Source organism: Bos indicus, chromosome 2 (genome assembly GCF_029378745.1).
Source record: "Bos indicus isolate NIAB-ARS_2022 breed Sahiwal x Tharparkar chromosome 2, NIAB-ARS_B.indTharparkar_mat_pri_1.0, whole genome shotgun sequence".
NCBI classification, from domain to species: Eukaryota; Metazoa; Chordata; class Mammalia; order Artiodactyla; family Bovidae; genus Bos; species Bos indicus.
Genome location: NC_091761.1, coordinates 69,021,390 through 69,093,478, shown reverse-complemented (window position 1 = coordinate 69,093,478; position 72,089 = coordinate 69,021,390).

Here is a 72,089-nt window from a genome sequence, read left to right as displayed (position 1 = left end):
AACTGGCTGGAACACTTTTGGCACTGACCAAATAGTGATCTAAGCACAGAATTAAAGGGCACAGTGAAAGGCAACCAGATGAAAACACATTTCACCTGCAAGAGGTGGAGATGGTTTGTTTATGCTCGGCAGCACAAGGTGAGTGGGATAGTGACTTTGAACTTAATAGTACTAATTACAAGGCAAGGTAATGAGATATGGGGGAAAGTGAGAGGTTCAAATCTTAGCTCTTCTGCCTCTTAGTTGTGCGATATTTTGGTCAAATTTCTTAAAAATCACTCTTCATCGGTTTTCTCATCTATAAAATGAGGTGAACAATACTACCTTTCTGTGGATTAAATCAAATAATCTATGTAAGAACTGAATAAGTATTGAAATGTGGTAAATGTTGTAATAATTATGCTCGTGTTTCATACATATTTACTGACTACCTTTTATAGAGATACTTCAGATTAAAATCTCTGGCCCCACTTTCTCCTCCATGGCAATTTTTGTTGTTATTCAATGACTAAGTTGTGTCTGACTCTTTGCAACCCCATGGGCTGCAGCATGGCAGACTTCCCTGTCCTTCGCTAATTCCAAGAGTTTGCTCAAACTCATGTCCACTGAGTCGGTGATGCCATCCAACCATCTCATCCTCTGTCACCCTCTTCTCCTCCTGCTCTCAATCTTTCCTAGCATCAGGGTCTTTTCCAGTGAATCAGTTCTTTGCATCAGGTGGCCAGACTACTGGAGCTTCAGCTTCAGCATCAGACCTTCCAAAGAATATTCAGGGTTGATTTCCTTCAGAACTGAACTGACTAGTTTGATCTCCTTGCTGTCCAAGGGACTCTGAAAAGTCTTCTCCAACACCACATTTCAAAATGATCAATTCTTCAGCACTCAACATTCTTTATGGTCCAACTCTCACTTCTATACATGATTACTGGAAAAACCATAGTTTTGACTAAACAGCTTTGACCTTTGTTTGCAAAGTGATGTCTCTGCTTTTGAATATGCTGCCTAGGTTTGTCATAGCTTTTTTTCCAAGGAGCAAGTGTTTTTAATTTCATGGTTGCAGTCACCATCCACAGTGATTTTGGAGCCCCCCAAAATAAAGTCTGTCACTGTTTACATTATTTCTTCATCTATTTGTTACAAAGTGATGGGACTGGACTAGTTTTTTGAATGTTGAATTTTAAAACAAGTTTTTTACTTTACTCTTTCACCTTTATCTAGAGGTTCTTTGGTTCTTCTTCCAGTACCCATTAGGGTGGTATCATCTGCATATCTGAGCTTGTTGATATTTCTCCTGGGAATCTTGATTCCATCTTGTGATCCATCCAGCCTGGCATTTTGCATGATGTATTCTGCATATAAGTTAAATAAGCAAGGTGACAATATACAGCCTTGACGTATTCCTTTCCCAGTTAGGAACCAGTTCCTGATTTGGAACAAACACACACATTGTTTCATGTCTAGTTCTAACTGTTACTTCTTGACCTGCATACAGGTTTCTCAGGAGGCAGGTAAGGTACTCTGGTATTTCCATCTCTAAGAATTTTCCACAGTTTGTTATGATCCACACAGTCAAAGGCTTTTAGCACAGTCAATGCAGCAGAAGGAAATGTTTTCAGGAATTCTCTTGCTTTTTCTATGAGCCAATGGATACTGGCAATTTGAGCTCTGATTCCTCTTCCTTTCCTAAATCTAGCTGCTGAAGCTAGCATGTGAAATGAGTGCTGCTGTACAGAAATGTGAACGTTCTTTGACATTGCCTTTCTTTGGGATTGGAATGAAAACTGATCTTTGCCAGTCCTGTAGCCACTGCTGAGTTTTCCAAATTTGCTGCATACTGAGAGCAGCACTTAAACAGCATCATCTTTTAGAATTTGAAATAGCTCAGGTGGAATTCCATCACCTCCACTAACTTCATTTGTAGTAATGCTTTCTAAGGCCCACTTGACTTCACACTTCAGAATATTTGACTCTAGATGAGTGACCACACCATCATGGCACTAAAATACTGTAAAAAGGTTTAGAATATATTGACTGTTTCTTATATACTCTGCTATTTTATAAGTGCTTTATTTATATTGAAAAGTTTAATCCTTACAATAATCCTTTGAGGTGTGTACTGTTAACTGACAATTCTGTGTTGGAGATAAAGGAACTAAGGCACAGAGAAGTTAAGTGAATTATCCAAGGTCACACAGCTAAGTTAGGCTGAATTAAGATGATGCACACAAGTCTAACTGCAGAGCCTACAGTCTCAACAATGCTCTGAGCATCACGTTTACCAGGAATTAATTTTAAGTCCAGATAGTCTTCATAGTTGAGGCTTCTGGTGTGTCTGGGTATGTGTGTTGAACTCACCTGGCTCCAGTTCTTGGCATGGGCTCTGTGGAATCTTAGGAATAGGAACAACACAGGAATGACATGTGCTCAGTCGGTAAATAACTCACCTGCAATGCAGGAGACCGCCAGCAAGGCAGGGGTGCCAGGTATGATTCCTGGGTTGAGAAGATTCCATGGAGAAGGAAATGGCAACCCACCCCAGTATTCTTGCCTAGAAAATCCCATGGACAGAGGAGTCTGGTGGCTCCAGTCCATGGGGTTGCAAGGGTCGGACATAACTTAGCAACTAAACCAGCTTCCAAAAATGTGTAGGAATTCCCAGTGACATGTAGAAGGGGTTACTAGACCCTATTCTTCAGAGTGTAAGTCTAGACCATGGGGAGAGAGAAAGAACTGTTTCTCTGTGATCTGAATTGCAGTGGTACTTATCAGAGGCTGAATAATGTCTCCCCAAAATGCATATGTTACAGCCCTAATCCTGGTACCTTAGACTGTGACTATATTTGGAAACAGGGTATTCAGAGGGAATTAGGTTAAAATAAGGCTTTTGGGGTGGACATTAGTTCAGTTTGATTGATTCCTTTATAAGAAGAGAACAGGACCTAGAGAGAGACACCAGGGATGGGCATGTGCAGAGAAAAGACCATGTGGGACAAAAAAGAGAAGGTAAGCCGAGGAACAAGGCCTCAAAGAGACCAACCATGCCAGAACCTAGATCTTGGATTTTCAGCTTTCAGAGCTGCTGCTGCTGCTAAGTCGCTTCAGTCATGTCCGACTCTGTGCGACCCCATGGACTGCAGCCTACCAGGCTCCCCCGTCCCTGGGATTCTCCAGGCAAGAACACTGAAGTGGGTTGCCATTTCCTTCTCCAATGCATGAAAGTGGAAAGTGAAAGTGAAGTCGCTCACTCATGTCTGACTCTTTGCGACCCCATGGACTGCAGCCTACCAGGCTCCTCCATCCATGGGATTGTCCGGGCAACAGTACTGGAGTGGGATGCCATTGCCTTCTCCGGCTTTCAGAGCTGTGAGAAATTAAATTTCTGTGGTTTAAACTAACCAGTCTATGGCACTTTATTGTGGCAGTCTGAGCAAAGGGATACAATCCCCTGCTGTACTGCCCTGGGACACTTTTACCTGAGTCCAGAACAGAGGCAGGAGTCTCTGTCACTTTGCCATACACCACAGAGCAGATGTGACTTCTGGAGTGTTCAGGGTGCTACCTGCTGAAAAATGCTGAGCTGGGAATCAGCAGGAGGCTCTTGGCACCCAGAAGGGCAGCACGATGGAGTGACAGTGCCTATTGTGCTAAACTGAGCCATTTTCAGAAACGGCTTCACCATGAAGAGCAGTTGCAGAGAAACAGCCCTGCCAAGGCAGCAGGAGGCCACTGCCTAGTGGCTGTGGCCGGCCTAGTGACAGACTCCAAGAAAGGGACGGCATATGTCACACATACCTCTAGAGATTTTAAACATTCTAAAGAACTAATTTTTAGGAAGCTGGGGTTCATGCATCGGCAGTTTGGGGAAATGAGCCAGAAAAATTAGGTATTAATATTAGTGCTCCCACATATGTACCCAGAGAGTGGTAAGGCTTCTGGAAATTACTGTTCCACACAGTTGACCCCAGAGCAGATGTCTATGAAGATCTATCTGAAAAGCTAAAGGAGGTTTATTGGAAGAAACAAAAGGACAGGCAAATAATGGTGAATCGGGGGGAAAATAAAGAGGAGGAAATTTGAATAAGAAGTAGAAAGGGAGGCCCAGAGGACGAAGATTTAAGCTGATCCAATGACTTCATGGCAAATAGATGGGGAAAAAATGGAAACAGTGACATTTTATTTTCCTGGGCTCCAAATCACTGTAGATGGTGACTGCAGCCATGAAATTAAAAGATGCTTACTTCTTGGAAGAAAAGCTATGACAAACCTAGACAGCATGTTAAAAAGCAGAGACATTACTTTGCCAACAAAGGTCTGTATAGTCAAAGTTATGTTTTCTCCAGTAGTCATCTACAGGTGTGAAAGTTGGACCATAAAGAAGGCTAAGTGCTGAAGAATTGATGCTTTTGAACTGTGGTGCTGGAGAAGACTCTTGAGAGACCCTTGGACTGCAAGGAGATCCAACCAGTCAATCCTAAAGGAAATCAACCCTGAATATTCATTGGGAGGACTGATACTGAAGCTGAAGCTCTAATACTCTGGCCACCTGATGCGAAGAGCTGACTCATTGGAAAAGAACCTGATGCTGGGAAAGGTTGGGGGCAGAAGAAGGGGACGACAGAGGATGAGATGGTTGGATGGCATCATTGACTCTATGGACATGAGTTTGAGCAAATTCTGGGAGATTGTGAAGGACAGGGAAGACTGACATGCTTCAGTCCATGGGGTCACAAAGAGTCAGACATGACTGAGTGATGAAACAACAACACCACCTCTCAGATTATTTAGGAGGACCTAGTTAAAAGGACTTTGTAAATAGGAAAAGCTATGTAGATGTTTATTAAGTAAGAAAGCTGACTTTTATTCAAGATGATCACAGGCAGGGATTCAAGGGCATGAATAGGAAACACACTTGCATAAAACAATAAGCTAGAGAAAGAAAGCACAGTAAATTGGGCAGATTAAAAGGGATAGTTAAAAAAAGAGTGGTGATGTGAGAGATTCAGATGTAAGTGTCCTAGAGATGGAAGAAGAGGAGAAAATAGTAATGTGTTGACCTATCTGTGAAGGAGCAGATAGAAAGTGAGACCCAGCTTAACTCCCAGACCAGAAGAATGGAGCTGAAGAAGGCTGCTGGCTACACCATAATCAAGGCAGTGGGAGGGCTTAGAAGTTAAAAGACAGACACAATCAAACTCTCCCTGAAAGTGAGGCATTCTGTCCTCCAGTTGTCTGTTTTTATCAGAGAAGAAGCTTGGAAACTGAAGGCAAGAGTCAATTGCTCTTGTTTCCTCTTCTCTACTGATGCATCCTGAAAGCAGGCAGAGAGCTCACTGACTTTGGAAGCTGAATATTTTTCCTACAAAGTGACTGAGACACTTAATACCCATTCCTTCTGTTTTTATAAAGGAGAAGAGACTTCCCCGTCTCCAGGAGAGCACAATAATGAAAGAAACATTCCAACTTCTCTGGGTCCTCGGGCCTTTCCTCTGCCCACAGTGGGGAAGAGTAACATAGGGTTGGAGGAGTTGGGTAGCCTCAGCTCCCACTTACTTCCTTTTCCTCTCAGATATGCCTGTTAAATGTCTACTCTAAGTCCATGTAGTAACATGCTCAGGGTGGAAAATGAACTCTTTTCAGCTTTCTTGAACCTGCTCTCTCAATGTAGGTTGAAAGTTTCCCTGAAGGTAGATGGATGAATTTGTCCCTAGACTTAGATTTCAAGATTAGATTGCTAATCTTGATTAGGAATGTAGCCAGAGGACTAAGGCATATTTTTCAGCACAGTTTCATTGATGAAAATCTTGATCTGTGCCTGGTATCTGCCCTCTATTGCTTAAGAATTTAGGAGAGAAGAGGCCGCAACTATTTTGCAATATGTAAATCACCAATAAACTACTTACTACCTAGACAGCCATCAGAAAATCACTTCTTTTTTTGAACCTCAATTTATTCATCTATCAAGTCAAGAAAAATAATACCTATATGGGAAGGCTCTTTTGAGAATTATGTTAAACAATGCATATGAAGGCAACAAATTATAATTGGCATACGGTACATATCTGTTCTTTTCATGTAATTTGAAGCATTTCTTCTAAATATTCTATATTTCAGCTTCCCAGCTTAAAAATATGATGCTGCTAATGTTTAATCCTTTTTTGACAAACATAAGAATGGGATTCTTGGCAGTTACTAACTCAGGTGGAATGGTTTCCATCTTAAACCAGGCAAAATTCTATAATCTGAAGGATCCAGCCACTGTTATGTCTTATACCTATGCAAACTAGCAAACATATGATTTGATTTAAAAAATGCTCAAGTTTTAGATGTTTTTAATGCATTCAGTGCCATACCTTCAGAAAACCATTAGCACCTCTAGCAGCTTAAAGATAATGGCAGAGTCTGGCTTTAACTTTTTTCTCTCCAGAATCACCCAAATGCAAAAAATGATAAATGGAGATGCAATTTCTTCTTCAATGAAAGCAGGAAAGAACCAAAACTCTGAACTATGAAACAGGTGGAAGGACTATAGGAGCCCAGGGGGAGTGTATACAGTGAGGATGCCCCAGGCTCCAGATCTCTGGGTACACTTCTTCAAAGAGACGTCCACAGTCTGCAGTACAAAATTTGAATCTCTTGTTTGCAATAATGGAAACAAAGTGCATAAACTGGTGGCAGGAGCTCTTATACACATAGTTTGGAATCAAGAAGCAGGTGAAGTGGAGCTAACTAGTAAATCACACAGGTAGGATGTTTTGTCATCATAGCAAAGGATGTAGAGAGTCTTTCCCTGTGAGCAGTCCCTGTGGTGCCTTGCTCCTTTGTCTAAGAGTCATTAGGGGTTGAATAAATACTAACACAAAGTGTTTACAAATAAAAATCTTACTCTTCTGAAATATAGTACAGAACTCTCAGAATAATAGAGAATATACAAAAGTGCAAAATAAAAGATACAAAGAAATAAAGGGAAACAAATGAGGAATGAAAAGTACTCATTGGGATAATATTTTCACAGATGAGATGAAAATTGGATCCCTCAAAACTTATCATATAATTACAGAATTTAGCAAAGCAGTCACCCTTCTAAAGCAGGAGCACCAGACAGAGATTCCAGAGCACAGGGATGATGTTCCCTGACAACAGAAGCAGTTGAAATGTGAGGGAGTAGAGTTTCAGGGAAATTGTGAAGAAATAGTAAACTCCACAAAAATGTTAAGATAAATTGGAAGTAGATAAAGAAATAGATAAATAACATTGAAAAAATAAAACAAATGTAAATTTTAAAATAAATAAAATCTGTTATATGCATTTCATCTTCTTGAAGGTGAAAAGTGAGTGTTAGTTGCTCAGTCGTGTCCAACTCTTTGCAACCCCAAGGACTGTATGTAGCCCACTAGGCTCCTAATTCCCATGAAATTCTCCAGGCAAGAGTTTTATAGTGGGTTGCCATTTTCTCCTCCAGGGGATCTTCCTGACCCAGGAATCAAACCCAGCTTTCCTGCATTGCTGGCAGATTTTTCACAGTCTGAGCCACCAGGAAAGGTCCCACCTCCTCCACTCCCCCAAAAAATAAATGAATAAAGCTCACCAGATGCCGTTAGAACCACAGCATTTTTTTTGGACAATATAAAGTGTTAACCATGATATATTTAATACTCTAGGGAATGGCCTGGGTTCTTCATTAGCAAAATTATGTTCTGTCCTGTGGAAGTAAGGAAGGAGATCTTCAGTGACTATTGGGATTTTAAGCTGATTTTCTTCTCTAAATTGTTCAAATGTGTTACATTTTTGCTAACTCCTTTGATTTAGGTTTCCTTCCCATCCTATTGTCTTACTGTTCATTGGGATTTTCTTATTTTCTATGTACCTGTTGCTTGTCAGTCCTCTCCACAAATTTTCTAACCTATTATTTTAAAAACATTTTATAAGTTAAAAATAACATCTATAGCCAAGTGTAACCACTGTGTAATAAATACTAGCTGATGACAATTTAGCAATAACTTCAGTCAGTTCAGTTCAGTCGCTCAGTTGTGTCCGACTCTTTGCGATCCCATGAATCGCAGCACGCCAGGCCTCCCTGTCCATCACCAACTCCCGGAGTTCACTGAGACTCACATCCATCGAGTCAGTGATGCCATCCAGCCATCTCATCCTCTGTCATCCCCTTCGCCTCCTGCCCCCAATCCCTCCCAGCATCAGAGTCTTTTCCAATGAGTCAACTCTTCGCATGAGGTGGCCAAAGTACTGGAGTTTCAGCTTTAGCATCATTCCTCCAAAGAAATCCCAGGGCTGATCTCCTTCAGCATGGACTGGCTGGATCTCCTTGCAGTCCAAGGGACTCTCAAGAGTCTTCTCCAACACCACAGTTCAAAAGTATCAATTCTTCGGTGTTCAGCTTTCTTCACAGTTCAACTCTCACATCCATACATGAGCACTGGAAAAACCATAGCCTTGACTAGACGGACCTATGTTGGCAAAGTAATGTCTCTGCTTTTGAATATGCTATCTAGGTTGGTCATAACTTTTCTTCCAAGGAGTAAGCATCTTTTAATTTCATGGCTGCAGTCACCATCTGCAGTGATTTTGGAGCCCAGAAAAATAAAGTCTGACACTGTTTCCACTGTTCCCCCATCTATTTCCCATGAAGTGATGGGACCAGATGCCATGATCTTCATTTTCTGAATGTTGAGCTTTAAGCCAACTTTTTCACTCTCCACTTTCACCTTCATCAAGAGGCTTTTTAGTTCCTCTTCACTTTCTGCCATAAGGGTGGTGTCATCTGCATGTCTGAGGTTATTGATATTTCTCCCAGCAATCTGGATTCCAGCTTGTGCTTCTTCCAGCCCAGCGTTTCTCATGATGTACTCTGCATAGAAGTTAAATAAGCAAGGTGACAATATACAGCCTTGACGTACTCCTTTTCCTATTTGGAACCAGTTTGTTGTTCCATGTCCAGTTCTAACTGTTGCTTCCTCACCTGCATACAGATTTCTCAAGAGGCAGATCAGGTGGTCTGGTATTCCCATCTCTTTCAGAATTTTCCACAGCTTATTGTGATCCACACAGTCAAAGGCTTTGGCATAGTCAAGAAAGCAGAAATAGATGTTTTTCTGGAACTCTCTTGCTTTTTCCATGATCCAGCAGATGTTGGCAATTTGATCTCTGGTTTCTCTGCCTTTTCTAAAACCAGCTTGAACATCTGGAAGTTCATGGTTCACATATTGCTGAAGCCTGGCTTGGAGAATTTTGAGCATTACTTCACTAGCGTGTGAGATGAGTGCAATTGTGCAGTAGTTTGAGCATTCTTTGGCATTGCCTTTCTTTGGGATTGGAATGAAAACTGACCTTTTCCAGTCCTGTGGCCACTGTTGAGTTTTCCAAATTTGCTGGCATATTGAGTGCAGCACTTTCACAGCATCATCTTTCAGGATTTGAAATAGCTCAGCTGGAATTCCATCACCTCCACTAGCTTTGTTCATAGTGATGCTTTTTAAGGACTACTTGACTTCACATTCCAGGATGTCTGGCTCTAGGTGAGTGATCATGCCATCGTGATTATCTTGGTCTTGAAGGTCTTTTTTGTACTGTTCTTCTGTGTATTCTTGCCACCTCTTCTTAATATCTTCTGCTTCTGTTAGCTAGCTTATTATTTAAATTTCATTAAAATTGCCATGTGGTATTTGTGACATTAAAGGGGTGTTGAGGGGCCCCTTTTGCTTGAGATGATGTCCTAGATGGCTGAACTGTCAAGAAAACTGACCTCCTGGAAAAGAAAGTAATGTTCTATTATGATTATATTTATGAATAAAAATGTCTCCGTTGATAGTTTTCCATTGCTGTTGTTATATTTGTCTCTTCCTCCTTCCTTCCTTTCTTTCTTTTTAGTAAGGAGTGAATGCTTACTCTCTGAAATCAACAGGCTGATATGAATGACACTTATAGAGTGAATTTCTAGAGAATTCTATTGTAATTCACTACTTGTAATGGGGCTGGATAAGATAAAATACAACTTGGAATAAGGTTGAATAGTATTGTGGTTGTATCTGAAAGCATGAGACCCATGCTGTCTGGAGTCAGGTTCTGGTTCCCTAATCATTGGCTAGAAGACTAAGAGTGAGTAATTAAATATCTCTAAGTTTCAGTTTCCCCATTGGTATAAGAGGATAATAAAAATGTCCACCTCAGAGGATTAATTGTTGCCACTAGCTGTGCTGATGCGTGTTTGGCATTCAGTAGATCTTGCTATGTAGCCACAGAAAGTACATAATAAATGCCAGTGGAAATTATTCAAAACATTGCAGTCTAACTAAAATTCATAATACTAATGGGAAGTTACATTTAAGAAATAAAACTTCATTATGAAGGGTCATAAATATGCTAAAAGTTTGTGCTCAGAAGAGTTAAATGTTAGAAAGAACTGTAAAGTTATATTAAGGAAAGGCTGGGAAAAATATTCAGCTGTGTTATGGGGTCCTGGAATACGATTATTGTCCATTAAGCCCAAAATCTACAGGAAGAGATGAACACTGGGTGAGCTCAAAACTGTGAGGTTCCCTATTTGTTCTCAAAGCAGCCTTTTTATCTGTTTTCCTCTTGACTGATAGAAGAGATGAAAGAAGTGGAAAATAAAACGAAGCCCAATAATACCTTGCAAAAGAATGCAGCTTAATAACAAGCAAGTCTAATGTAGGAATGAGAGTAAGGGGAAAAGAGAAAAGCCTTCAGGATACTAGCTTTTTGTCTGACAAGATGGGGAAAGAGGAGGAAGCTTATATAATGTGTTTTCCATCAGCATCTTTCAGCAGGCAGCTGAGCTGTGCTATTGTTGCTCAGAGAAGGAAAGAAAGAGCTAATTTTGACTCTGTGTGTGCAGAGGGGCAGAGACACCAGAGCAACCACTTACAGTGCTCACTTTTATTAAAGCATCTGAAGAGCAGAGATTTGAAGAGTGGAATCTGTTCGAATGCATTCTCAGGAAGTGAGGCAGGATGCCAGCCCTCTGGGGGAGAAATCAAAGGCTCTTCATCAGCAGCAGTTGCTTACAGGCATTTATTTATTTTGCATTTTAAAAACCTTGAGAAGAGGGAGGCAATGAGACCTAGAGGAGAAAGCTCTGAATACTGAAGCTTGTGCTTCTGAGGTGAGTAATGGTAATCTATGCTTCTGCCCCGAGGTCCCAGTTTCCCCATCTCTACAACAAAAAAATCTGAAGGGTTTTGCTGGGAGCCGGCGGGAGGCACTCCACTCGTGGCAAAGGTCATGAAGAAGGAGGCTCAACATACGCAAAGGTGGGATCGAGCCTCAGGAGTCCCCCTGGAAATTCTCAAGCATCTACCCCCATAACCAGAGCCTGCCTACTTTACTACTTTGTGCTCTCACCTACACCTCTGACTTTACGGGGGGCTGTCCCCCACCACCTCTTTCAGAGAAGGAGTTAAGGAGCTCCTGCTGCTGCTAAGTCGCTTCAGTCGTGTCCGACTCTGTGCGACCCCATAGATGGCAGCCCACCAGGCCCCGCCGTCCCTGGGATTCTCCAGGCAAGAACACTGGAGTGGGTTGCCATTTCCTCCTCCAATGCATGAAAGTGAAAAGTGAAAGTGAAGTCTCTCAGTTGTGTCCGACTCTTAGCGACCCCATGGACTGCAGCCTACCAGGCTCCTCTGTCCATGGGATTTTCCAGGCAAGAGTACTGGAGTGGGGTGCCATTGCCTTAATAATAATTCCTGGGTGTGACAGGAGTGTTTCAACCTACAAACTCCTCTGAAGGTTCTCTAGCCTGCCTGACAGGCTTGTCCAGCCACATGTGATTGCTCACAGTCCCCCAACTGTGAGAGGCACAAGATGCTTTAAACCTTCTAAAAACAGGTTCTTTAGAGAAGTTAGAAAATTATTAGTATAAGTATAGTGGGCTGATTAGAAATTGTATTGGTGAAGGGTTTTTCATTTGTTGAGCCAATGTTTACTGCTAAGTCTCCACATCCCCTGCCCTTATATACATTAATGAATATATAGAAGAAATAAGTATTAACCTTTGATATAAATCACGTTAGACCTTAGGCCAAGTAAATTCTTTCCTTAACTAAAACCCACTACACCCTCACCCTATAGGAATGTAACTTTATTTGGGTGGCATCTGTTTTAAGAATAATCACCCCTGAAGAAATAAGTGTTGACTGACGGCTGTCACAAGGAGAGGGTCATAAATTGTCAGCAGGCCCTCCCTGGCCAGAAGATGATGTAACACCCCTAAGATCTCTGTATACATTTGTATGAAGCACCTGACTTTGATAAAAGTCAGGACTGCTGACCCCGCATGACTTTTGCATAACATATCAGTGTATAAAAGTAGACCATGGAAAATAAAGAATTGGGATCAGTTCCTCGAAATACTGGTCTCCCCATGTCTCTCTCTCAAACTCTGGCTGAGTCTCCATCTGGAGTGCGGAGCCCCCCATGCTTACTAACTTTGTCTGGGCTTCTAAGATCCAACCAGGGAGGCCTCAGTGTCTCCTCTCCTTTGGGAGAATGGAAGGATGCTTGCGGCCTACGTAAGTGGTGCAAGCTTCTTGTCTTGAAGTTTTATTGGTTTCCCGCGTAAACCAAGCTACTCAGCCTCTTTTCTCCACTGAATTTTCCTACTGAGCTATCCTCATTCTATTACTCTTTATATCTCTAATTAATATTTAATTAAAGCCAGTGTATTCGCCGACGCCATCCCCGCTTCGAACTCCCTGGATCAGCTGGGGCTGGACCCCGGCAGGGTTTGGCTTACAGGATCTCTAAGTCAGTCTTCAGTTCAAATATTCTATGATATATATTACAATGTCCAAAAAATCTGTCTGTAACCCCATAATTGATTCATCTTCTTCTCCATTGCTGTTTTGTTATTTTAGCTGATATCTAGGTGTGGCTAGTAGTAAAGAATGTGCCTGCTAATTCAGAAGATGTAAGAGAACAGGGTTCGATCACTGGATTGGGAAGGTCTCCTGGAGGAGGGCACAGCAAACCACTCCAGTATTCTTGCCTGGAGAATCCCATGGACAGAGGAGCCTGGTGGGCTATGGTCCATTGGGTTGCAAAGAGTCAGACAGGACTGAGTGACTTAGCACACAGCACACATTATCTCTCACTCAGTTCAATTCGGTTTAGTTCAGTGACTCTGTCATGTCTGACTCTTTGAGACCCCATGGACTGCAGCATGCCAGGCTTCCCTTTCCATCACCAACTCCTGGAGCTTACTCAAACTCATGCCGGTTGAGTTGGTGATGCCATCCCACCATCTCATCCTCTGTCGTCCCCTTCTCCTCCTGCTTTCAATCTTTCCCAGCTTCAGAGTCTTTTCAAATGACTCAGTTCTTCACATCAGATGGCCAAAGTATTGGAGCTTCGGCTTCAGCATCAGTCCTTCCAATGAATATTCAGGGTTGATTTCCTTTAAGATTGACTGGTTGGATCTTCTTGCAGTCCAAGAGACTCTCGAGAGTCTTTTCCAACACCACAGTTCTAAAGCATCAATTCTTCAGTGCTCAGCTTTCTTTATGGTCCAACTTTCACATCCATACATGACTACTGGAAAAACCATAATTTTGACTATATGGATCCTTCATCAGCAAAGTAACGTCTCTGCTTTTTAATATGCTGTCTAGGTTTATCATAACTTTTCTTCTAAGAGGCAGGTGTCTCTTAATTTCATGGCTGCAGTCACCATCTGTAGTGATTTTGGAGTAGTATCTCTCACTACTCTTTTTCTAAGCTGTTTTGTTACAGGCAAACCCAGTGCACTTTTTCCTCTCGCTTTCATGTAATTTGTGCTCTCTACTGTCACTGCTTCTGCATTAACTTAATACACAGTCTTTGGGACTCAACTCAAGTGTCCGTTGAAATAAACATCTATTAATAAACCCAAAATGGAGTCGCTCTTGCCTGGAATGCCACATCAGCAGGTAGAATTTTCATATTCTTATAATATTCCGCCTGACCAGAAACACAGTATATCCAGAGAGCTAAGTCCCCAGACTCCAAGCCACCCTGTGCTCTATGTTTATTTCTTGTTCCATGATGGTTCTAAATAAGGTCATGTATACAATCCCAGTCAATCCTGTTATCTCCATGTTGCTGCTTCTATTCTCTGTAAAACTCGTTTTGCCCAAAATCTTTCAGAAAAAGTACTCCACTGCTTGTGATGCATTGTACTCCTTTAATCCACAGATTATTCCCTTTGAAAAAAGGACATCAAGCTAAATTGTTTAATTTCTGTCGTTTAACATGTCTTTATTCTCCTCCCCCAAAGAATTGATCTTTATCTTCCCAAATTTCCATAAAATTTCCCTCATGATATTATCATTCATTTTTATATTGTCTTTCTGATTAGCAAGTGCAGTAAACTCTTCAGTTCTTGAAATCACTCACCAAATAGTCAACCACCCTTCCCTCAGGACATCTGATAGCCCCTCATTCATATAACTAAAAGATTGACACTTGATACAGGAGGATCTGTAGGGTCCTGGCCAGGGCTATGGCTCTGTCCTTTCACTTAGGTTAGATGTAGTGTGTGTGTGCAAGGTCAGTTGCTTATCTTTTTGGACTCTTTGTGATCCTGTAGACTATAGCCTGCTAGACTCCTCTATTCATGAAATTGTCCAAGCAAGAATCCTGGAGTGGGTTGCCACTTCTTACTCCAGGCAATCTTCCTGACCCCTAGATCAAACCCGTGTCTCTTGAGTCTCTTGCTTTGGCAGGCGGATTCTTTACCCACTGAGCCACCTGGGAAGACCTAGATGTGTACAAGTTGTTAAATATTTTGAATGTCATCTCTACTCTGTATCTCAAAGCCCACAGTCTCCTGTACAGTAGCTTACATCTAGTGCATGATGAATATATGCTTTTTTCAGTTTTATTTATTTATTATTTATTTTACTTTACAATATTGTATTGGTTTTGCTGCACATTGACATGAATCCACCATGGGTGTACATGTGTTCTCCATTCTGAATCCCCCTCCAACCTCCCTCCCCATCCCATCCCTCTGGGTCATCCCAGTGCACCAGCCCTGAGCACCCTGTATCATGCATCAAACCTGGACTGGTGATTCATTTCACATATGGTGTTTTACATGTTTCAATGCCATTCTCCCATATCATCCCACCCTCGCCCTCTCCCACAGAGTCCAAAAGACTGTTCAATACATCTGTGCCTCTTTTGCTGTCTTGCATACAGGGTTATCGTTACCATCTTTCTAAATTCCATATATATGCATTAGTATACTGTATTGGTGTTTTTCTTTCTGGCTTACTTCACTCTGTATAATAGACTCCAGTTTCATCCACCTCATTAGAACTGATTCAAATGTATTCATTTTAATGGCTGAGTAATAGTCCATTGTGTATATGTACCACAGTTTTCTTATCCATTCGTCTGCTGATGGACATCTAGGTTGCTTCCATGTCCTGGCTATTATAAACAGTGCTGCGATGAACATTGGGGTACATGTTTCTCTTTCAATTCTGGTTTCTTCAGTGTGTATGTCCAGCAGTGGTATTGCTGGGTTGTATGGCAGTTCTATTTCCAGTTTTTTAAGGAATCTTCACTCTGTTCTCCATAGTGGCTGTACTAGTTTGCATTCCCACCAACAGTGTAAGAGAGTTCCCTTTTCTTCATACCCTCTTCAGCATTTATTGCTTGTAGACTTTTGGATAGCAGCCATTCTGACTGGTGTGAAATGATATCTTATTGTGGTTTTGATTTGCATTTCTCTGATAATGAGTGATGTTGAGCATCTTTTCATGTTTGTTAGCCATCTGTATGTCTTCTTTGGAGAAATGTCTGTTTAGTTCTTTGGCCCACTTTTTGATTGTGTCTTTGAATAGATGCTTGTTAAATGAAAGAACCCAGGCTTGCTTCATCATTGTAAAAAGTATTAGAAAAGAGCTAGAGGTAGGAGAGACAAAAATGAGATATGATTATTTCATAAGCCAGTGTTTAAGCCCTATCCCTTGACTTCAAAAAGCATCTAAAAATTTTGAAGGGAGGGCAGTGAGTAGAGGAGGTAAATTAAAGGATAGAAAGCAAAATTGGAGAGAAATAAAATTATAATTGAGTAATGCAGAGTGTATCAGATTCTGAGCTTTTCAAGAGTTTGAAGAAAGTCTGCCCGAGTACGAGGAGTATTAAGTGATACGTCCTTCTGCCTACTCCTCCTTTTGTCTCCATCCCTTTTCTGTCTCTCTCAGGGCTACTCTGCTATGTTTTCCCCGATTTCAAGTAAGAACACTTTGCAACCCTTCTCAGCCTCTTTGTCCTCTCCTTTTTATGTTCTCTTGCACTAATGAATAAATTAATTCAGCAAGACTGAAGGATGCACAGATGATACACAAAAATCAGTTACAATTCTGTATACTAACAATGAACAGCTGGAAATCAAAAGTAAAAAAAAAATAGTATCATTTAAAAGGTCGAAGAAAATGAAATATTTTGGCATAAATCCAGTGAAATCTGTGGAATATCTTTTTGCTGAAAGTTATAAGTCTGACCTAAGTCATCAATGAAGATGTAAGTGAATGGTGAGATATATTGTGTTCATGAATTTAATGAAATAAGATGTTTAAGATGTTAATTTTCACAAATTAATCTATAGATTTAACACAATTAAAATAATGTCAGAATTTTTTGTAGCTATCAAAAGCTGGTTTTTAAATTGTTTGAAAAGGGAAAGAGATTTGTACAGCTAGAACAACTTTGAAAATGAAGAATAAAAACACATTACCTGATTTTAAGGCTTGGCATAAAGGTATAATAAGCACAACAGTTTAATATTGGAGAAAGAATCTATAGGTAGATAAACAGAAAGTACAGAATCTGGAAATAGACATGTAGAAACATCAGTCAGTCCGTTTAGTTGAAATTGTAAATTGATTTTTAACAATAGTGCCAAGAAAATTCGATGGAGAAAGGATAATTTTTTTACAACAAATTTTGCTGGAACAAAGATGGTAGATAGGCTAAAACTACAATCACAGAAAACTATCCAATCTGATCACATGGACCACAGCCTTGTCTAACTCAATGAGACTAAGCATTACCATGTGGGGCCACCCAAGACGGATGGGTCATGGTGGAGAGGTGTGACAGAATGTGGTCCACTGGAGAAGGGAATGGCAAACCACTTCAGTATTCTTGCCTTGAGAACTCCATGAACACTATGAAAAGGCAAAAAGATAGGACACTGAAAGAGGAACTCCCCAGGTCAGTAGGTGTCCAATATGCTACTGGAGATCAGTGGAGAAATAATTTCAGAAAGAATGAAGAGAAGGAGCCAAAGCAAAATCAACACCCAGTTGTGGATGTGACTGGTGACAGAAGCAATGACCAATGCTGTAAAGAGCAATATTACGTGGGAACCAGGAATGTTAGGTCCATGAATCAAGGCAAATTCATGACCAGTATATGTCAAACAGGAGATAGCAAGAATGAACGTCGATATTCTAGGAATCAGTGAGCTAAAATGGGTTGGAATGGGTGAATTTAACTCAGATAACCATTATATCTACTACTGTGGGCAGGAATCCCTTAGAAGAAGTGGAGTAGCCACCACAGTGAACAGAAGAGTCTGAAATGAAGTACTTGGATGCAATATCAAAAACGACAGAATGATCTCTGTTCATTTCCAAGGCAAACCATTCAATATCACGATAATCCAAGTCTATGCCCTAACCAGTAACTCCGAAGAAGCTGAAGTTGAACAGTTCTATGAAGACCTACAAGACCTTTTAGAACTAACACCCAAAAAAGATGTCCTTTTCATTATAGGGGACTGGAATGCAAAAGTAGGTAGTCAAGAAACACCTGGGGTAACAGGAAAATTTGCCCTTAGACTACAGAATGAAGCAGGACAAAGGCTCATAGAGTTTTGCCAAGAGAACGCACTGGTCATAGCAAACCCTCTTCTAACAACACAAGAGAAGACTATACACATGGACATCACCAGATGGCCAACACTGAAATCAGATTGATTATATTCTTTGCAGCCAAAGATGGAGAAGCTCTATACAGTCAGCAAAAACAAGACTGGGAGCTAACTGTGGCTCAGATCATGAACTTATTGTAAAATTCAGACTTAAATAGAAGAAAGTAGGGAAAACCACTAGACTATTCAGGTATGACCTAAATCAAATCCCTTATGATTATGCAGTGGAAGTGAGAAATAGATTTAAGGGACTAGATCTGCTAGACATAGTGCCTTATGAACTATGGACAGAGGTTTGTGACATTGTATAGGAGACAAGGATCAAGACCATCCCCAAGAAAAATAAATGCAAAAAAGCAAAATGGCTGTCTGAGGAAGACTTACAAATAGCCGTGAAAAGAAGAGAAACAAAAAGCAAAGGAGAAAAGGAAAGATATACCCATTTGAATGCAGAATTCCAAAGAATAGCAAGGAGAGGTAAGAAAACCTTCCTCAGCTATCAATGCAGAGAAATAGAGGAAAACAATAGAATGGGAAAGACTAACGATGTCTTCAAGAAAATTAGAGTTACCAAGGGAACACTTCATGTAAAGATGGGCTCAAAAAGGCCAGAAGTGTATGGTTCTAACAAAAGCAGAAGATATTAAGAAGAGGTGGCAAGAATACACAGAAGAACTGTACAAAAAAGATCTTCATGACCCAGATAAACATGATGGTGTGATCATTCACACAGAGCCAGACATCCTGGAATGTGAAATTAAGTGGGCCTTAGGAAGCATCACTACAAAGCTAGTGGAGGTGATGGAATTCCAGTTGAGCAATTTCAAATCCTAAAAGATGATGCTGTGAAAGTGATGCACTCAATATGTCAGCAAATTTGGAAAACTCAGCAGTGGGCACAGGACTGGAAAAAGTCAATTTTCATTCCAATCCCAAAGAAAGTCAGTGCCAAAGAATGCTCAAACTATAGCACAAATGTTCTCATCTTACACGCTAGTAAAGTAATGCTCAAAATTCTCCAAGCCAGGCTTTTTAGCAAGACATGAGCCGTGAACTTCCAGATGTTCAAGCTGGTTTTAGAAAAGGCAGGAGAACCAGAGACCAAATTGCTAATATCCACTGGATCATGGAAAAAGCAAGAGAGTTCCAGAAAAACATCTATTTCTGCTTTATGGACTATGCCAAAGCCTTTGACTGTGTGGATCACAATAAACTATGGAAAATTCTGAAAGAGATGGGGATACCAGACCACCTGACCTCCCTCTTGAGAAATCTGTATGCAGGTGAGGAAGCAACAGTTAGAACTGGACATGGAACAACAAACTGGTTCCAAATAGGAAAAGGAGTATGTCAAGTCTGTATATTGTCACCTTGCTTATTTAACTTATATGCAGAGTACATCATGAGAAACGCTGGGCTGGAAGAAGCACAAGCTGGAATCAAGATTGCTGGGAGAAATATCAATAACCTCAGACATGCAGATGACACCACCCTTATGGCAGAAAGTGAAGAGGAACTAAAAAGCCTCTTGATGAAAGTGAAAGTGGAGAGTGAAAAAGTTGGCTTAAAGCTCAACATTCAGAAAACGAAGATCATGGCATCTGGTCCCATCACTTCATGGGAAATAGATGGGGAAACAGTGGAAACAGTGTCAGACTTTATTTTTCTGGGCTCCAAAACCACTGCAGATGGTGACTGCAGCCATGAAATTAAAAGACGCTTATCTTTGGAAGGAAAATTAGGGCCAACCTAGACAGCATATCAAAAAGCAGAGCATTACTTTGTCAACAAAGGTCTGTCTAGTCAAGGCTATGATTTTTCCAGTAATCAAGTATGGATGTGAGAGCTGGACGATAAAGAAAGCTGAGCGCCATAGAATTGATGCTTTTGAACTGTGGTGTTGGAGAAGACTCTTGAGAGTCTCTTGGACTGCAAGGCGATCCAACCAGTCCATTCTGAAGGAGATCAGCCCTGGGTGTTCATTGGAAGGACTGATGTTAAAGCTGAAACTCCAAATCTTTGGCCACCTGATGGGATGAGCTGACTCATTGGAAAAGACCCTCATGCTGGGAAATTGAGGGCATGAGGAGAAGGGGACAACAGAAGGTGAGATGTTTGGATGGCATCACCAACTCAATGGACATGAGTTTGGGTAAACTCTGGGAGTTGGTGATGGACAGGGAGGCCTGGCATGCTGCAATTCATGAGGTTGCAAAGAGTCAGACACGAGTGAGTGACTGAACTGAACTTGCTGGAACAATTAGACATTTAGATATTAAAGTAAGAGAATCTCAGCCTATAATTTACATCTTACATTAAAATTAATTCAAAATTAAATATAAAAATGAAACTATCATTTTTGAATAAAACGTAATTTTTTGTGAAAAGTAATTTTTTACATTTCTATTAGGGTTAAAACCAGGAAAACTCTGCTGTTAGATATTGAGATAGGTGAGTTTCTTTTGAGGTAGGTGAGTAGTGACTGGTGGAGGCATAGGGGGTTTCCTGGGAACAGGCCATGCCCTGGGTTCTAGTTACACAGGCACAAATACTTAGTCTGAGAGATTCATCAAGCTGAAAAATAATTACTGGTATATTTTTTTCTGAAACATACATGTATACTTCAGTAAAGTTTACATGTAAAAAAGTACAAAAATACTTTTATTTTTTGAAAATGTATGTAATTTACATCCAGCTTTACAGGAGTACAGGGACTATATAAAAGTAAGACATGTCTTGCTTTCATGTCATTCTTGTCTTTTTATTAAAGGTCGTTTCACTGAAGTTCGAGTTTTCCCTCAGTTTCAGAGTTGTCTCTAATGTATAAGTTTAATACTGCTCACGAAAATGGCTGCTTTGCAGTCTGATTGGCCTCTCCCAAGATCCATAACCATCTGTCAGTTCCACAGACACAGTCAAATATGAAATGAAGGGCTTTTCTGAAACATACCTGCTGTGTGGTAAGGCTACACCTTCACTTACTGCTGGCTGTGCCTCCTAACAGACTCTAAAGGACAGCGTTGCTTATATATCCAGCTACTATCTCTCCCTTAGCCTCTGCAGATACCTCACGATATTTGGAAGTATTCTACAAGATATTGCAACCTGAGCTTGGCAGGAAGTCCATCCCCAGAATGGTCTTATCATTAGACAGTTGTGCACCAGATCCTGAGAATGGAGACAGTTCTTAACTTCCCTCCTTCCATCTTCTGTCAGTCTACACTTGGATCACCTCAGAGAGGCAAAAAAAGGCCGTATTCTATGATTTCTCTCACTTTTCTCACATCTTCGTGGTCTTTTAATCCCCTAACCTCCTCACAATGTCTCGTTCTTCTTCCTGTTACCCTCCAACCTGACTAAAGTTAGATGGTTACGCATAGCTTTTTTTGTTGTTGTTTTTTCAGGGAAGGTAGTTTTGTTGAGAGGGATGGTGGATAAGATCAGGTTTTACCCCTGATCTGAGGGGTTGAAGAAAGTTTCTCTTTCAGACTCAGCTTTATGGTTAAGTTAAAAAGTTGAACTGGTGGGCTTGACCAGCGCTTGACAGAACTGCTATGCATTTTTATGTGCAGAGTCCTGTCACTTTCCTCATTTTGCTTTGTTTTCCTAATCATACCTATTGCTAGATTGATAGAGGCAGGATCCAGTCAGAGAGATGGTATTCATCCCAACCAGGAAAAGTAAGGTGGGCATAAAAACTTTCATGCCACATTACTATTACTCAGAAATAGTAGCACTTCATTTAACTTCATAGAAATGCAAAGTTTTCTAAATATTTCAGTTTTAAAATTTAAAACAAATGCACATTTCTTTCAGCCACTTTTTGTAAATATAATTCAAGGGAATGCTATACTTAAGCAGAATGTTCAAAATATGTCAGAGTTTCTTGCCAAATGCAATGATTAAACTGTACCATAATGGTACAGGAGTTATTACTAAACTTGGCTCCGACATTGACTGTCCACAATTGCTATGAGCTTATCATGATGACATCTTCATTTAGACTTACCTTCTTCTGAAGTGTGAGACAATTAACTGTCAGTGAGATTGATTTAATATATGGAAGCCCTAGTGCATGTTGACAATCCATCAATATTCATTTACTTCATTTATTATATTATTAATAGTGAGCTTTTTCTTATTCCCTTTTCTATCATCTTATTTTCTGCTTCTGTTTTTCTCTGAATTGGTAAAATATATAATTCCCAATCAATTGACAGTTAGTTTATAACCTGCCTTCTTTCAAATAGGATCCCCAAAAGCAAAAACCCAAGTGAAAAGATCAATAAATTCAACTGCACTGAAACTTAAAATCTCTGTATTGCAATAATCAAAGTATACAAAGTTAAAAATCAAGTGCTAAATCTGTGAAAAATATTTGTAATATATGAAACAAAGGTTATTAAGCAAAACAGTTGAAGTATCACACACCAGTAAGAAAAAGAGAAACAAAAAAGTAGAAATTGGCAAAAGATATGAACAGACAAATCACAGAACAGGAAATATGAATTGCAAATAAAAATATGAAAAAAATTTTAAACTCTAATAGGAATATGCAAATCACACTAAAAATGAAATACTATTTATCCTCCATAAGGTTAGAAAAAGTATTAGAATATGATATGAAAATGCTGATAAGTACATTAGGAACTAACTATATAATATATTATTAATGATAGTATAAATTGCTGTATTTCTCTGGGAAGAGATTTTGTATCATCTCTTCAAATTAAAAACATGCATCTCTTATACAATCCAGCTATATAACTGCTCAATTTCTACCCTGGAGAAACACTTACACACATGCCTGTAGAGATATCATTTATCTATAAATTGCTTCCACTGCTTTAAGTGCTTCGCATACTTAAATGCCTTTAATACTCATTAGTTCCCATTAGTATCCCTATTTTACAAGTTTAAAATTTAAAATTTGAAACCAGGTAGTCCAGTTCCATAAACTGTCTTTTCCCATTATGCCATATTATCAATATTACTCAAGAAGATTGCTCTCTTATGAAAAGATATTCATTGCAACCTTGTAACAGGAAAACATTGCTAAGTAATTTGGAATGTAAGGAAGTATGACAAAGGAATGAGGTACATTTATATATTGGTTCTTAACTTGGAGAAATTTTCTTCCCAGGGAATATTTGGCAGTGTATAGTTTCAATTGTCACAGTTGCAAGAGTATGTGAAGAAATACTACTGTTATCTGGTTGGTAGAGAGGCCAGGGATGCTGCTAGACATTGTGCAATAAACAGGGAAGCCTCTCACCACACAGAACTATCTGGCCCAAAATCTCAATAAAGTGACCAGTTTGAGAAACTGATTTACACCACTTACATGAATTGTTCTCCAAGAGATATTGTCCATTTCACAAGGCTTGTAGATTATATAATTTATTAGCACATACACATATACACACATAAAGGGCAGGATATATCCTAAGTGTGTGTACCTAGCTGTTTGCAAATGCAAGTTTGGGAAAAGGTCTAAAACAATGCATACAAATTCTTAAGTGGGGTTACTCCTGAAAGGTACTAATTACCACTTGTCAACTTGACAAAAATGAACAGATGACAATGGGCCATGATGGCAACATGGAATTAAAGGCTGCTCTGACATACAAAGCAGTGTGTCTTTTGGGAAATATTTCCTATGAAATGTGATTTCAGGAGACCTATGGTGTGCTCCAAAAAAATCCTAGAACCATTTACTATGTACATCTGTGTAAGCAAGTAGAAAAGTCTTGAAGGAAACATTTCAGTTGAAAGGACTCTAGGGAGAGAAGTGGGATTCAGAACCAAAGGAAATTTCTCTATGGCACCCCACTCCAGTACTATTGCCTGGAAAATTCCATGGATGGAGGAGCCTGGTAGGCTGCAGTCCATGGCGTCACTAAGAGTCGGGCACGACTGAGCGACTTCACTTTCACTTTTCACTTTCATGCATTGGAGAAGGAAATGGCAACACACTCCAGTGTTCTTGCCTGGAGAATCCTGGGGACGGGGGAGCCTGGTGGGCTGCCGTCTATGGGGTCACACAGAGTCACACAGAGTCGGACACGACTGAAGCGACTTAGCAGCAGCAGGATCAGCAGCTATAGATAAAGATATTAATAGTTTAAAAATAACATTCTGTGTCACTAAAGTAACCGGGAAAAAATAAGTTAAAAATGCACACAGACACAAATATGAAGTATGTTATTGACTGTGATGTTACTTAAACTCATACAACAAACAAAAATGAAACAATATAAATGGCTAAGAACCAGAGGTAGAACCTTTGAATTAGTCTTTACTCATTTAAACAAATATCCTATACTAATTATGAGTAGCATTTTGTAAGTATGGGTGAGTGCTAAGTTGCTTTAGTTGTGTCTGACTCTTGTGACCCTATGGACTGTAGCTCACCAGGCTCCTTGGGCCATGGGATTCTCCAGGCAAGAATACTGGAGTGGGTTGCCATGCCCCCCTCCAGGGGATCTTCCTGATCCAGGGATCGAACCTGTGTCTCTGATGTCTTCTGAATTGGCAGGTGTGTTCTTTACCACTAGTGCCACCTGGGAAGCCCTGTAAATATGGCTTGACTATTAATATATCAGTAAATGAAGAAAGGTAATTACAAAGCATATACATGGAATCCTATTTCATTATTTCAAGAAGGAAGGTAAGCAAATTTTAGAGAGGAAAGTCTGGAAAGAGAGTCACTAAGATTTTAAGAATTATCTCTGAGAGTTGGAAGTAGAATTTTTGTGTTTTCCCAAATATGACTTGCTCTGCATTGCATTTTTTTGTACTTGAATTATTTAATGAAAGAGCTTAAAGAATAAGAAAAACAAAACAGTGTTTTAGACATCATAAAGAGTCCATGCAATATAGTAATAAGGACATATTTAAAGTAACTAAGAAAAACAATAGAAAAGGGAACTAACAGTAAGAAAATAAAATGAAATCAGAAGTAAAAGACCAAATAAATCATAGTTAATTTGGGTCTGAGTTTGGCTCTGTATTTTAAGAGTTGAGTGGCTGTGGGTAATTTTCTGAAACTATTTGAACTTCAGTTTCCCATTTATAAATGCAGTAACTGTAGCTATTTCTTAACTCTGAGCGTTAAACAAGAAATCATATGAACATGCACTGAAGTATTATTTAGTGGTTTACTGAAACCCTCAAAAGCTCAACTGAGATGAATAATATTTGCTGAGGAGAGATGAATAATATTTACTGAGGATTTTCAAAAGTATACATAATTTATTCATTTGTCTAGATCCTCAAAAATGGTTGAGTAACCATGTGTTAGAAATTATTCTCTGATAAGGACCCAGACCATATTCTTTCACCTTGCTTCTCAGTCAAAGAGTCAGCAATGTTTCTAAGAGATTGCTGCTGCTGCTACTGCTGCTGCTAAGTCGCTTCAGTCGTGTCCGACTCTGTGTGACCCCGTAGACGGCAGCCCACCAGGCCCCGCCGTCCCTAGGATTCTCCAGGCAAGAACACTGGAGTGGGTTGCCATTTCCTTCTCCAAAGCATGAAAGTGAAAAGTGAAAGTGAAGTCGCTCAGTCGTGTCTGACTCTTAGTGACCCCATGGACTGCAGCCTACCAGGCTCCTCCGTCCATGGAATTTTCCAGGCAAGAGTACTAGAGTGGGGTGCCATTGCCTTCTCCAAGAGATTGCTAGAAATACCAAATCTTGACCCACCCCAGACCTGTGAAATCAGAATATGTGTTGGGATCCTCCGAAGAGATTCAGATGACATTGAGCTATTATACCAGTTAAGAATAAAAACACGTGCTTTAGTAGTCAGCTGGATTAGGTTTAGGCTGTCAATCACTTGTGAAAATTGAGACATCTAATAAGAGCATGTGACTAGTGAGAAAGCCATCCCATCTCTAATCAGAAGGACCAGTGTTATTCATTTTGATCTCAAGGTTACCTGCAAGTAAGTGATGAGACATTGTTCTAGATAACCACAGAATACAGTCGCACATGGCCATTGTACCTACACTTTGAGTAAATATCACTAAACCTCATGTGACTAGTGAGAAAGCCATCCCATCTCTAGTCAGAAGGGCCAGTATTATTCATTTTGATCTCAAGGTTAACTGCAAAGTAAGTGATGAGACATTGTTTAACATAACCACACAATACAGTCCCACACCTACACTTTGAGTAAATATCACTAAACCTGTAAGCTATTTCAGAAGCTAGGTCAAACCAAAGTGCATTCCCATGTGCTCTCATGAAGTGAAATTTGATCAATAATTCATTTCTCTACACAAATCAAGGCACATACGATATGTCCAAAGATAAAGAGGCTCACTTCGGCTGATCAATAACTAGTCAAAAGCCTTGGTCTTTGGTTAGCTAGTACTGAGTCAGAGTTTCTATCCTCTTGGCTTCTACCTGATTGGGAGGTTGTCGTTGTTCATTTTCTCTGTCATATCTGACTCTTTGCGACCCCATGGACTGCAGCATGCCAGGCCTCCCTGTCCTTCACTAGGCTCTTTGCCAGTGAGGTTGCTCTTCACATCAGGTGACCAAAGTATTGGAGATTAGGAGGGGGGTATTGTATTTAGTGTACCTGTTGCAGATTGCTAATGTCCTAGGTCATTTTATTTTTCAGAAATGGTCCGTGTGTCTTTGTAAGGCTGTGACCAAAACAGTAGAGATGTTCTTTTAGTAAACTGAGATGAACAGAGGGCTCTCTAAAAAATGCACAAATCATGGTTTGATACCTGCCTGCCCTAACCATGGACATGGCAAAACCATCTAGACTGTAGAGGAAGCTGGAAAGCATCAGAGATTTTTAGAAGCTTTTGTTGGCATTTTCACTTTTTTGGTTTGTTCTTACAGGAATCTGCATTTTTGAGTTTTGTCTTAGGGTGTCTACTAAGGAATATGTTTTGAAGAAGTGAATAAGGGAATGCAGTGGTATGTCATAACCAGGTGACTGAGAAGGCAGGTTAAAATGTCATGATACTGAGTCTTTTCTGCAGGAAAGAGGTGAAGGAACAGATGGAAAACTTGGTGGCAGTAACTCTACCTCTCTCCCTGAGAATACATCTCTGTCACTCCACTTTGTCCAAAAGCAGTGTTGTATTGGGCAAGGAGCGCAGGTTTTGAAGTCAGAAAAAGTACTAAATTTGTGTCTGCTTTTTGACTCTTTCCGGCTGAGTGTGCCTCAGTTCATTACCTCTTTCAGTTAGTTTTCTTAGCTGTACATTGAGATTCACAATATCTAATGCATGGGGTTGTTATATTTACTTTATTAAATTAAATTGCCTAATTTAAAACCTGGCCCATTTGGGGCACTCCATAAATAGTAGCTATTTGTTGATTTTTTGTTGTTGTTATTTAGTCACTCAGTAGTGTCTGGCTCTTTAGCAATCCCCTGGATTGTAGCATGTCAGGCTCCTCTGTCAATGGGATTTCCCAGGCAAGAATGAATACTGGAGTGGGTTGCCATTTCCTTCTCCAGGAGATCTTCTCAACCCAGGGATTGAACCTGAGTCTCCTGCATTGGCAGGTAGATTCTTTACCACTGAGCCACTGAGGAAGCCTTTGTTGATTACCTTTATCTCAAAGAGCAGCTGGTGACTCTCCCCAGGTCTTCCTGGAAAGTTCTTACCAACAAACCCAGGTATCCTCATAACCTTTCTGGAGGTTTCCCTGGTTATTGCAGATTGTTTTATAATGATGTCTTTTTTCCTTTGAAAGATTTAGTTATTTATTTAATTTTGGCTGTGCTGGGTCTTTGTTGCTATGCATGCGCTTTCTCTAGTGTGTGGCCAGTGGAGGCTTCTCTCTAGTTGTGCTGCACAGACTTCTCATTGCAGTGGCTTCTCTTATTGCAGAGCATGGGCTCTAGTGCACCAACTTCACTAGTTGTGGCACATGGGCTTAGTTGCCACACGGCATGTGGGACATTCTTGAAGCAGGGATCAAACTTGTGTCCCTTGTATTGGCAGGCAGATTCTTAACCACTGAACTGGCAGAGAAGCCCATAGTGATGTATTTAATGTCTATCTCCTGCCCCTCCTATGAACTCCCTAAATTTAGTGACTGTCGTATTTATCTTTGCAACCTCTGTACAGGGCTTGTATAAAAAATTCACCTACAGAGCTTGTATAAAAGATTCACCAATACATGCTGGTGGACTCAGTGTATCAGTGGGTTTTAAAGATGGTGACAGAGCTGCGGGATGACTTTCCAGTACGATTGAAGACACATTAGGATAAAATCAACTTCAAACCAATGAAGCACCCAGGACATCTCTGGCAAGACCCCTAGAGTGCTATGGAACAGATATAGGCCAGTTCCTGAAAGGCGAGGATTAAAAAAAACACAAACATACAATATTATTAAGCCATATAAAAGAATGAAATAATGCCATTGTGAGCAACATGGATGGACCTAGAAATGATCATACCAAGTGAAGTAGGTCAGAGAAACACAAGTAACAAAGCAAAAGTGAAAGGCACTCAGTCACGTCTGACTCTTTGAGACCCCATGGACTATACAGTCTGTGGAATTCTCCAGGCCAGAATACTGGAGTGGGTAGCGTTTCACTTCTCCAGAGGACCTTCCCAACCCAAGGATCCATCCCAGGTCTCCTGCATTGCAGGTGGATTCTTGACCAGGTGAGCCACAAGGGAAACCTGAGTACTGGAGAGGGAGGCCTATCCCTTCTCCAGCGGATCTTCCTAACTAAGGAATTGAATCAGGCTCTCCTGGAATGCAGGTGGATTTTTTACCAACTGAGCTATCAGTAACATATGATAATACTTATATGTGGAATCTAAAATATGATATAAATGAACATATTTATAAAATGGAAATAAACTCACAAAGAAAACAAACTTATAGTTACCCCAGGGAATAGCAGAGAGAGAAGGGAAGAGAGGTAAATTAGGAGTTTGAGATTAACATATACATACTGCTATATATAAAATAAACAAGGTCCTACTGTATAGAACAAGAAACTATATTCAGTATCTTGTAACAATCTGTAATGGAAAAGAATCTAAAAAAATACATAACTGAATCACTTTGCTATTACCTGAAACTAACACAACATTGTGAATCAACTGAAAATTTTTTTTAAAAAAGGCCATAAATAGTGAAGCAAGTTTCCTTGCCATATATGATCAGAGAAACAAAATTTAATATTCTCTCCAGATGGTGCTGAAACAAATTCAAATCTGGTGGAGGACAAAAAGACTATTTTTACCCCCCACAAATTATTTTGCAGGTTTTTCAAATTGATACATAACTGCATTCCCTCAGAATAAACCTCAAAAATTCAAGGTAAAGGTTGTTTTCCTTTCTGGAGCCTTCTGAGGCCTTACCCTTCACTAGAATGTCATCTGAGTGCTTTTATTTAACAAAACCCTAGAATCGTTACGCCTAGAGCAGTCCCACAGCTCCAGGATGCCTCATTCTCAGATAACAAAAGCAGCTGTTGCACACCCACCAGCCTAACACGGATCAAAAATCTGGCAGGGTTCCCTCACGCCGCATCTAAGCTAAACAAAGGCCCTTAGCATCCCCAAACTTTCCACCACTTCACCCACCCGTATTGACTTGGCCCTGGGCCACAGCGGTGGCTCCTCCAGCCAATCAGAGGAAATGCTGCCCCGTGTGCTGACAGGTTGGATGATCGTCATCACCAATATGCTTACCTGATTCCCTTTCAAATTCAGAGCACTTTCCTTTTTCCCATCAGACTTGGACTTTTGTGTACTTTTTCATTATTGGAACTGGCAACATGAAGCTATTTAAACACAGCTCCATCTGTCAGCGTCGGGTCCTGCAGGTAGAGTGTCGTGTTTGATTTCAGATTATCATTTGTTGTGTTGTCAAAGAAGGGCTTGGGGAAGTGAGAAAAAAACACCAGCGTGCAAACTGTTCTTTGATTAAAATGTACAAAGAACTTATTTGCACCTTTGACCGTGACTCTGATCCGTGTGCCTCACATTTCTCTGCAATTGTAGCAACAGCTTCTATGACATTCATAGATGGTCCCCAAAGACCCACCCACAGTGTAAAGAAGACTTTAACATGAGCTTGGAGCCCACTTTGGGTTATGCATCCACAAAGCAACCCCAAAGAGTAGAGCTTGTCTTTAGTGGGCAAAACAGGAGCGTAAACAGAACCAGTCTACCATTGTTTAACCCCCTGATATGCAGAGTACTTATAGGAATTACTACTCAGAAATTCTGCCACTGGGTATCTGTGCCAATGAGATGATTTAAATATAGAATCTACCTTAAGCACCATTTTTTTGCAACATATTAATAATTGCAAAATATGGAAAACAAGGTAAACATTTGACATTAGTAACAGATCAGCAGAATATTGAACATTTTTGAAGCTGAAGTATGGACATGTGGTGGTACATATGCTCTTTTCTGTTAAAAGTTGTAATTATCAAGATTATGTTCATCCAAAAACCACATACAAATTCAAGATATGGTGCGACTTGTGTGTATTAAAAATACAAACAAAGCGATGAAAGTCATGGGCAGCGCATATGACCCATGTGGCATGTGGCTTCATGTTTAGATCTATGGCGTGGTCACACTGTTGAGAACACAAGTGTGCCTCATAGAAAACAGGCACTGTAGGCAAATGTTGCATTTAACTTGTTTCCTTGGCAGTTTGCTGATATCAAAATGACAGTCTTGAAAGACAGACTTCAGGAGCTCAGTGTATAGAAGTGTAGATAGGTAAAGTTGGCCATAGTGTGGAAAGTGGTGTCACAGCAGCTGCAGAGGGAAACTGGAGAAGGCTGGGCAAAAAGGTGGAGGTGCTGGGCTGCCAGAAATGTGGGGAGAATGGGAAACTGATCTTCATTTGATCTGGAGTGGGAAAAAGGTCTCCTTTCTCAAACAGAGATTTGAGAAAAGAGTTTTGACTTTAGAAGCAAGTTTTCTCCTTCCCAACCCTGTAGTCACCTGGACCAATGTACCATAAACTGGCACCAAATAAAAACAGATCTGAGCTCTCATTCTGGTGATGGTGGAGTAAATAGTCCTGATCTATTTCTCTTCCTGATGCCATTTTGTTTTTTGATCATGATGCTCAAGCTCTCATTTTCAGATCACATAACCATGCAAACAAGACTGGGTGTACGATCGCCTGCTGTGGTTCTCTTCCTCCCTGATTTAGGTTCTCTCTGTGTTGTGTTACCTCACAATGTGTGCTTAGTTGCTCAGTAGTGTATGACTCTTTGCGACTCCATGGTCTGTAGCCCGCCAGGCTCGACTGCCATGGTGATTTTCCAGGCAAGAAGACTGGAGTGGGTTGCTATTCCCTCCTCCAGGGGATCTTCCCAACCCAGGGATCGAACCCAAGTTTCCTCCACTGCAGGTGGATTCTTTACCATCTGAGCCACCAGGGAAGCCCAAGAATACTGGAGTGGGTAGCTTATCCCTTCTCCAGGGGATCTTCCCAACCCAGGAATTGAACTGGGGTCTCCTGCATTGTAGGCGGATTCCTTACCAGCTGAGCTACCAGGGAAGCCCTTACCTTACAACATCTTGGGGCAAAACACCTTCTAACTTATGCTCACTCCTCAGTACAGTATCATGGCTACTCAAATAGCTCCAATACGACAAACAAAAATCATTCAGGCAGAGAGAGGAGTTGAGTGATTTAAATTTATTCAGGGCACTAGAAAAGCTTCCTAGCCTGCTCTTAATCCCATGATGAGAGTTTGGGGACAGTGTTTCAGAGAAACCCCAGATATCTGTCTATGTCTTTTCTTTATTTCCATCAGGACATTTGATGGAATCATTAATACTGTCAAACAGAGCAACTGAGTTCAAGGAAAAAATATAGAATCTGCCAGGAAAAAATGAGTGCTTTTTTGTCAGTGAAATTGAATTTTGATTGACAAAGTTTCAGAATTGTGGCAGAGTACCTGCCACATCAGGAAATGAGTGGTGTCATAAGAAAATGATCTCAAAGACCAGTCTGTAGGGAACTCATTTGAAGGTGCATACCGTTCTTTGAATTAAAAAAAAAAATTGCCACTAGCTTTGAAAATTACTTTTGATATATATGTTCAACTAATTTTGAGTTACTCATACTCATTGAAGGGAACAAAATCCTAAAATTCAGATAACAGTGAGCAATTTAAAACACTGTATTTCAGTAGCTTTTGGCAAAGCTGTGTCAATCTGCTTACCACCTCTGCTTGTCACTGTAGGGACTTCCCTGGTGGTCCAGTGGTTGAGAATCCACCTTGCAATGCAAGGGACGTGGGTTCGATCCTTAGCTGGAGAACTAAAATCCTACATACTGCAGAACAGCAAAGCCCTCACACCACAACTAGAGGGTCCATGTGCCACAACTGCAATGAAGATCCTTTGTGCTGCAATGAAGACCTACACAGCTAAACAAAAGAATATTTTTTAAAAAAGAAAGAAAAGAAATCTGCTTAAAAAAAAAGATTGTCACTGCAGGTTGCTTTTGGCACTTTTGTGCTTGGATTATTTGACATGGGATTTAGTCAAAACCACATAACGAAGAATTTCATTTTCACAGGTTTCAACTGTCATTTAAATTTTACCCTGAAAAGTACTCAGGATTGCAAATATGATTATACATCTTCTGGCCTCTGCCATATCCAGATTTATTTTTCCCTTGAAAGTATTTTTGTTTAGTTTGGGATACAAGCATGATAGGGATGCAAAGCAGCCAACATAATTTGTCAAAAACGTCTAGAATTAAGTAGAAGTGAGAAAACTCAAGTTCTCATCTTTGTTTTCCAACTGTGTCATGTTCATATGCCTGTTCCCATGTCTACTAAATTATATCTGAGAATATCACAGCCACTTTAAATTTAATGCTTGCAATGTACCATGGACTATTCCAAGGTCACAATGTTATTAACTTATTTATTCCTTACAAAATCCCCATGTGGTAAGTACTATTATTGTCTCTATTTTACAGACAAGGAAACTGAGACAATTCATCTGAAAATCAGATAGCTGGTAAAATGACCAGGGATTCAAATGGTGTCCTGAACTCTTCCCCAGGTCCCTCTGCTTTATGGGCATTCTGTGCAGGGCTGTGTGGCAGTAATCACGAACTCTCACGGGAGCCCAGTCTACTCCCAGAGAACACACCCATGTTTTAGCTGGTTGCTAGATTGTTCATGATAGTTCATGAAAATTGGCAAATGTCACATCAGGGCTATTTTAAAATTTAATTTAATTTTAAAGAGCTGGTTTACTAGCATAAACCTGGTTGTGTGTGTGCTAAATCGCTTCAGTTCTGTACAACTCTTTGTGACCCTATGGACTGTAGCCCACCGGACTCCTCTGTCCATGGGATTCTCCACTCCAAAAATACTGGAGTGAGTTGCCATGCCCTTCTCCTGGGGATCTTCCCAACCCAGGGATCAAATTCGCATCACTTTATGTCTCCTGGACTGGCAGGCAGGTTTTACCACTAGTGCCACTTGGGAAGTCCTGGGTATGAGGCTTTAGTGAAATAATTCATATAAATGTGTGGCAGAGTGATGAGTATCTAGTAAATGCTCAATAAATAGTTAGATTATTATTGTCAATAGATAAATTAAAATGGAGATTAATTCATTAATTCTTCATATTCAAAGAAAAACCATTAATATCTTATGTTTTTTCCCTCAAATCACACAGATCTTCTTGTAGAAAACAAATGCTGAGGATGCCATATTCTCTTTCACTGATCCTGGGTATAATGAGCAAGTGATTCCCATAGCAAGTGAGTCCCATACCAAGCTTTTATTTCCTTTGTAATTTTCAGAACTGATTAACAACTTATTAAACAAAGTCATTTTTCTTTTCTCATAAATAAGATTTAAAAATACATACTAGAAGAAATTTTATACCAAAATGATCTTTAAATATTGACAAGTAGAGAGAAAAAAAGTTTTCCTCAGATGTTTAAACTTTTTTCTCAAGTTATTTTCAAGTCTTGAAGGGCTTTCAATGAAATTCAATGAAACTTTCAATGAAGTTTTAGGTACAATTGCCTTATCTTATGAGAAGGCACTGGCTTCCCACTCCAGTTCTCTTGCCTGGAAAATCCCATGGACAGCAGAGCCTGGTAGGCTGTGGTCCATGGGGTTGCTAATAGTCGGACACGACTGAACGACTTCCCTTTCACTTTTCACTTTCATGCATTGGAGAAGGAAATGGCAACTCACTCCAGTGTTCTTGCCTGGAGAATCCCAGGGACCGGGGAGCCTGGTGGGCTGCCGTCTATGGGGTCGCATAGAGTCGGACACGACTGAAGTGACTTAGCAGCAGCAGCAGGAGCAGCCTTATCCTATCGAGTTGTTAGAAGCCTTAGAATTTCTAGAGTCAAATTAATTCTAAAATTGCTAAGCCACTAATAAAAATAGACCTTGAAATCTGTGATCACTGATCTATAAGATCTTACTCTATAACATCAAGATCTTTGAACGTGTCCAAGGATGTGATCCATTCACTTTCTGCTAAAACAGATGAATGGGATTGCACATTACTAATCAACTGTGGCACTCCTCCTGCTCATCTTGAAGAGTGCCTTAGCATCTTCTTCAACAAGGCATTCCAGGAAGTTACCATTAGAGGTGAAATTCTTACACAATTCACTATAACCTAACCTCCCACTATTCAGTTCAGTTCAGTTCAGTTCAGTTGCTCAGTCGTGTCCAACTCTTCGTGACCCCATGAATCGCAGCACACCAGGCCTCCCTGTCCCTCACCATCTCCCGGAGTTCACTCAAACTCATGTCCATCGAGTCAGTGATGCCATTCAGCCATCTCATCCTCTGTCGTCCCCTTCTCCTCCTGCCCCCAATCCCTCCCAGCATCAGAGTCTTTTCCAATGAATCAACTCTTCGCATGAGGTGGCCAAAGTACTGGAGTTTCAGCTTTAGCATCATTCCTTCCAAAGAACACCCAGGGCTGATATCCTTCAGAATGGCCTGGTTGGATCTCCTTGCAGTCCAAGGGACTACCTCCCACTATTACAGGAATCCAAAGACCAAAGTCTTGATCGAGTGTCTAGTTTCCACAGCAAGGTTCCTGATACTAGCTGAGACCTCCTGACCCCAAACACTTCCCCAAGCTGCTGGTTGACACTAGCATTTTGATTTCCATATTCTTTAACATGGTCTAAGCCCCAGCCTACATTCCATTCTCAACCTGCACCACTCTTTCCCTTGTTCTGTTTATTCAATTGACCCTCCATCTGTACCTACATAGTACTGTGCTCTGAGATACTTTCCTCCACAGACTATTTCACTTGGATTCTCTTAGGTGTTGAGTGGTTGTGTTCCCCTACTTGCAATAATAGCTCTATCAGGTGAGGCTTCTCCCACATCCGTGTCTCCCCGGGTTACAGGAACAGCCTCTATCTTGGCACTGCAAGCTCCCTCTGCTGCTGTGTGCTTGCTCACCTCTTATTGTTTAGCCTGCCTGAGCATGTGTGCTTACTGTTGCTCGGTCTGTCTGACTCTTTGTGACCCCATGGATGGTAGCCCGCAAGGCTTCTCTGTCCATGAAAGAATACTGGGGTGGTTTGTCATTTCCTCTTCCAGGGGATCTTCCTGACCCAGGGATCAAACCTGCATCTCCTGCATTGCAGGCAGATTCTTTACCACTGAGCTACTGGGAAAGCCTGTTCAGCCTGCGCACACCTCTGTAAATATTCTCTTCAACTCTCTTTGATTCAACATTTTGCATATCCTGTATCCTTCCATCCATGACTTTGTGGGATACACCCCCTTGACTCCAACACACACACACACACACACACACACACCCATACCCACATCCACACCCACATGCCTTGTCAACCCCTCTCACTCGATATCTTAGCTTAGATGTCGTATGTTCAGGGAAATTATCTCTGATCTTTCTTGCCTAGATCACTTAAAATATCTTTTCTTCATGGTCTTTATTTTAGTTTATAAGTATTCATTCATTTTATAATTATTTCATTAATGTTTGTCTCCTTCTACTAGTGTATTTCATCCTTGAAAGCACATGAGTATTGCTGCTGCTGCTGCTAAGTCACTTCAGTCGTGTCTGACTCTGTGCGACACCAGAGACGGCAGCCCACCAGGCTCCCCTGTCCCTGGGATTCTCCATGCAAGAACACTGGAGTGGGTTGCCATTTCCTTCTCCAATGCATGAAAGTGAAAAGTGAAAGTGAAGTCGCTCAGTCGTGTCCGACCCTCAGCGACCCCATGGACTGCAGCCCACAGGCTCCTCCCTCCGTTCATGGGAGTTTCCAGGCAAGAGAGTAAAGTATCTTTTTACTGCTTTATCTTCTGTCCTGATCTGTTTTTTCTTATACACTGGGTATATCATGGTTAGCAATGGTTAGCAATGAATGTTCCTAACTCCTGCTAATGCCAGGACCTTGGATCTCACTCCAGCAGCTTATATGTTCCCTTAGACCTGTCTGGTTTCTGGTATCAGTCAATGATATTTAATCTGATCATATCCTCAGTCAAGTTCCCAGTCCAACAATCCTCCCATGGATCCCTCCAGCAATGAAAAACTCACTCTCTCATAAGCCATATAATGGTAGATAGCTTCACTGCAAAAAACATTTTCCTTCTATTGAAATGGGATATGTTTTTCATTAGAAGCATTGTCCTGTTCTCTGAAACAACACAGACAACACATGTGTGTCTAAAGACAGACATCAAGCACGTGTTTTGATTCTTCCTTTATTTAAGGAAAGTAATCTTTCCCCATAACCATTCTCCTCCTTTTTCAGTACTGTTCAGATCTTAAATTTAACATTTACCCTGATGGACTGCTTATTCTTCATTCCAACTCTCAGATGCATTTTCTAGCCTTTCTGCTTTGCTCCTTGCCCCAGGAGGCTGATTTTATGAACTTCATCACCCAAGCTCCATTATCTGCCTTAGAAATGACAAGCCCTTGTAACATGACTGTGCTCACTTGTTGGGGGACCTGCCCAGACAGTATATGGCTTAAGTTTGGAAGCCTAGACAGACCCTGAAGACACTCTCAGAGGGAGTCTATCAGCTACATGCGTTCCTCCAGGAAGGCTCAGTTTTGAATCAGGATCTGAGTAGTTCCTCATCCTTGCTGCCACACAATGATAATCATTGAGGTGTAAATAGGAAACCCAGAAATTTTGGTTGAAAGGCAAATGTAATCTTCAGATCAGAGTATCAACATCATTTGCTCGATATGCAAACTCTCAGACCCCACACAAACTACTGGATCAGAACAAGTATACAGCAAGGCCTTCTGGGTGATTCATAGGTATATTACAGCTAGTGAAGCACTGATAAACAAGATTCTTTGTTAACTCCTGAAGACATGAAGACTTTTTCCTGGAGACTGTACCCATCTACCTGCAGGGTTTATCTCCTCTTATTCTCTTATGTGCCTTGTCAATATTTTGTGGATTCCTCTGTAGCTATAGTTATTTGGCCTGAGGGTAGGTCCTGGATCAGAGGTGGGACAATCAAGTTCTCTAATTTCAGTATTTAGAAACCCTAACCCTGACCCTAATTTTTTTTTTTTTGGAAATGTGGATGAGAGATTTCAGTTTATCATGTACTGAGCTTGATTTGAAATGATGCAACCTTAGGCATTAGGGAGCCACCACATTCTACTATGAAGCTTCTTCAGTGGCTCAAGTGGAAAAGAATTGACCTGCAATGCAGGAGATGCGAGAGACATGAGTTCAATTCCTGAGTCAGGAAGAGCCTCTGGAGGAGGAAATGGCAACCTATTACAGTGTTTTTGCCTGGAAAATCCCATGGACAGAGGAGCCTGGCTGTTTATAGACCATAGGGTCCCAAGGAGTTGGGAGATGACTGAGTGTGCAAATATGTTAGCACGTATTCTACCATATGTGCCTAGAAGTAGAGAAAGCCAGTTTGTAAAAAGATTATATGACCTTACTTTTCCTCACTTGTTTTGTTTGTTTCTTTTAATTATTTGACCAACTCAGTTTTTATTATTTGTAACCAAAGAATCTAAGAGGGCTTCCTTGATAGCCCAGTTGGTTAAGAATCCACCTGCAATGCAAGAGACCCCGGTTCAATTTCTGGGTTGGGAAAATCTGCTGGAGAAGGGATAGGATACCCACTCCAGTATTCTTGGGGTTCCCTTTTGGCTCAGCTGGTAAAGAATCAGCCTGCAATGCGGGTGACCTGGGCTAGACCACTGGGTTAGGAAGATCACCTGGAGAAGGTAAAGGCAACCCACTCCAGTATTATGGCCTGGAGAATGCCATGGGCTGTAGTCCACGGGGTCGCAAAGAGTTGGACACTACTGAGCGACTTTCACAGAGTCTAAGACAGATGGCAAATAGTTTGGGGATAATATGAATAAGGATGGGGTGTCATGGTGAAATATTAGTAAAAATTGGCAGATAGTTTATGTTAAGCTTATGCAGCATTTTTGCCCCATTGAATTGTTTAGTTTCAGTGTTTGCCAGCATACTGTACACAAAATAAAACTTTTTTTTTTTAGTTCTTCGAGTATGGCAGGTCAAGGAATTGATCCAAACTTCAATTGATCATAATCATGAGATACTGACTGACCAATAAGAACACTATACATTTCTATAGAAAAATATAATTGACAAGCAGACTGTCACTAAGCCAGGAAAATCATGGAAAAGAGTACTTTATATTTGAACACAGCTGACATTTGCACACAGCCATTGTCATATTTTGCACTTAAGGTGCTCTGTTGTTGACCTGTTGGAAAAAATCTCATCTGGTGAATTTGTTCTCCTTGATCACATTTCTTCTAGAATCTGTGAGATGAGCTCTATGTTACTCCCTCTTTCTATGTGTCATTATGTGCTTGCTTCCAATTCAAGTTAATTTTTCTTTTTTTTTTTAAATTGTTTTATTGAAGTATAGTCGATTTACCATGTTGTGTTAATTTCTGCTATACAGCAAAGCTAACACAATATGGTAAATTGACTATAGTTCAATAAAAATATATAGTATAAAATATATATTTATAAGAACTTATAATACTAACTATAATATATGATTATAAAAATATTTAGTAATATATAATAAAAGTATATAGTATAAAATATATATTTCAATATAAGTGTATAGTATAAAATATATAATATATACTTTCTTTTTCATATTCTTTTCCATTATGGCTTATTACAGGATATTGAGTATGGTTCCCTGGCTATATACAGGTCCTCAGGCTATATATAGTTTAAATATTAAGTTCCTGTTATCCCGATGGATTTTATGGGAAACTGTATTCATTTAAAGGTCATGACATAGGATTAGTTGCCATGGAGAAATTTCTCACCTTATTGAATGTAAATTATTATAATTGTCATTATAATTACTCAAATTAGAAAGATAATTACCAAGCTAATCTTCAATTTTGGGAACATGCTCTGAGTCCTTTAGTGCCTCCCTTGAAAATACATTCTTAAATTTTGGTATTAGGTTCAGATAATTTGGTTACATTCCATGAAGTGATAACATAAATAAGACACACAATTAGAGGAGACCCTTTATCTGCCGTTCTCTGCAGAAGTCTTCTCCTTGATGTGATTCCCCCCAGTGGGTTAGGAGGACACTACTTTCCTGAATGTGGCATTCCTTTTGGCCTTAAATTTCTATTTTCCTTCTGCTTTTTGAATGATGCTTTCCACACCATTGGAGGTTTGTGACTTCCAGATGAAAAGAACTCTTTCTGACCATCCTGAAATTACGTTCTCCTTATGGCTGCTCATTCTATCGTCTTTTTCCCCTGTGACAGAAGGATAGACGCCATTTGGGAAGTGAGAAGTCTGATTTCGTCTATGCCGTATATTGACCTTACTCCAAAGGCTCCAACACACTTATTTTTGATTTCTTTGATTTTTTTCTACTAGGGATGTGACATATGGTTGTGTTTATCCTTATACCCTCAATTTGAGTTCCCCCTTGGACACTGTATTTGTAGATCATGCTATGCTCTCCTATTGATTTCTAGTTATATGATCTCATTTCCTCCTTTTGTACATTCATTGCCTTTTAACCTCAGGGCCCATTGGAGACTTACCTGTGCACACACATTAATTTTTGATCACCTGTTGTAATCATTCCTCATTTGAACTAAATAAGAGACTGATTCAAATATAAACTCCCTGGGATATTGCTTATTCTTCTCAAAGAGAATAGATTATAAGTATTTAGATAGAGAGGCACAGCCTATACCATTCCATTTATATAAGACTGTCTCACCGAAATAACCCATCAATTATTATATGTCTCTAGTATCACCCCCTCCCCAGAATTATCTTTTATTTTTCTTTACTAATGAGAAATTTTAGATGAGGTTCAAAAGTCCACATGGGTTAAACTGGCAGAGCCAGGTCTAAAATCCAGTTCTTTGATGTCCACTTTATTCTGCAACCCTTCCACTCAGAGAGGGTTCAGTAATCTGTCTCAGATCTCAAACAATTTGTCTTATTTTTCCAATCAAGAAAGCACTCCGCCAAGTGGCTCACTAGGCCAGACAGATTTTAGCTCCCTCAAGAGAGAGAACCTGGAGACTAAACTGTCAAGATATCTTCCTATTGGTTCAGAACAGGACCAAGATCCACACCTTTATCTTCAAAGTCACTTTCCTTTGTTTTCCTACTCACATAGTGCTCTTCTCTCAAGAGCCTCTATTTTTTCATAAACTCTATCCATTCTGCTGTTTTCCCCCAGCCATCCAGGTGTGTATTATTGACTTCCCAAGTCAATATGCTGACCCTTTACAGAGTGGCTCCTCAAATCACTGTCTTTCAGGATTAGGTAGGAATTCCTCTTACCAATTCCCTGTCTACCTGTCTCCTCTACATTTCCTTTTCAGTGTATGGAAGCAAAACTTTTCACCCCAAAATGTCTCTGCCATGTAGATTGCTTCGAGCTGAAAACAATCAAGGCCCAAAAGACTCAGGAAGAAACTTTGATCTTCCTCTTATTGCCTAAAATAATTTATCAATAGATAGAAAGCCTATTCTCAGAATCAACCAGAGATATCTGGAAAAAATGTTGATTTTTGACAGAAAACAACAAAATTCCGTAAAGCAATTATCTTTCAATTAAAAAAATTAATTAAAAAACATGAGCTAGGCATGGTGGAGGAAACTCTTAGAGATCAGAGTCTACCTATTCTGTGTCGCATTGTCTCTGAGGGGCCCAGCAACATTTACTTACTAAACATTTGCTTTTCAATCTTCGTGTCAATCACCTTCCCCTTTTGAATTCCCAACTCCCTACCCCTCAACATTCTTTTTTGTCTTTAGCTGAAGATAGTGTTTAAGGTCATTTTCGTGAGTTATTCGATATTCTTGGGTCTCTCCCATATGCACATGTTATGAAAATTTTGTTTGATTTTCTTCTGTTAATCTGACTACTGTCAGTTTATTTCTTAGAAAGCCAGAAGAGCCTAGAAGGGTAGAGGAAAATTTCTTCCTCCTCAACACCAGTCACTTAGCCAAAACACTTTTCTAAAACTGAACAGTAATAGGAAGTAAGGCCATGCATTTTAGTTATTTAATGGGGGTATAGCAATGCATTTCTATGGCAACTGCATTAGCTTTAAAAGCCTTCCTAGATGATCAAGGTCAATTTGTATATAACCGATTGATAATCCATTTTACTTTCTGGACTTTTTGTCCTCCTTTAAAAAATGAATTTACATATACATATATCTCCTCTTCTCTAGATTTCTTTCTCATTTAGGTCACCACAGAGTATTGAGTAGAGTTCCCTGTGCTATATGGTATGTTCTCATTAGTTATCTATTTTATACATAGTAGAGTATATATGTCAATCTAACTGATTCACTTCATTGTACAGCAGAAACTAACAACATTGTAAGGCAATTATGCTCCAATAAATATAATTATGCGTATATTTATTGAACAAGATGTATTAATATTTTGATGATTAATGATTCTTTAGTTTTCTGTCTCCTTTGATGGCAAATCAAACATTACCATATAATATCTGAAATGTTACTATAATAAGCTATTTTTATTCAAGTATGCTTTACATACAATAAAATTTATCCTTTTGAAGCATGGAATCTGGTGAGGTTTGACAGATGTGTGTAGTTATGTAACCAACATCACAATTGGAATATAGAGCATTTTCATTATGCCCAGAATATGCCTCAGGTCCCTTTACAATCCCTTCCCCACAAGGCAGCTCATTGAGCTATTGGCATTGCAACCACTGATCTGTATTCTGTCCCTATGTATTTCCATTCTTTAGAATGTTATAAAATGGAATCATATAGTATGCAGTGTTCCATGTTTGGCTTCTTTCACTTAGCACAATGCTTTTGAGATACATCCATTTTGTTGCATGTGTTGGTAATCTGTGTCTTTCCATTGCTGAGCATGAATTTGTTATATGAATATACTACAATTTTTGATCTATTCACAAGCTGATGGACATTTAGGTAGTTTTTAGTTTTTGGTGATTATAAATAAAGCAACGGTAAATATTCATGGGCAGGTCTTTGTGTAGGCACATATTTCTTAGAAAATACTTGGGAAATAAAAAGTATGAAAATAAAAAGTATGTTTAACTGTGTAAGAAATTGCCAAACTGTTTTCCAAAGTGGCTAGTCGGACAGGACTGAGCAACTAACACACACAATGAATAATCATGTTGGCTATCTTTATGTGCTTATTTGCCATGTGTATGTTCTTTGGTGAAGTATACGTTTAAGTATTTTGCCTTTTATTTTCAAATCAAATTATTGCTGTCCTGTGCCAACGCCTCACTCTCTTGATTAATGTGGTTTCATTGTAATTGTTTCAACTAGGTAGTGCATGTTTTCCAACTTTGTTCTTCCTTTTTTGAAATCATTTCCCTCTGTTTCCCACTATTGTAATAAAGCAACTAACTTTATACTGAGTGCCAGACATTCTGCTAAGTATATTGCATGCATTTGTTCATTTAGTCCTCAAAACAACACTATAAAATACATTATAAAATACTATAAAATGATTATCATTTCCAGATGAAGAATTTGAGGCCTAGAGAGATTAGTAAATTGAGTAAGGTCACATTTAATGAGTAATTAGCTAATCCAGGATATGAGTGCAAGTCCATAGCTGTTTAGAGGCTGAGCATTCACCTATAAAATTACACATTTCTCCTACCTCTTATTTATTTTAATCACATTTTTTTTTTTTTTCCTCCATCCACCATTAGACTTCTGATTCAGGAAACTGAAATTCCAATACATTATCCACCTGATGTGAAGAGCTGACTCATTTGAAAAGACCCTGATGCTGGGAAAGATTGAAGGCGAGAGAAGAAGGGGATGACAGAAGATGAGATGGTTGGATGGCATCACTGACTCAATGAACATGAGTTTGGGTAAGCTCCAGGAGTTGGTGATGGACAGGGAGGCCTGGTATGCTACAGTCCATGGGGTTGCAAAGAGTCGGACACAACTGAGTGACTGAACTGAACTGAAATAAATGTTTTGTTTTGCGTGTGTGTTAGTCACTCAGTTGCGTCTGACTCTTTGTGACCCCATGGAATATAACCCATCGGGCTCCTCTGTTCATGGGATTCTCCAGGTAAGAATACTGGAGTGGGTTGCCATTCCCTTCTCCAGGGTATCTTTCCAACCTAGGGATTGAACCCAGATCTCCTGCATTGCAGGCAGATTCTTTACTATTTGAGCCACAAGGGATGATTGTTTAATTCTCCCACAGTGTTTGGAACAAAGTTCAGTGCCCAGTTACAACTTTGGATTGAGTTAATTGAGGTGTGGTCCCTGCTGTGGTGTTTTAGGGTAGGACCAGGCATATTTTCAATATTCTCATCCTTTTGTAATCCTTGACTCTCCAAAGCCTAGATTCCAACAGGCAGCTCTGAAACAGACTTGAAAGTGTAGTAATGAAACTCTAATGCTAATAAAGTCCTGGGCCAGGGGCATTTTTGCCCTAGTAGAGTATGATCTATATTTTCAGTAGCCTCTCATGCCCTTTTCAGCATTCTCTTTACAGCTCATTGGTGGGTAATAAGTCTTGACCAGTATTGGTCTTTGACATAGGTAGTAAAATACAATCTAAAAAGCACCCAATGGAGTATAAAAGTCAGCATCAGGACAGTGCAGATGATTTCTGATGTAATATCTTTCTCATCTTGGATCACCAAGTACAGGATCCAAGGGACAGGTATTTTGTTCATCAGGCTAAATTATTAGTTGGACAAAATTACATACTAATTCTTGGGCATGAAAACTTACAAATAATTTTTCATAAAGATTTTTTAAAGTGATTATCCTTGAAATAAATAAAATTACCTATTAACCATTTACAATATCATTTTATGGATTCCTTTGAATATCATTGAAATAAATTGGCCTAAATTGTAAGGGTCTGGGGCAAAATCATTTAAGGATGCTTAAAGGTGCTCAGATTTTAGGTTAAAGAGGATAATACCAAAGTGGGAGCATAGTATCTCTGTTCCGTATTAGAAGTGGTCTTTTAAGTGGTTGAATAATGTCCCCTCAAAATTCATGTGTACCTGGAACCTCAGGATATGACTCTCTTTGGAAACAGAGTCTTTCCAGATGCAATTAAATTAAGATGAATAATACTGGTTAAGATGGGATTTAAATCCAATGACTGGTGTCCTTATAAGAAGAGAAGAGTACACATAAATATACAAGGGAAGAAGGTCATATGAAGACAGAAACAGAGATTGAAGTAATTTAGCTATAAGCTGAGGAATGCTAAGGATGGCCAGGAACCACCTGATGCTAGGAGCTACCAGAAGCAGGAAGGATTCTTTGCTAGAAAGAACATAATCTTATTTAGAGAGAAACTCTTTGGAGAAAGCATAGTCCTGCCAATACCTTGATTTTTAGGCTTCTACTCTCCAAAACTCTCAGATAATAAATTTCTGTAATTTTAAGATATTCAGTTTGTGGTAATTTACTATGACAGCCTTAGCAATGAGTAATATTTTGGAATAAAACTGGCAATTCATTTTTTAGGTTTGAAGAATTGAGGGCAAGGGGAGAAAGATTCTATAACTTTGCCAACTAGGCTCATAGAATGAGCTGTCTTCTCAAAATGTGATCATCCCACCGCTGGAAGTATGGTATAGATAGATAGGTCATCGATAAAGGCTGTAGCAAAATAATTCCTAGACTTGATTGGATTTTGGAATGAACAGTTTCATAGAATTCTTCCAGGAGTAACATTCTATGGCATAAATGTATTATCTCTAAATTTATCTTTAAAAAATATAAACCACAACTTTTCAAAAGTATTTGCAAATAGGTAGAATTCCTTGGTTGATATTTTTATTAGTCTGAAGTTCTCTGACATAAACTAAGGAGCAATTTTCCTTTCTTGTAGGAAGCAATAAGATTAAGCAGCTATCACCATCATTGTCTCTTATAAAAAGTGAAAAATGATATCAAACATTCTTACAAACAAATCTTTTTGTCCAGAAATTATATATTTTTTTGTTTTTTATAATCCTATTATAGAATATGTAAAAATTATCCCTCCTGCCTTAAAAGGGAAATGAGTACTTTGTTAAATATTATCACTGTACCAGCTTCTAGTAGATTTGATTATTAGCCTCAATTCATTATCCTTCTCTGTATCTACACATTTTGCTATGTGTCTTTGGAGTCTCTGCTTGAGGAAGCAGAATGAGTTTAGGCTTAGCTGTGTGATTTGTCTATAGGACTTTAGCAGATATAATACTGGTAGAAGCTTGAAATATGCTTGAATGGATGGGTGTGCCCTTTAGTGCCTCTGCCTCTTTGATGGGAAGAACAGATATCACTATTCCAGTGATTCCAGGAGGATGACAGGAATGTGGGACTCACATGGTCCTTTCAGCCTGGAACCAAGACTAACTGAGCCCATCCTAGATCATCCAAGTCCCAAACAATCCACAGATATAGGAAGAAAACAAATGACGGTTATTTAATGCCACTGAGTTGTATTATACAGTATTACACTGGAAATAGGTGAATTCATCAAAATATTAATAGAATAAACTAGATGTCATCATAGTTCCATATTTTTTCTACCAAAGTATATAGTAAATGGTATCAGATGAACTTTTCCCATCATACTTCACTTGAACTCAAATGCTCCTGCAGGAGTTTGCTGTAGTCCAAAAGACAAACTCTCTCCATCCACCTTACCAACTGTGTTACACCAACTTGGCATTCAGAATTTGTGGCAAACACTGCTGTCTGTCTAATAAATATTCATTGTCCCTTCTTTCTTTCAAAGAGAACTCCAACATTGCTTAGAAGTGAAAATGTCCCATGTTAAAAATACTTCCCTACATTCCTTAAGACACAGTTCTATAAAACAGCCAACTTTGGGTCACAAGGATGAGAGTCACTAGCTGAAGATAGCTGAGCAGAACAGAAGAAGCTTGATTTCTGATGGCATCATGAATGTTCTGTATTGCTCTCTTGTCTCATGAGAGACATTTTGATTAAAACACTGTTACCAGTGTTCTGTCATAGGCAGCTGTATACAATTTTAACTAATAGAGAATTTGATTAGAGAGGGGTCCAATAGTTATAGAATGTAGAATGTAATTGACTGAGTGAAGGACATAGACTATAAGCAGTCTAGACAGTGCAAGCTGGTGATCCTTGCTATATAGTCAAAAAACCTCTGGTCAAATTGTCACGTGAAGTTAATGAGATATAGACCACGTGTTACCCAAAGTTATAGCCTTGAAGGATATTGAGAGAAAAAATCAGATCATTGGCATATACTGGTTACATCTTTTCTATTGTAGCAAAACTCTTCAAAAGTGGAATAAATTAGGGTAAAGCTAGCCAGTCTGCAAGTAGATATGAAGAAAATATAGCTTTGCTAATGGAGATGCTTTCTGCTTGTGCCTTGCAGTATAAATTGATCAAAGTCCTATAATATGAAGCCTTGCAACATTAGAAATATTTACTGCTGTGTATCAAATATAAATTAATATAAGCACTGCTATGAGGTAGTTGGCCTTAGTAGATTGGGCTGTGGCCCCTAGACTCCCCATACATCTCCCATTAAATATTTTCTGCTAAGAGGTGAGTTGACAGACAAAGGGGTTGTTTCTGAATGAAGCTTATTTTGGATTGCCTCAAGGTAACTACTGGTTTCTAAGTCAGGGGTTAGGGAGATAAGCAGAATCCCCAAGTCAGTTGATAAGATATGTTTTCGGGTTAATAGAGAGTTTAGAATGTTATGCTGCAGATAGCATGAAATTTCAGTTCCGTCACTCAGTCGTGTCCGACTCTCTGCGACCCCATGAATTGCAGCACGCCAGGCCTCCCTGTCCATCACCAACTCCCGCAGTTCATCCAAACTCATGTGCATCGAGTTGGTGATGCCATCCAGCCATCTCATCCTCTGTTGTCCCCTTCTCCTCCTGCCCCCAATCCCTCCCAGCATCAGAGTCTTTTCCAATGAGTCAACTCTTCACATGAGGTGGCCAAAGTACTGGAATTTCAGCCTCACCATCAGTCCTTCTAATGAACACCCAGGACTGGTCTCCTTTAGGATGGACTGGTTGGATCTCCTTGCAGTCCAAGGGACTCTCAAGAGTCTTCTCCAACACCACAGTTTAAAAGCATCAATTCTTTGGTGCTCAGCTTTCTTCACAGTCCAACTGTCACATCCTACAGAACCAAAGAAAATCCAAACTATGTCAGACATAGCTACTTTCTTACCCAACACGGGAATTTGTATTCATTAGCAAATATTCCCTGATATTGTTGGGGATGGCAATGTCTCAAGTTTAAAATAAAAAACATGTCACTTTGGACTCCTTGGAGCTAGGCACAGCCTTGTGTTCTAGTTTTAGCAACTAAGATGTAATGTCTTAGTGGAGATTGTGAAGTGAAAGTCACTCAGTCCTGTCTGACTCTTTGTGACCCCATGAACTATAGAGTCCATGGAATTCTCCAGGCCAGAATATTGGAGTGGGTAGCCTTTCCCTTCTCCAGGGGATCTTCCCAACCCAGGAACTGAACCCAGGTCTCCCGCATTGCTGGCAGATTCTTTACCAGCTGAGCCACAAAGGAAGCCCAAGAATACTGGAGTGGGTAGCCTATACCTTCTCCAACGGAACTTCCTGACCCAGGAATTGAACCGGGGTCTCCTCCATGGCAGATAGATTCTCTACCAACTGAGCTATCAGGGAAGCCCCTAGTGGAGATTGCAGGAGATCTATTATTTTCTGAGGGATGCAAAGAATGATTTGGTTATCAACTTTCACTCTTACTCCTAGCTTCTTTCCTGGAACACAGATGCAGGTTGCCATCTTGTCACAGTAGGATGAGGGGCATAGCAAAATGAAGGTTGTAGAAAAGACAGTTAGAAGAACATGAATTCCTGGTAATGTGGTAAAGCCACTGCACCTGTGCTAATTGCTTACTTCTTGACTATTTGTTATGTCAAATAGTCACCCGTATTTGTTTGAGACAGTGTTGTCAGGTTTCTCTTACACAGAGGTAGATATAATCCTGGGGCTTTCCTTGTGGCTCAGATGGTAAAGAATCTGTCTGCAACGCAGGAGACCCAGGTTAGATCACTGGGTCAGGAAGATCCCCTTGAGGAGGAAATGGTAACTCACTCCAGCACTCTTGCCTGGGGAATCCCATGGACCAAGGAGCCTGGAGGGCTAGGGTGCATGGGGTCATAAAGAGTCTGACACAACTGAGAGACTAAACACTTTCAGATATACTCCTGATAGAAGAACTTTTTGGATACTTAAATAAATACCTTTTCCAGGCATAATGAAAGTTTAAATATTGTTTAGCAATGTTAATTTACAGGGAATATTTATACAGGGAAAAATAAAACAAGACACAATACACAATACCTTTCAACTATAATTCTCTCACAATCTTCTGAAATATCCACTATTTGCCATTCAATGAGTTTGAGTATGATTTCCTTGAAGAAGGAATGAGTTTGAGTGTGATTTCCCTTCTCCTCTTTTTGACAGGTCTTAAGATGCTCATATAACCACTCTCATATTTGTTCAGTCCCATCAGGTCTCTGTGTCTTTTAAGTGAAGCTAATGGAAATGGCCTTGAGGCAACAATTTGGAGCAATTCCAAATTGACAGGTTTTCCCTCATTACCCTGTACACGGGGTGTGTCTGCTTTCGGTCCACAGACCAGAGAACTGCTTGCTTTCCAGAGGCATATAAACCACATATGCGCGTAAACTAGATAACATTATCAACACAATAGGAAAAAGAACATTCCTACATTTGTGCTTTCTGAAGTCCAGATCTGTAATATGCAACATTTTCCATTTCTGGATCTCTTTCTAATCTATGTAGGCTTTCTCTGGGGACACATGGGTGATAATGTAGTAACTGATGTCCTGGCATGGTCTAAACTGTTGCTCTGCTGCTGCTCCTGCTGCTAAGTCACTTCAGTCGTGTCCGACTCTGTGCGACCCCATAGACAGCCACCCACCAGGCTCCCCAGTCCCTGGGATTCTCCAGCTACTACCTTTATTAAAAAATACTTAAGGGCTTTACAATGGAGTAATCTACAAACCACTGCTTATTGCAAAACTATAAAAATTACCTTCCAATGTCCATGACAAATGATAGAATTAGAACTCTCAGAAAGGAGGCTCCCTTTCTCATGGAATGTGGCTATAGAAACTGGAGAAGTTCTACACAAACTGTCAGTTAGAGACACTTGGGTGACATTATCACTAGGAATTTTTTCTTCTTAATGGGGTTTCCTAAAAATCGGGCACCAAGTGAAGACTCAGGTAAAGGCAGATCAAATTTAACAGATGAGGATGGCTGTGGTTGGCTACAGAGACTCTAGCAATTAATCGCTCCATGAGTTCACTTGACGGGATAAATGTAGGAGTCAGACATAATGTCACAGCTCCTCATGTTTTTACATTTTCTTCCAATAGCGTTTGGCTCCTGACTGTGTTGTAAGTGAAAGCAGGATAATACTTATACTTTTCTCTCACCTTAATTCACTACTCTAAAAAAAAAAATGCATTGGATAATCTTCTGCGACACAATTTTTATTCAAATAAATTTGGCAGTGTCTATAAAGAAAAAATACTACAGTTAAAAGTATTATGCTGTACAGTGGGATTGGCATGGAAACTTGGAGATATGGTAAAGATAGGAATCAAGATCCTACTCAGATTTACAGATGTTATAGTTTCTGGTAGATTTTTAACAGCACAGAGCTCCTTCCTACATCCAGGACACAAGGAGAGCAATTAAGCCAGATTTGTCTGCAAACCTGTCCCATCTGTTAAACAATGGAAGCTAAAGGGAATATACTCCATTCATTAAGTGAGGTTTATATAATTATTTGCATAGAACAAAACTTCTCTGCTTCAAAGAGAAAACTCGGAAATTAAGAGGGCTGGAGTCCTTGGACCCCTACCGACTTGGCCACGTTTGACCTCTGAAGCAGGTGCAAGCCACTTCAAAAAAGACTAATGTCCCAACCACAAGCATCACAGTTTATAAAACCACTGGCTTAAAGCATCCCATTTTACTAAGGAAGTTCCTAAGACACCCAGAGATCCTAGAGGTTGTCGTACTGTGTGAAGTTAGTCAGCCAGAGAATGAGAAATATCATAGGACATCCCTTATGAGCAGAAACTAAACAGAAATGACACATATTACTTATGTGTATTCATTTACAAAACAGAAACAGACTTGCAGACTGTGAGAATGAACTTATAGTTACCTGGGGAAGGATGGGAGGAAGGGATAGTTAGGGAGTTTGGGATGGACAGTACACACTACTATATTATTTACAAACTATATTTATTTGCTATATTTATTTACAAACTTATTTACAAAACAGAAACAGACTCGCAGACTGTGAGAATGAACTTATAGTTACCAGTGTGGAAGGATGGGAGGAAGGGATAGTTAGGGAGTTTGGAATGGACAGTACACACTACTATATTAAAAATGGATAACCGACAAAGACTTAATGTATAGAACAGAGAACACTGCTCAGTGTTATGTGGCAGCCTGGATGGGAAAGGCGCTTTGCAGAGAATGGTTCAATTCAGTTCAGTAGCTCAGTCGTGTCTGACTCTGCGACCCCATGAACCGCAGCACGCCAGGCCTCCCTGTCCATCACCAACTCCTGGAGTTCACTCAAACTCATGTCCATCGAGTCGGTGATGCCATCCAGACATCTCATCCTCTTTCATCCCCTTCTGCTCCTGCCCCCAATCCCTCCCAGCATCAGAGTCTTTTCCAATGAGTCAACTCTTCACATGAGGTGGCAAAGTACTGGAGTTTCAGCTTTAGTATCATTCCTTCCAAAGAATACCCAGGACTGATCTCCTTTAGAAAGGACTGTTTGGATCTTCTTGCAGTCCAAGGGACTCTCAAGAGTCTTCTCCAACACCACATGTATATAAATGGCTGAGTTGTTTCGCTGTGCACCTGAAACTATTAATATCACAACATTGTTAATCGACTATATCCAATATAAAATAAAAAGCTAAAAAAAGAAACACCAGTGTCCCAAGCATCACGATTTATAAACCACTTTAATTAAAACATTCAGTTTTACTGAGGAAGCTCCTAAGACATCCAGAGGACCAACACTGGCATTGTGTTTCTAACTTTGTCATGTGCCTACTGCTTCAGGACCAACACTAGAATCTTCCAGGCACTCACTATAACCATCCCTTTCTACCACCGTCTGCTTTGTTGAAGTAGTGGAGACCTGAACTTTGAGAAAGAAGAGAATCAGGTGATAGAAGTGGCACAATATGGGATGGATAGAGAGCATTTCCTGGGACTGTGGTTTTAGGGTTTCTGATCAGAAATGGAATGACTGTATGGTGTATGTGTGTGACAGAGAAGTGTGGACCTCTGGGTGGCCTGGTCTGAAGTCAGCAGAAAGAACACCATGAGGCCATCTCTGAGTCAGCCAAAGAGCATCAGGGCCCACCATGCAGTGCAATGTTCCGGGAGCAGGATCCCCAAGTGGCAGAAAGAGCACTTATGATGCCAAGAGCCAAGGATTAAGAACTAGACTCCTCCTCACCTCACCTAAGCCCCCTGGGTATTTATGTGAACCAAGAGGTGAGGACCCCTAACATGACAAAGATGGATTTACTGTTATCTTGACTAGTGAGCTCTCAGTGTTGAATTGATTTTAAAATGTTATAATCATTCTGAGCCCTGCTTTTAGGGGCTTGAAATTTTGTATTTCAGTGTGCAGCTCCTCAGGAGTGGGCCTTTGATCTTGCTTATATAACTTGTTTCATCCAGTGGGTATTTTCTGAGCTCTCTTGAGGATAACATCAGATTACATCCTAGTTTGTCTCAGGGTCCTGTTTTATACCTAAAGGGCAGAGACACTTTGTGTCTAGAAGAGGTTCACACAGGGAAGACTGTGAGAATATAACTTTGTGTCTTCGTGACAGATAATCACGAAGACAAAATGGATTTATCCACAGGATTTCTATTAAATGATGGGAGATAAAGGACTGTACTCCATCTTCTCCAAATATTTGGAAACTCCTAGGATTTAATGACACAGACAAGTTCTAGGGACAGGAAGAATGACAACAGTGTAAAATGAGAGAAGCAAAAACTTTGCAATGGAAATTCTCTGTTTTCCAAGCAATGAAGTCATTTCTCTTCATCCAGCAATATATCTATTGATCTCTTGTTTGCCTCTGAGGAAAAGAGAAGCAATAACCTATGACCAGAGGTGAAAGGACCCCAGAGGCATGGAAGATCTCACTTTCTCTGGCAGGTGTACTGGCCTGTGGGTTTCATCAGCAGCCTTGGAAGATAAATTATAGGCAAAGTAGAGAATAGGGGTAGGGTTGATTTATAGTGTTGTGCTAGCTTCAGTTGTACAAGTAAAGAGAATCAGTTATATATATGTGTGTGTATAAATATATATGGTTGTTTTTTAGTTGCTAAGTAATGTCTGACTCTTTTGCAACCCACGGATTATAGCCTGCCAGGCCCCTCTGTCAATGTGATTTCCCAAGCAAGAATACTGGAATGAGTTGCCATTTCCTTCTTCAGGGATCTTCTCCACCCAGGGATTGAGCATGTGTTTCCTGCATTGCAGGCAGATTCTTTACCACTGAGCCACCAGGGAAGTCAAATTTATCCTTCCCTCTCCTCCCTTACTCTTTGGTAACAATAAGTTTATTTTCTACCTCTGTAACTCTATTTCTGGTTTGTAAATAAGTTCATTTGTATCCCCTCCCCTACTTTTTAAAATTCTAGAGATAAGTGATATATATTTCTCTTTCTCTGCCTGACTTACTTCACTCCATATGATGATTTCTAAGTACATTCACATTGCTGCAAATGACATTTTCCACCAATTTCTAAAGCCACAGGTTGTTATTGCCCAGACAAAGCTAGACATGAAAACCCCTCCTTCTAGCAGGAGCTTTTGCTAGCCCCATTTGTGTAAAGAGGCTAATGTTATTTAAAATTTTGTTAACACATCTTTTCCCTTATTTTACTACTTTCTTTTCTTTTTTTTTGGGTGGGGGAGGAATGGTAAAAACATCCTGAAGTATTACAAATTATGAGAAATATAGAGATCAATAAAATGAACTCAGTTTTGCCCCCAGCTTTATTAAATCTTAGCATTTTTCCCCACTTGCTTAGTTTCTTCAAATAATATTTTACAGAAGCAGTTGCCTTCATATTCCCCTCCCCACTCCCATTTTTTCCCTCTTCTTTCCTACAGTCCCGTGTTTGCCTGATTTGTTGGTCGGTCAAATTAATGAAGCATTTATACTTTTATCTATTTATGTATACACTCCCAAAAGGTACACATATTTTTAATTTTTTAAATAATAAAATATTATACATACCACTCTGTAATTTAAGGTTTTGTTTAGCATTGTGCTTTTGATAGCTGTTTATTGTCAATTACTTATCATTGATTATGTTTGATTGGAACTGGTATGTGCTGTGTGTGGGTGCTTATTTGCTCAGTCATGTTGATTCTTTGCAGAGTTTGGCCAGTCTGTCTGACCCCACGGACTGTAGCCCGCCAGGCTCCTCTGTCCATGGGGATTCTCCAGGCAAGAATACTGGAGTGGGTTGCCATGCCCTCCTCCAGCGGATCTTCCCAACGCAGGAATCGAACCCAGGTGTCCTGCATTGCAGGTGGATTCTTTACTGTCTGAGCCACCACGGAAGCTGGAGTGGGTAGCCTATCCCTTCTTTAGGGGAACTTCCCAATTCAGGAATCAAACTGGGGTCTCCTGCATTGTAGACGAATATTTTACCAGCTGAGCTACCAGGGTACAAAGATATAATAGGTTTGTGAAGCCAGCAATCTTGCTAATTGCTATTAATGTCAATATATGTAAATGTTCTCTTGGACTTGTTATAGCAATAATCATAAATTTTAAAAGGTTGCAACTTTTGCTCTTTTTCAATTATTATGCCTTCCTTTTTCTTTCTATTGACTCAGAGCATTTTCTTTCCATCGACTTGGCATCACATTGCTGGTATGATACTGATTCTCAGTGGGAAAAGATGGTACATTAAATTCTTTCCTAAATTTAATGGGAATCTTTTGATATTCCATTTTACTATTATGTGTCTATCTCCTAAAGGATTTTTTTCATTATTTCATTCATTTTTATTGCAAAATTTCTAGTTGTTCCACATTCTCACCAACATTTACTGCTTTTTCTTTAGTGATTCAAATATATATGAAGCATATGTCTCTCATTGCAGTTTTGATTTGCATTTTTGTAGTAACACTGGAACATCTTTTGTTGAGAATCTTTTTTATGTGCTTATTGACTATCTGTATATTATCTTTTTTATTTTATTTTATTATTTTTTTCATTTTTTTCAAAATTGATTTTATTGCAGCCAAAACAGTGGAATTAACTGTACATAATAAACTATTATATATATATATATATATATATATACACATTTTAAGTTATAGGGAATAAAGTTTATTTTGGCAGAGAGTGTTAAACAAAATTAAAGTTGCATACATTAGTAACATAACTCAACATCCTTAATTTGGTATAAGTGTGACACATTTTCTTGCTTTCCTGTGTTCTGCTAAATCACCATAACCTGAACTGCTTTATAAAACGGATACGCTGAAATTTAACTTTACTGTTTTCGCTTACGCTCTGATTCCAAACAAAACTTTTCATAAGCTTCTTCTATCTCTGGGTCCATCTCATCATCAATTATCTTTTTTATTTTATTTTTTAACTTTACAATATTGTATTGGTTTTTCCATATATCAACATGAATCTGCCACAGATATACACATGTTCCCCATCCTGAACCCTCCTCCCTCCTCCCTCCTCGTACCATCCCTCTGGGTCATCCCAGTGCACCAGCCCCAAGCATCCAGTATCGTGCATCGAACCTGTACTGGTGACTCGTTTCATATATGATATTATACATGTTTCAATGCCATTCTCCCAAATCATCCCACCCTCTCCCTCTCCCACAGAGTCCAAAAGACTATTCTATACATCAGTGTCTCTTTTGCTGTCTCATATACAGGGTTATTGAAAGAGACACGTGTACCCCAATGTTCATCACAGCACTGTTGATAATAGCCAGGACATGGAAGCAACCTAGATGTCCATCAGCAGATGCATGGATAAGAAAGCTGTGGTATGTATACACAATGGAGTATTACTCAGCCATTAAAAAGAATACATTTGAATCAGTTCTAATGAGGTGGATGAAACTGGAGCCTATTATACAGAGTGAAGTAAGCCAGAAAGAAAAACACCAATACAGTATACTAACACATATATATGGAATTTAGAAAGATGGTAACAATAATCCTAAAGGATGTTCATGTCCTGTGTCAGGCTAAAGAATTTCTTTTCCATTCTTAGTTGCTTAGAGTTTTACCAAGAACATCTGTTGCATTCTATCAAATATGTTTTCCTGTACCTATTGAGAAGATTATATGATCTTCTCCTTTACTCTTTTAATGTGGTGCTAGTAGATTTTTCTGATGAAAACATAAATAAAGTTTAATTTTACTATGTTTACTTATATTTAGTAGTGTTTTACTGTTAGGATTTTAATCTTTGATTTTATTCAAATATAGCATTAAAAATACATAGTTCTTTAAATTTTACAAATTTTTTTGAGCCATCTATGAAGAAAATACAAAATATTTTTGAAGGACATAAAAGAATACCTGAATAGATATCATGAAAGCTAATGTTATAAGTGATGAGTATATTTACATGGGGCTTCCTTAGTAGTTCAGCTGGTAAAGAATCTGCCTGCAATGCAGGAGACTCTGGTTTGATTGCTGGAGAAGGGATAGGCTACCTACTCTAGTATTCTGGCCTAGAGAATTCTATGGACATAGGAGCCTGGTGGGCTACAGTCCATGGGGTCACAAAGAGTAGGATGCGACCGAGTGACTTTCACTTCATATATTTACATGAGATTTATTAACACTTTTTATTTTCTACTCTTTAATTCATTTTGATTGATCTTTTTACAATTTTTGCAATTTTTTTTTTCTTTTAAACTCAAGAGAGATCATTTTATTCTCTTATAGCTTGGTTTAAAAAAATATCTATAAAGCTGCCTGTCTTGGTGCTCTGGACCTTTTACAAGGCGTTTTAAGATCTGCCTCTCAGTTTAGATGCATGAAGATGGGGAGAGCGTTTGTTATTCTCTGTGATATGTCAGACCATTTAACAAAATTATACAGGTTCCAGAGTTCAATACATAGAATAGATGATGACAGATGACATGATAGGATGGAGGAATCCAGTTGTTTTTTTTTTATTATTTTATTTTTTAACTTTACAATATTGTATTGGTTTTGCCATATATCAAAATGAATCTGCCACAGGTATACATGTGTGTATCTGTTACAATAACTCCCTGGGGTTTTCTTGCTTATTGAAATTCTGTTTTATACATTAGATTTCTTTATTTTAACATATAGAATTAACAGCTTAAACATCATAGGGATTCTGCATATGATATGTGTGCATGTAAAGTGCACATATATACATCTCTCTCTCTATATATATATGTGTGTGTATGTATATATATATATATATATATCATGTTGATTTGAAATGTAATATGAAAAAATTGATAATCACATAGGGATAAAGAAATGAAATGTGGAGAGTAATTCTCTACATGAAGTATCTTGATCATTTTTATTGTCATTCCTTCATAAATCATGTGTCATATTTTTTAAGCAATTTTTAAGATATTTTTCTTTATCTTTAGGGTTATGCATTGTTAATGTCAGTCTAATTTGGATTTTCTCTTACTCCTAAAGCATATCTGTTTTAGTTATTATATGTCTTTAAGGTGTGGATCTTACAAGATTTCGGTGGGACACTTAGGGGTACCAAGACTCTCTGTCATAGCAGGGCTGGAACTCTGAATTCTGTGTCCATCTGCTGACACTTCTATTCAGGTAGCTTAGCTTTTTAGCTGTTCTTCTTCTTTTTTTTTTTTTTTCTTGATCTCTCTGGTCTCTTCAAAAACGTAAGAGGTCAGCCAAGGATTTAATGAGAGTTTATTTGTAGATTTTGGGATTCCTTGAGTTTTTCTTCTTTCTAGTATTTTCCCCTCAATTTTGTGCAATTCTGATATTCCTCAGACCAATGATACTGAGGTTCTCTTTTTGAATTCTAGATGTGCAATGCCCTATGCTCTGGGATGCCCTCTGGGAAAAGCTGGATACATTTGGGTCTTACTTAGTATTATTCTTGCTCTTCAAGGTGCAGATTCCTTCTAAGTTCTACCTTCAGGAATTTCAAACAATTATTGTATTTCCCATTGTTTATGGTTGTTATTTCTAGAAGTGTTAGTATAAAACAAGTTACTTCTTCTTTACTAAAACCAGAACTTGAATTGTAACATATCAAATAAAGATAATTTTATGAGTTCTTATTAATAGTCAAGATATACATGTGTAGATGTGTATATACGTATATATGAATGCACATGTATGAGAAAGAGAGAAAGAAAGCAAAAGATTTTTCAAAAGCCTTTTATTTTAAATAGAAGGAATGAACAATTTAGAAAATTGCTACTTTGCGATTCCCCAGTATGAAAATTGCTTCAGGCATAGGTCATCAAAGGTAAAATTCTGTTGGAGAATGGAATATATCCATAAGGTTAAAGTCTGTAAATAGCTTACTCATTATAATTTTTGAAAAAAGGAAAAGAAAGACTATGAATTTTTCCTGAATCTAATCATGATGAGTCAGTCATACAAATTTTGACTGTTCATAATTTTAATAAGTGGAGGATAAAGAGAAAGTTTATATTAATCACAAAGAATTAAGAATCAGACCCATAACAGAGTACTAGAACATAATATTTCAATATCTTTAAAATCTGATATAAAAATTTGTACCTAGAATTCTATTTCTAGGAAAGTTCTTAAACAAGCTTAAGTGTGCGTGCTTAGTTGCTTGGTGATGTCCAACTCCGTGTAACCCCGTAGACCATAACCCACCATGTTCCTCTCTCCATGGGATTCTCTAGGCAAGAATACTGGAGTGGGTTGCCATTTCCTTCTCCAGGGGATATTCCTGACCCAGGGATCAAACCTGGGTCTCCTACATTGCAGGCAGATTCTTTACAGTCTGAGCTACCAGGGAAGCCCAAAGCCATACAAGTTAACAGAAAATAGAAAGTCTTGCAGAGTTATCTCTGGGGAGTGGGAACAAGATTGAGGAAAAGGAAGATTACTTTATCCCCTCATTCAAATTATTTTTGTTTAATATTTGTTTATATTTGTTAATATTTGTTTAATATTTAATATCAATAATTTAATAATAGGCATTATTTCTCTTTTTACAAAAGGACTAGTTTAAAAAAGTAGATATATTAATTATGGCTATGTAAGCACTGAAATACTACACAGCAAAATAAATAAATAAATAAATAAATAAATGTTATAGATCTAGATACGCAGCCTGGTAGGAACGGACAGCATCTGTGTACTGTGTTGTGAAAGAAGCAGTTGCAGAAGAGAACAGCCTATTTCCAGTGTGTGAAAGCAATGCCTATGAGAATATGTGTATATTAGCATATTTCAAACCAATAAAAATATGTTGGATAAGAAAAAAATTAAGCTCAGAGGTGAAAACTTTGAACTAACTGGTTCTCAGAAAGTCTACCAATTCTCATTAAATTATTAACAGCCTTCTTGTCAGTCTGGTTCTACTCAGAACCCAGGCTAGGTCCAACTGGGATGTCAACAGCACTTCCTGTGGGAATCTCTCTTCCTTACCTCTGTGCATATGCTTCGTCTATTTCCATTAATGCATACTGAGTTGCTCTGATGGGTAAGCAAGAAGCCTGCAACTCTGCCAGATTCATGTAAATTTTAACCTTATTTTGTCAACACTTTACTGAGTTAGATCAACTATTAAACATTTCTTTTTGGCTTAATGCTTACTGAGGGTGGGGGGAAGTATTGATTGAGGTGGTGCCTTTGGCTAAGTAAGCTCTCTTCTGTGAACATTGGCTTCCTTCTGATAAACCAAGTGTCTGGCCTGGAATTCCTCAGGTCTCCTCTTGTTTATCTGTCCTCTAACTCTAGGCTAAGTTGTGTGAATATCTTAGAAGGACGTTGAGTTTTTGAGGAGACAGTTTAGAAATGATAGGAAGGTAGGCCGAGAACAAATTTCAAGAGTGCTAAGAAATTCCCCAAGGAGCTCTTCAAATGTCTTACAAGAAAAATAAAAAAAGGCTAGGATGCAGTGTGTTACCTCCATACCAGAACACCAGCACAGGAGGAAAGGCTTGGCTCCCCCTGTGCTGGTTCAGCCACCTTAATTTGACAGCATGCATGAGCTGCTGACTGCCAGCTGAAGTCCCTACTCTCTGTGGCTCGTTGAGTGCACAACTGCTCTCATCAAGAGCAATTCTGGGCCAGGCAGCTATGGAATGAACCAGTTAACACACATTCGGTGCAACCTGAAGCTTCATCAACTCATCAGTGAGAGCTGTGGGAGAGAAATTAAAGTAGAGGAAGGTGCAGAGAGAAAGAGGAAAGAAATAAGCTGATATTAACAGGTGGTGAAAGTCACAGGGAAATGTGTGCCTTCAAGTTAAGAACAAATGAAACATATTTGTATACAACTGTAGAGTCAAAGGCACAGACAGGAACATGATTTTAGTAAGGGAAGGTGATGAGAAGCTTCTGGAAGGTGAGAGAGAGTTAATGAATTTGTTGGAAAGTACTTAATGGATATGCTGATTATAAAATACATGAGACACCAGAGGAAACAAATCTAGGCTGGATGGATTGTACATTTAACACCCATTTGTTGGTTGTTAGTTGAGACAAGAAGCAACAGCATGGGCTCTGAAGATATGGGTTTGACTTATATTTGAAAGAGGCTGTTTTTATTTTTTTTTTTCCCAGCAAAAATCTTAGGTAAGCTGCAGTTGGGTGATGTAGCCGTATGTCAATATTCCGAACTGTAATCAGGCTTGTGTGAAAATTCTGACTCTTGGAATCAGTCTCTCTGTGAAAGGTAATGCTCAGGAAAAAAAATCTCTGGAGAGTGTCAATTTACTCTCTTGCTTTGGGAAACATCCTTGCTCGGTCTGGGCCACCTATAGGCCATATACTTGTTATTCCTTTTTCCCCTCATGAAATCCCTAAATAAGAAGGTGGCAGCAATAAAGGGCATATAAGGGCTTGCCTAGTCCATCTCTTCATTAATCAAGTTAGGGAATTAAGCTCAAGAGTAATTTGCCCCAAAGCATTCAGCTAATTAATGGTAGGGCTTGAGCTGGTTTGAGTTTCATCTCTCCATCTAGTGGTCTTCCCTATCTATGCTGCCTCAGTTAAAAGTTTGGAGATGTATTTCAAACATCATTCCTCTTCCTTTAATAATCCTTTATAAATCTTTGGGATTCACATTTTGGTTTATTCATTCATTTGGCCAACAAAGTGATTGAGTGACTACTATCTGTCCTCATAAAGCTTATATTCTAGAGTGGGAAACAGATGATGAAAACAGAGAAATGTAAACTATAAATCCAGGGAGGGACAGAAACTATAGAGAAAATGAATGCAGATTGAGGAGGTAGAGGGCATAATTTTAGGCAGGGTATTAAGTTTCATGGGCGTGGTATTTGAGCACAAACTTGAAGGAAGAGGGGGAGAAAATTATATGACTACCTCTCAAGGTTAGAACCACTCTAAGCTTTCTTTCGTCACCTAATTATTTCTTTTAAGGATATAAGAGGTGTGAGGGCCAACATACAGTTTACTGAAACATGATCAGCAAATCCATGTTTTCTCTATTCAGAATGTTTCCTTTTCCTTTTCAATAAGTTTTGATTTCAAAACCTATTTCCTCTCACATTCAGCATTGATAGACTAAGAGTGGAAATGACTAGTTTCCTGTGAGTTTTGGTTTTAGGCAACATCCTCCAATGTATTGAGGGGATAATTTACTTGGATATTTATAGTGTGGCAGGGCCAGCACATAATCCATTATCTTAACTTACTACATTTCCTCTTTTAGTCTTCTCAAGAACCTCACATGAAAGACTTTATTATATTCATTGTACAGGTTAGGAATCTAAGGGCTATACAAGTTAAATGACTCAAAGTATCACAGATGGAAGAACTGGGCCAAGATTCAGGTCCACTGGAAATCAAAGCCTGTGCTTGTCCTGTGGTTAGTATGTCCTCAAGTCCTTCAGAAAAGCATTTTGAGTTCTCAAACTTGAGTCGGCTGTCCCTCTAAATTTCTATAACTATTTTCTAGCCTGTTTTTTGAAGTAAGAATACTTTTTTAGTTAAAGATCTCTTCTTAGCTTTAAAAAGTTTTTAAAACCTAAATGTAATGTTGAAATTGGGAAATATAGCAGATTCACAACTGGCTTAATTGGTTTGTTTCTCACCATGGGAGTGAGGCAGGAGAGAGATGAGCTCCAGGGTAGACACTTACAATCAGCCTCTGGTTACACTTTGAGATATAAATAATAATAGAAACAGGGTAAATAGCTGGACTTTCTCTCTGGTGGACACTCCAAGATAACAGTAATGGCAGGGGCAGAGAGGGGCTAAGCCCTGCTTGGGTAAAAGATAAAGAGGTCACATATTTCTCATCTTTGGGGTCAGGAAGACCTTGACTGCCTGTGCACAGAACAGCTCCTCAGGGGTCAAAAAGGGAGGGGACACCAAACCATAATAAGTCATACAAACCCTTACCCCCCAAAGACCCTTGCACTGAAATCCATCTCCATTAAAGATGTGTGTCCATATTGAGTGGGCTTCCCAGTTGGCATTAATGGTAAAGAACCTGGCTGCCTATGCAGGAGATGTAAGAGACATGGGTTTGATCACTGGGTCAGGAAGATCCCCTAGAGAAGGGCATGGCAACCCACTCCAGTACTCTTGCCTGGAGAATCCCAGGGACAGAGAAGTCCAGCAGGCTACAGTCCACAGGGTCGCAAAGAGTAAGATATAGCTGAAGCTACAGCAAGCTCACACGCATGCACATGCATACTGAGAGGATTCTGAGTCCAAGAACAAAGCAAGAGGAAAACAAAAACCCGAAAGAACCGCTCTCATGTAAGTGATTTAATCCACCCCTAAAACTTGTGTCTCTTTCTTACTGAATCCACCTGTGTGTCTTTCTGTACCAATTCCTCTCTTAATAAACACTCTACCTACTTAATTATTTTCTATTTCTATGGTGGAATTCCTTTCCAGAGGGAACAAAAGCCAGGGCAGCACTGTAGCCCTAGGGTTTAATCTCTGATCAGGGAACCAAGATGCCTTGTCAAGCCACTGCAGCTACAACCACCCCAGAGCACCCCTGCAGACAGGAATATGACTTTTAACTCATTCCAAATGCCATTACCAGTTATGTATTATGACATTTTCAGTTTCAATTTCCATTGCCCTGTCCATCGTCTAAATGTCTTCTTTCTGTATTTCATTTGGGCACCATTCTTATGAGTCAAGATGTAACTAGTCTTTAAAGCCAAACTAGGTTCTTCATTTTTGTTTTTATTTTTGTAAACAGGAGTTAAGAGAAATACTATTTCCAAATAAACATCGCTACTTTCCAAACTGAGATTTCCTGGCTGTGTACTTACCACAAGTTGTTCCCAGTATTTTGGAGAACTCTGATTTTGGAATTGCCCTCAGTGTTTCTTTTGAGTAGCTAAAATGGTAGTGACTTTTTATTCTTTGTGATTTTAGAAGTAGTTCTACGTGGATAAACAAATTTAGGTTCAAATAGTGTGGCTGAAAATAGTAAGATAATTTTCTTGTGGGACTCAGAAGTAGTTATAAATCGAATTCTGAAAGTCTTCTTATAACATTTGATGGATTAAAAATACTGCTTATTCCCTTGCTGTGAATCTTGAATGTGTAAATTCTAGCATTTTTGGATTGAACAAAAATCAATTATTATTTTATTCTATTAACTCAAGTACACTGTTAATCATTAATAAAAGAATGATTAAGAAGGAAACTCAGTCTTATAGAGAGATAGTCTGTAGTCTCCCATAGGGGAAACACTCATTGATAACAGCAGATTCCTGCTGGGTCAGACCTGAAGATAAGAGATTGTGAGATGGAGCCACAGAAATGGCTGATAGGTGCAATGATTTCTGGGTGAATGTTTGGTATTGATTTAGCATGTAAATGAAGGACTAACATACAATTTCTTTTGGGATAAACAAAACAATATAGAATGAGTTTCATTAACATATAAGGAAATCAAGCCTATAAACAATGACATTCAAAACTGCTGACTTGGTTAATTCTAATCAGATCCATAGAAACTGACCTGTTTTAAAATACAATTTGCCTCCCTTGATGTGTTTCTTCTCTATTGATTTATGTGTGGACTTTACTTTTCAGATTGCAGAAAAGAGCATGTGTTTTAATGTTAATCTTCTTTGTTACAGAAGCAGACTTTCTTTTCCCACATACTGCCTCAGTTCAGTTCAGTTCAGGTCAGGTCAGCCTAGGGGGTAACTTTTCTTTATTCCTCTTCTTTAAGAAAATCCACAAATTAAAAGCAAAAAAAAATCTAACCTGTCATGTTGAAATTCAGTGGTTGAGCCCAAGACACCAACACACCAAATTATTAAGGTAAGATTCTTGGACCCTTTGGTTTAAAAGTCTCTTTGCAAATCTTTCTTAACCTATTAGCTCAGGAAGGTTTCATCCTAACTGACATGAATTTCCAAATATAGAATGGACATTCATGATTACAACAGGTACGAAAAATCATGTTCTAGAGATGAGGTGTCATCAAAGGAGGAACAGCCAGGAGAAGAGTTTTAGTTGACCTGTGTTCTGGTTCTTTATACACTAAGATTCTATAAAATTGTTAGAGGTTTTCCTTTCTTTTCTTCCCCTCCCTTCCTTCCCCTCCTTCTCTCCCTTCATTTCTTCCATCTTCTCTGTTTTTTTTTTTTTTTTCAATTTGAGTCTGACTCCCTAGATGATATAAGGAGAGAATATATAAGATGTTGGAATTGTGTTTGAATAGCATTCCACCTATTAAATGTATGGTGTGATACTAGACATGCACTTAAACTATATGAACATCTGTTTTCTCATATGTAAAGAGAGAAGTAATGTTATACATACCATAGGGTTCTTGTGAGAAATCATGAATGATGAAAGTCTTAGCATGGTCCTTGCACTTATCAGTTATTTAATACATTTAGCTTTCATTGTCTGATCAATTAGTTACTTCTAACACTTTTAGTTGGGAAAAATATCTTAGATGTAAATACTAAGTCTTCAAGCAAAAACAAACAAAAATAACTTAATAACTCAATCTGCTTTATATGGGAAAGGCCATCTCCTTTCAGTTCAGAGTGTGCTAAATTTGTCTACCAGTTGGACAAAAATAGACAAACACTAGTTAAATAGAATGCTCAGCAGTGGTTCTCACACTTCTGTATGCACCACAATCACTTGATGTTCTTTTGAAACATAAAAGCCTGTTCTCCTGCTCTCTGGGAAATCTCATGCAGGAGCTCTACTATCCAAGAGACACAGGTTAGATCCCTGAGTCAGGAAGATCCTCTGGAGTAGGAAATGGCAACCCATTCCAGTATTCTTGCATGGGAAATCCCATGGACAGACAATTTTGGCCACTATGGGATCCAGGAATCTACATTTCCCCCTAAGTGTCTCAGGAGACTCTATTGAAGAAAATCCACAGAGCTTGTTTTGAGAGTAGGAGAAGACAGAATATTGAATTTTATGGGTAAAAAGTATAAGCAGATCCCTTTTAAATCACCTTTAAAGGAAAAACATTTTGATGTATTTGAATTTGCTTTTCTGCATTAGTGAGTAGAGTCTTATCATTATTAAAGCTTAGACTGAAAAGCATCGTAATTTTACTTAAAAAATGGGCAGTTGGTTTTCTTTAGGATAAGTTGCCCTGATTTAATACTTGCATTGAAACTTTTTTTGGTTTTCTGTCTGTGCATTCAATAAGTATTTAATGGGTGGTTATCAGCTTGAATCTAAATGCTTTGTTGCTGTTCAGTCACTCAGTGGTGTCCAGCTATTTGCAACCCTGTGGACTTATGCCAGGCTTCTCTGTCCCTCACCATCTCCTGGAGTTTGCTCAGATTCATGTCCGTTGAGTTGGTGCTGCTATCTAACCATCTCATCCTCTGCCATCCTCTTCTCCTTTTGCTAGGAGAGAGTAAGGTATAACTTCACAGAAGCTGCAATCTAATTACAAAGAATAAGACTAACACTTGAGTGTATAGGTGTAAAATTCCATCCCAGAAATGTCCAGACTGTATCACAGTTGTCAACACACTGGTTTCCCCATAGGTCTATTGAAAGCAAGGTGTCTACCTAGGACTCTATTCCTTCTTTCTCTTCAGTCATTGGTGCCAAAATGATTGAATTTAGTCCAAAGACATGGAATTGCCACAAGGCATATCTGGACCTGATTCAGGCTGAGTTAGAGGAAGTGTGGACATCACATAGAGAGCATGGTTTTGGAGCTGGCTCTTGCTATATCCTATATCCTTTGTTAAAAAAGAATAAATGCGTACACATCTATACTGTTCAGTGGGTTATGTTAGTCAGGGAACACTTTTGGAATTTTATTCTTGGTGATATATTATTTTCCCTTCTCAGTGATCTGAAACATCTCTGTTAAAACAAATCTAAGCTCATTAAACCTTTCAATCAAGATTTTTTTTAGTAATTTTTTAAAACATTATCATTCCAAGTTTTCTTTCAACCAATATATTATTTGTTCAAGGCATACTCATTTTTTTCTTCTGTTTTACTGTTCATCTCATCACTATTTATGAAGTGATTTTAAACTTTTCTCATTTCTCCTTTTGTTTCCCTTTCTGCTTGTCTCCACCTGTCCATTCTAATCGCACTTCACCTTTAAGCCTTCTTCAACCACTCCCTTACCTTCCCCACCTGATCTACTCCCATTTATAATTTAAGACTCGGTCAAGCTTTCACTTTTTTGGGGAGTGAAAGTTTTGGGTTCCTAGTATCCTATGCAGCAGGAAGAATGGGGCCAGAGTGGTGGGAAGATGCAACTGATATTTCTGCCTGTGTCTATAAGTACTGTTTAAGTAATCTCCAGGGTTTTCCCAGTGGTACAGTGGTAAAGAATCTACCTGCCAAAGCAGAAGACACTAGAGATGCAGGTTCAATCTCTGGGTCAGGAAAATCCCCTTGAGTAGGAACTGGCAACCCACTCCAGTATTCTTGCCTGGGAAATTCCATGGACAGAAGAGCCTGGTGGGCTACAGTCCGTATGGATGCAAAGAGTTGAACACTACTGAATACAGTTGTGCACAAAAAGTAATCTCCACATCTCAAGATCCTTAACTAATCACATATGCAAAATCCCTTTTCCATGCAAGATAGTACACTATATAGAACCTGGGAACTAAGGCATAGAAATCTTTGGGGGACTATATTCCATCTACCACACTTACTCACTAGAACATAGGTATATCAAGCAAATAATGATGTAAATGCATATTCCAGATAATCATGTGCATATTGAAAGTGCACAGGGCACAGTGGCTGACAAGATCCATAGCTTGGCTTTGATCCTGGATCTTCCCTATGTTTAGTTTCTTTACATTTTCACCAGCCTATGGGACTCCTGCATTCTACTCCTTTTGTCTGTTTCAGTTCAGTTCAGTTCTGTTCAGTTGCTCAGTCTTGTCCAACTCTTTGCAACCCTATGGAATGCAGCACACTAGGCTTCCTTGTCCATCACAGCTTTCGGGGCTTGCTCAAACTCATATACATTGAATTGGTGATGCCATCCAACCACTTTATCCTCTGTCATCCCCTTCTCCTCCTGCCTTCAATCTTTCCCAGCATCATGGTCTTTTCCAATGTGCCAGTTCTTCATATCAAGTGGCCAAAGAATTGGAGTTTCAGCTTCGGCATCAGTTCTTCCAATGAATATTCAGAACTGATTTCCTTTAGGATTGACTGGTTGGATCTCCTTGCTGTCCAAGGGACTCTCAAGAGTCTTCTCAAAAACCACAGTTAAAAGCATCAGTTCTTCAGCACTCACCTTTCTTTATAGTCCAACTCTCATGTCCATACATAACTACTGGAAAAACCATGGCTTTGACTAGATGGACCTTTGTTGGCAAAGTAATATCTCTGCTTTTTAATATGCTGTCTAGATTGGTCATAGCTTTTCTTCCAAGGAGCAAGTGCTTTTTAATTTCATGGCTGCAATCACCCTCTGCAATAATTTTGGAGCCCTCAAAATAAGGTCTGTCACTGTTTCCATTGTTTCCTCATCTATTTGCATGAAGTGTTGAGTTTTAAGCCAACTTCTTCACTCTCCTCTTTCACCTTCATCAAGAGGCTGTTTAGTTCTACTTCACTTTCTGCCACAAGGGTGGTGTCATCTGCATATATGAGATCATTCATATTTCTCTCGGCAATCTTAATTTCAGCTTGTGCTTCATCCAGCTCAGCATTTCGCATGATATACTCTGAATATAAATTAAATAAGCAGGATGAAAATATACAGCCTCGATGTACTCCTTTCCCAATTTAGAACCAGTCTGTTGTTCCATGTCCAGTTCTAACTATTGCTTCTTGACCTGCATACAGATTTTTCAAGAGGCAGGTCTGGTATTCCCATCTCTTTCAGAATTTTCCACATTTTGTTATGATCCACACAGTCAAAGGCTTTGGCATAATCAACAAAGCAGAAGTAGATGTTTTTCTGGAATTCTGTTGATTTTTTGATGATCCACCAGATGTTGGCAATTTGATTTCTGGTTCCTCTGCCTTTTCTAAATCCAGCTTGAACATCTGGAAGTTCCTGGTTCACGTATCGTTGAAGCCTGGCTTGGAGAATTTTGAGCATTACTTTGCTGGCATGTGAGATGAGTGCAAGTGTGCAGTTGTTTGAACATTCTTTGGTATTGCCTTTCTTTGGGATTGGAATGAAAACTGACCTTTTCCAGTCCTGGGCCCATCATCTTTTAAGATTTGAAATAGCTCAATTTGTATTCAATCACCTCCACTAGCTTTATTTGTAACCATGCTTCCTAAGGCTGGCTCAACTTTGCATTCCAGGATGTCTGGCTCTGGGTGAATAATCACACCATTCACAAAGATATGGGTCATGAAGATCTTTTTTGTATAGTTCTTCTGTGTATTCTTGCCACCTATTCTTAATATCTTTTGCTTTTGTTAGGTCCATATCATTTCTGTCCTTTATTGTGACCATTTTTGCATTAAATAGTCCCTTGGTATCTCTAATTTTATTGAAGATATCTCTAGTCTTTCCTATTCTATTTTTTCCCTCTATTTCTTTGCACTGATCACTGAGGAAGGTTTTCTTATCTCTCCGTGCTAGTCTTTGGAACTCTGCATTTAAATGGGTATATCTTTCCTTTTCTCCTTTGCCTTTAGCTTCTCTTCTTTTCTCAGCTATTTGAAAGGCCTCCTCAGACAACCATTTTGTTTTTTTGAATTCTTTTTTCTTGGAGATGGGCTTGATCCCTGCTTCCTGTACAATGTTATGAACCTCTGTCCATAGTTCTTCAGACACTCTGTCAGATCTAATCCCTTGAATCTATTTGTCACTTCCACTGTATAATCGTAAGGGATGTGATTTAGGTCATATTTGAATGGCTTAGTAAGTTTTCCCTACTTTCTTCAATTTAAGTCTAAATTTGGTAATAAGAAATTCATGTTCTGAGCCATAGTCAACTCCCAGTCTTGTTTTTGCTGACTGTATAGAGCTTCTCCATCTTTGGCTGCAAAGAATATAATCAATCTGATTTTGGTATTGACCATCTGGTGATGTACATGTGTAGAGTTTATTTGTTTAGTGACTTCATTATTTGTAGACTAACTCTACTTTGGGGGTGCATGTTACAAGCATGTGGGGGATTTTATAAAGTCGAGATACCTCAGGCAAATCTCCTGTCATTCTAATTTAATTTATAGTATGTGACTGATGCATAATTCAATTGTAAAATCTCCCCACTGCCCAGTCACAGTGATGTGCAGATGAAATGGAGAACTACTAGCTTTAGCCAAACTTCAAAGAGCTTAGAGTCTCTTTTTTAAAAATAGAAATAGTCTACTCTCTGCAGTAAGCTGCCTGACTTCCAGAATTCTAGAATAAGTGTGTGCATGCTAAGTCGTTTTAGTCATGTCCGACTCTTTGTGACCTGATGTAACATAGCCTGCCAGGCTCCTCTGTCCCTGGGATTCTCCAGGCAAGAATACGGGGCTGGGTTGCCATTTCCTCCTCCAGGGTGTCCTCCCAACCCAGGGACTGAACCCATGTCTCCTGTGACTCCTGCATTAACATGCAGGTTCTTTAGCCCTAGTGCCACCTGGGAAGCCAAGAATAAGTAGGTGTTTTCATAAGTCATCAAGTGTATGGCAACTTGCTACAGTGCAATAGGAAACACATTGTTAATTTGATGATCACCTGAGCCACCAGGGAAGCCCAAGAATAGTGGAGTGGGTAGCCTATCCCTTCTCCAGGGAATCTTCCTGACACAGGAATCCAACTGGGATCTCCTGCATTGCCATCAGATTCTTTACCAGCTGAGCTATTAGGGAAGCCAATACATTGAGAAAGACATAAATAGGGAACTGCGGACAAAATTGTATAAATATATCTCTGTTTTTTTTAGTCACTATAGATTTAGATGTTTTTTTCACTTAATTACTAACTTTGCTTTGATCTCAGCAAAGGGTTACCTTTTCCTGACCCTTTTGAATTCCCTCTGTCAATTCCCTATGTTGAAAGGGAAAATGGCATCATGATCCTCTCACTGAAAGCACTATCGAAGTGCTGACATTACGTTTATTAATGTGATTATTTCTCACCAGACTTTGGGCGCCAAGAGGGTCAGGACCCTGTGCATCTTTTTCATCATTTTATCTTCAGGATTTAGCAAAGAGTCAGGGGAACAGTAAGCCTGCAACAAATATTTGTTAAAATTAACAGACAAATATGGACAAACTCGGATGGTGAATTCAGCTAAGATCAAGTGTACAGGAATAAGGCAGGAAATTATGGACTAAGAATTCTATAAAATGAGAGATTACAGTATCAAGGTGAGTATCTGGGTAAGAATGGAGAGGAGGAGCCTGAGCAACCCGGGGTGTACCTGCCAAGGTCAGAAAGCTCCCAACCCACCTTCATGTTTGGTGGTGCATGTGGAGTCCCTGGGAGAATAAAGTCAGGATGAGAACTCTCTTTTACTTCCTTCTGGTATTTTCTCTGGGGAATATTAAATTTTATAACTTTCAGTAGTGTACAATTTTACAGTTTTTTTTTGAATTGTCATTAAGTCAACTTTATGGCAGATAAGGAATATTACAATAAAATTATTTTAAGTCAAAGTCTTTAAAAGCTGCCTTCTTGACATTCTCATAATTTTTGAATCCTGATACTTTAGAACTCATGATGGTCTTTCCTAAACTCTTTCCTAAATTTATACTTTAAAATTGGAATAGAATATATAACAGATCTTCAAAAATACTTAGAACCAAAATCATTATCATAAGAATGATTATGAAAGAACATTGCTTTCTCATTTTTAGAGATAGTGAAAATGTTTGCTTTTTGTGAAATGCTGTCTTTCTTGTTTATGAATTTCCTTGCCAGAATGAAGGCTTGGTAGATCTCAGTATTCTTGAATATGTGTTGAAGTCTTGGTAGATCTCAGTATTCCTGAATATATGTAACAGGGCGCTGTTCTATTTTCAAGATTCAGTTAATGAACTCTTATTGTGTATCTTTGTCAGGCCAACAATGGAGCTCGCCTTTATGAAACTGGACATTGGTTTTACCACACAGGCATTTCCAGTGGTTATAAAAGCACCTTACATTAAAATTTTTTCAGTTTGTAAATCTCTTTTTCTTATATGATTTCACTGAGATTTTTTCCAGCAATTTTGGCAGACTAGAAGCAAGAGTTCAGTTCAGTTCAGTTCAGTCGCTCAGCATGTCCGACTCTCTGCAACCCCATGAATCGCAGCATGCCAGGCCTCCCTGTCCATCACCAACTCCTGGAGTTCACACAAACTCATGTGCATCGAGTTGGTGATGCCATCCAATCGTCTCATCCTCTGTCGTCCCCTTCTCCTCCTGCCCCCAATCTCACCTACCATCAGAGTCTTTTCCAATGAGCCAACTCTTTGTATGAGGTGGCCAAAATATTGGAGTTTCAGCTTTAACATCAGTCCTTCCAATGAACACCCAGGACTGATCTCCTTCAGAATGGACTGGTTGGATCTCCTTGCAGTCCAAGGGACTCTCAAGAGTCTTCTCCAACTCCACAGTTCAAAAGCATCAATTCTTTGGTGCTCAGCCTTCTTCACAGTCCAACTCTTCACATCTATACATACCACTGGAAAAACCATAGCCTTGACTAGATGGACCTATGTTGACAAAGTAATGTCTCTGCTTTTGAATATGTTTTCTAGGTTGGTCATAACTTTCCTTTCAAAGAGTAAGTGTCTTTTAATTTCATGGCTGCAATCACCATCTGCAGTGATTTTGGAGCCACACAAAATAAAGTCTGACACTGTTTCCAGCAA